At 40.8% G+C, this 72,089-nt stretch overlaps 1 protein-coding gene across 1 annotated transcript; it reads right to left on the bottom strand.

Moving 5' to 3' along the window:
• Positions 1-34,676: 34,676 nt before the first annotated feature.
• Positions 34,677-56,919, bottom strand: TBX1 (T-box transcription factor 1). Its single transcript, XM_088476664.1, has 7 exons — positions 56,409-56,919; positions 52,566-52,667; positions 50,727-50,898; positions 50,047-50,202; positions 46,134-46,201; positions 45,335-45,432; positions 34,677-36,357 (listed from the first exon to the last, which is right to left on the bottom strand). The coding sequence occupies exons 1-7, from the start codon at positions 56,822-56,824 to the stop codon at positions 35,972-35,974; spliced, it is 1,398 nt and encodes a 465-aa protein (XP_088332790.1). The 5' UTR covers positions 56,825-56,919; the 3' UTR covers positions 34,677-35,971.
• Between the last annotated feature and the right edge of the window lie 15,170 nt (positions 56,920-72,089).

The following is a 72,089-nucleotide window of genomic DNA, read 5'->3' as shown; positions in this document are numbered from 1 at the left end:
GGCAGCAAGGCCCAAAACCTGGAGTGGCCGTGGGTGGAGCCCTCCCTCTCCTCTCACCCAGAACCCCCAGGTCCCAAACCGGCTTTTCAAAAAGCCGAGACTCAAGCCTGCTACACTGCAGACTTTCTCCTGGAGGTTTAAAACACATAAGACAGGAATCTGGGACAAATGTACCTGCCACAGACCACTTTACCAGTGACCCTAACACATTTCCCCCCTCTTTATTTCGACTTGTGGGGCAGAACAACTGAAGCCCCCAAACAATGAACGCGTGACAACGCGTCTGCATTAAACAACAGGCCCCCTGGCCTGTGTTCCACTGAAAATTTAAAAGTTTGTAACTCCAAGAACCATCTCATAATTCTCGCATTACTGTCCTTATTTTCGGACATCCACTTCAAAGGGCATGGTCAGTCATCAATTTGAAGTTTCTTCCAACCAAGTAGTACCTGAGAGCCTCTAACGCCCACTTTATGGCCAACGCCTCCTTCTCCACTGTGGCATTGGGTAGGCATCGAATTTTGAAACACTGTTCAACTTTCGGAAGTCATTGCAGAGACGCACACTCCCGTCGGGCTTTGGAATCAACACAATGGGACTTGACCATTCACTATGTGACTCTTCAATAGCCCCTAACTCTAGCATATTTTTAATTTCTTTCGACACCGATTCTCTTTGTGCTACTGGTAACCTATAGGGCTTTAGATTAACTTTAACCCCTGGGTCAGTGATGATGTCATGTTTAACGACCAAGGTTTTCCCAGGTACGTCAGAGAACAGCACCCTATTTCTGATCAGAAACTCCTTGACCTCTTGTTGTTGAATTACCGACAGGGTTTTTGCCACTGTCACTTCGGGAACTAAGGGCCCTGGTTTTACTGGAGGGGCTCGGACGGCCGACAGTATCGTTCTATGGCCCTCATTCAGAGCCGTACGCTCTGAGCAGAGCGCACGCTCTGAATGAGGGCCGGGCTCCATTTTCATGGAGCGTCCTCCTGGACGCTCGTATAGCTGTGGATCACCACCCACAGGCTATACGAGCGTGCATTGTGATGGTCGCGATGGTCGAGACCATCGCGACCATCGAATTTGCGAGCCGGAGCCTGCAGTTGAGGTTTTCAACCGCAAGCTCCGGAGTGATTTTGGCTCTATCAGAGCCAAAATCACTCCCACTGACATCACTAGTGATGTCAGTGGGACGGCTTCTGACGGGAGGCGTTCCCGTGGGAACGCCCCCGTCAGGGAGGCACGCCCACCAAAGGGGGCGTGCTGTCAATCAACATTGACAGCACGCCCCCTTTGATCGGACACAACGAGCGAAGGACTTTCCTTCGCTCGTCGCGTCTGGCGCATGCGCACGACGGAGCTCCCTCCGTCGTGCGCATGCTCAGTCCATAACATCGACCCACTTGCGAGCGGATAGCCGCTCGCGAGTGGGTCTGAATCAGGCCCTATATTTCCATGGCTTTAACAGATTTATATGGTATACCTGTTCCGGCTTTCTTTTCCCCGGCTGGTAAACTTTGTAATTGACCTGTCCCACTCTTTCTAAGATTTCAAAGGGCCCTTGCCATTTAGCCAAAAGTTTATTTTCCACAGTGGGAACCAACACTAACACTCTGTCCCCAGGAGCAAAGCTGCGTAACCGAGCATTGCGGTTGTATACCCTCTGCTGTGCCTGTTGAGCCTGTTTCAGGTGCTCTCTCACTATCGGCACCTCTATAATAGGCAATGGAACTAGTGGACCCTTAAAACGTGGTCTGGGAGCATGATACTGACACACAGGGCAGGATGCGCAAAAGTCAGATACCTCTTTATGAAGCCCGGGCCTGAAAAACCTCTGCATTATTCGCTCAGTGGTTTTCTCTACCCCTAGATGGCCTGCCGTTATATGACCATGGGCCAGATCCAACACTGTTCTTCTGTAGGCTTTGGGAACTATTAGTTGTTCCACAATATCTTCCCCCTTCTTAGTCACCTGATATAACAATTCCTGACACATTACCATGTGGGGATAGGACAAAGGACTATCAGGGTCTACGGGTTTACCATCAACTACTTTTACATTCTCCCTGGCTTTTACCAAAGTAGGGTCATTCAACTGCTCCACGGCAAAGACCTCTCTTCTGACCTCTAAATCAGGCAGACGATCAACTGGCCCAACAACACTTCCCACCTCAATGGGAGACACATCAGTTGGCGGGCCACCGTCACGCTCCGCATTCTCTAGTTCGCCAACCATAGTAGAAAAAGGGAATAACTCTGACTCAGAAGAAACTACCTCCTCCACTACATCGACAACCTTCTCAAATGGACCGGGGTTGTTCACTTTTGAACAAAACGACTTTCCCACAACTTCCAGAAGTGAGCAAAGTCTCTCCCCAATATTGCATCGTACATCAGACCATGCACCAAACCCACAGAAACTATAGCCGAACCACATGGTGTCTCGATGTTCACCTCGGCAGTAACATAATATCGAGTATCCCCATGTATGCAAGTCACACCAACAGTTTTCCCTGTATGCCTCAAGGGGTTCACCAGCTCAGCTTTCACAAGTGTCACCAAGCTACTTGAGTCTAACAGTGCCTCTACTCGGTTGCCATCTACAGTGAGTACACACATGTGCTTATCAGTCTCAGCCTGCCGGTCAGCCGTACAGGCTGTCTGTGCAAAGAAAGACCCCCTGCGGTAGACATGAGCAGTATCACATTGCATAGGTTCAGTTGTAAGTGAACAATTAGCGGAAATATGGCCGAAGTCACCACACCGAAAACACTGAATCATATTAATGTCTAGTCGTTTACGGGGCAAGAACCTTCCTGGCCTGGCAGGCCTGTCTCCAGGTTCTACACCCTCAGTCTTAGGTACATCCCACCGCCCAGCACCCTTCTCCCCTGGAACAGTCTTACCAGTGTCGATGGGAGTTCGCCGGGGCGCCATCGGGGCTCGGTGGGGCATACTCCTCAGCTCCTCAGCCGCCACGTACCTCTCCACTAGCTCGACCAACTGGTCCGTGGACTTAGGGTCTGCATGGCTCACCCACTTGCGCAGAGTCGCGGGTAATGATCGCAGGTACCGGTCCATCACGACCCTTTCCATGATCTGTGGTCCCATCAGCATCTCGGGCTGTAGCCATTTTGAGGACAGATGGACGAGGTCATGCATCTGTGAACGTGGAGGCTTGTCCATATGGAACTCCCAGCGGTGGACCCGTTGGGCACGAACAAAGGTGGTGACTCCCAAGCGAGTTAGGATCTCCTGTTTTAGTTTTTTATAGTCCTTGGCATCAGCCAGGCATAAGTCGAAAAATATGCTTTTTGTGGCTCCCCAGACAAAAAAGGTGCCACCAGACTTGCCCACTGCTGCTTGGGCCAACTCTCCCTTTCGGCCGTTCTTTCAAATGCGGCAGTATTAACATCTCTGGGCCGGGCGACCAGGTGCTGTACCACCTCTCTTATGGCCTGGCTGTTTTCCACTAAGGCCTGGCGGGTTTCCTCAATGGCGACCTGTTGAAGTCTGTTAGTCTCCTGCTGAGCTCTGGTAGATTCCTGCTGAAGTTTGTTTGTCTCCTGCTGAGCTGCTGTAGCTTGGAGCAAGGCCTTAATAATGTCCTCCATTTTGTCCTGGGGTGTAGGTTGGAAGCTGAACCTTGCCTCTCTGAGCATTGGCTGACGCCTCCTCTATGGGACTCCAAGGACACAGTGTTATTTCCACACTCACCAATTGGGTGTCTGTCCCTTTAATTTTTAAACAGAAAGTTTTCCTCTTGCTGCAACTTCAGTGTGTGTGGGTGCCCGCATTCTCAACCATATTGTGACACAGTCAGATTCGAGGTTCCCTCTCCTGGGTAGAAGGACTCCTTTCTTACACACACCCACAGCAGCAGGGAAGCAGCACACCAGTCTGGATGCAAGTACAAGCTGGTCGGCACCAGTCTTTAATGTACAATGTCAGAAATAACATAAAGAAAACATAAACATAAATCCTAGCCCTGTCGGGGCACTAACTTCACAGGTAGTTCCCTCACTACCAGAACCTGGCAGGGCCTAATGCCCTCACCAGCAACAAAGACACAGCACAACACTCACAGTTAGGTTTCCAAGTGTCACTGAGCAAACTCCCTGCCTGCTCTCCCAGGTGAGACACTCAGCCCTAAACACACTAGGCTTATATTGGCCACTCTCAGGTGGAAAACCTAACAAGCCTGTTACCAGGCAGCAAGGCCCAAAACCTGGAGTGGCCGTGGGTGGAGCCCTCCCTCTCCTCTCACCCACAACCCCCAGGTCCCAAACCGGCATTTCAAAAAGCCGAGAGTCAAGCCTGCTACACTGCAGACTTTCTCCTGGAGGTTTAAAACACATAAGACAGGAATCTGGGACAAATGTACCTGCCACAGACCACTTTACCAGTGATCCTATCACAATATATATTATCGATTGGGTGCCTCCACCCAAGAGAGGAGGCGATCGGGCCAAACTCTTGCTCCAGAGAGAAGCGATGTGGATACATAAATTGGATACGGTCCACCCTCGCGGCCTTAATGAAGCTATACACCTTGGGATGTTTTTGGATTAAAGTATTTTTGGATCTCAAGTGGGGGTGCATCATCAGATTTTATAATGATACCATTTTTTTTTATTTTTTATTTTTTGTTTTTTCGAGTGTTGTGGCAATGTGGGTTTCCTATGGAGTTTGTTTATTTGTTATTTATTTTTAATTATTTAATGTGTCTAAATTTGGTTATGTTTATAATTGAATTTTTTTTAAAAATTGTCGACACACATGTTGACAAACCATGTTTTTGTATACATTATAATTTAGGCATATGTAATTCAATCCAGATGGATAGACATTGTCCTATCATTATATTATCTATGAGGAGGTGTTTCTCATTGGTTTGCTTACAGGCTGCGTCTTTTTGATGGACGTGCATGTCGACTGCCCGATTGATATTAGCTTGATGAGTCAATATATGAAAACTCTGTTAGTTACATCTTCATTTAAATTACTGGGTTATATGGTGACGTATACTTGTTTGTCTGTGTCACCGGGTCCCTAGTGTTCTTGTATATTACTTTGTGATTTGATTGCTCCGGGCGCTAGCATCGATGGATGAAGTGCAGGAAGCCTTAACAGCGGTTGTCATGACTACTGTATTAGCTTGCGTGCCACTTGACAGGAAATGGTACCGACTTGCGTTCCACTTGGCAGGAAGTTTGGGGAATTGACACGCACGCTAGCAGGGGATGCAGCTCGATTATACCTGTAAGGTTTGTTTTTATATATGTGTCTGTTAACATGTTTTTTTTCATTACTTTTCATTTTTTAGTTAGTCTTTGATTGGTATTATTGCACAATTACAAATTATGTCTTCATGTCTCTATATGTTTGTATTGTTTGTACTCACATGATTGTGAGGGAGGAGTCTCTTAATTGGACTCAGGTATATATTGATGCAAAGTACTACTTGGAATTGTACCTTGACAAAGGTCCATGGCTAGGACCGAAACGTCGGAGCTTTACTATGATGCTGTAAATTTTTTTTTTAAAAAAGATGAAATAAAAACTCATTTTAGAAGACTGGTGAGTGCACCCCCTTTGTTCACAATACCCAATAATGACAATGTGTAAAAAGTTTTTTTGCGACTTTTGCAAATGTAATTAAAAAAACAACAACTAAGTAATCACATGTACATAAGTATTCACAACCTTTGCTCAGTACTTTGTTGATGCCCCTTTGGCAGCAATTTCAGCCTCAAGTCTTTTTGAATATGATGCCACAAGCTTGGCACACCTATCTTTGGGCAGTTTTGCCCATTACTCTTTGCAGCACCTCTCAAGCTCCATCAGGTTGGATGGGAAGCGTCGATGCACAGCCATTTTCTGATCTCTCCAAAGATGTTCAATTGGATTCAAGTCTGGGCTCTGGCTGGGCCACTCAAGAACATTCACAGAGTTGTCCTGAAGCCACTCCTTTGATATCTTGGCTGTGTGCTTAGGGTCGTTGACCCGCTGAAAGATGAACCGTCGCCCCAGTCTGAAGTCAAGAGCGCTCTGGAGCAGGTTTTTGTCGAGGATGTCTCTGTACATTGCATCATTCTTCTTTCCTCTATCCTGACTAGTCTCCCAGTTCCTGCCTCTGAAAAACATCCCCACAGCATGATGCTGCCACCACCATGCTTCACTGTAGGGATGATATTGGCCTGGTGATGAGCGGTGCCTGGTTTCCTCCAAACATAACGCCTGGCATTCACGCCAAAGAGTTCAATCTTTGTCTCATAATGGTCGGAGAGTCCTTCAGGTGCCTTTTTGGCAAACTCCAGGAGGGCTGCCATGTATTTTTTACTAAGGAGTGGCTTCCGTCTGGCCACTCTACCATACAGGCCTGATTGGTGAATTGCTGCAGAGATGGTTGTCCTTCTGGAAGGTTCTCCTCTCTCCACAGAGGAATGCTGTAGCTCTGACAGAGTGACTATAGGGTTCTTGGTCACTTCCCTGTCTAGGGCCAATCTCCCCCAATCGTTCAGTTTAGACGACCAGCCAACTCTAGGAAGAGTCCTGGTGGTTCTGAACTTCTTCCACTTACAGATGATGGAGGTCACTGTGCTCATTGGGACCTTCAAAGCAACAGATATTTTTCTGTACCCTCCCCAGATTTGTGCCTCGAGACAAGCCTGTCTCGGAGGTCTACAGACAATTCCTTGGACTTCATGCTTTGTTTGTGCTCTGACATGCACTGTCAAGTGTAGGACCTTATATAGACAGGTGTATGCCTTTCAAAATCATGTCCAATCAACTGAATTTACCTCAGGTGGATGCCAATTAAGCTGTAGGAATATCTCAAGGATGATCAGTGGACACAGGAGGCACCTGAGCTCAATTTTGAGCTTCATGGCAAAGGCCGTGAATACTTATGTACATGTGATTTTCAGAAGGTTTTGTAAAATTTCATATCATGTCTAAAAGCCTTAACAGGGGACAAATTACGTAGGAGTCCCATGTACTTAAGTACAACCAGCACCGGGCTAGTCAAAACTAGCCCTGGTTGCCAAAATACGGGGAACAAACGACATAGGGGTCCCTGTACTTTGCACAACCAGCACTGGGCTCTGATCTGGTCCTGGTTCTGGAAATACAGGGGGGAAAAATGAGTAGGGTCCCCCTGTATTCTTCAGAACCAGCACCGGACTTTTACTAGCGGGGGGCTAATGCCACAGCCAGGGGAGCCCTTTCACCGTGCCCCCCAGCCGAAGCATTAACCCTGACTGCTAGTTAGCCCAAGGTGGGGAGCTGGGGATCCCTGGGGAGCTGGGGACCCCCCCAATAAAGGGGTCCCTCTCTCCAGGGCATCCCAGGCCTAAACTGATAGCCTGGGGCTATCCCCAGCACCCCTGGGCTGTGGGTGCTGGGTTGATTGTGTGAAGTGACCCCCTCCCCTTGAAGCACAACTAGCCCCGTGCTTTTAATGGCCAGTCATGGTTGTGCATAAATACAGGGGACAAATGACATAGGGGTCCCCCGTACTTAAGCACAACCAGCACTGGGCTAATGAGAACCAGCCCTGGTTGCCTGAATACGGGGGACAAATGACGTAGGGGTCCCCCGTACTTTGCGAAACCAGCACTGGGATCTGATCCAGTCCTGATTTTGGAAATACATGGGTAAAAAATAATTAAGGTCCACCTGTATATTCCAGAACCATCACCAGTCGTTTTTCTAGCGGGGGGCTAATGCCACAGCCAGGGGAGCCCTTTCACCGAGCCCCCAAGCCACAGCATTAACCCTGACCGCTAGTCAGCCCAGGCTAGGGATCCCTGGGGAGCTGGGGACCCCCCAATAAAGGAGTCCCCCTCTCCAGGGCACCCCAGGCTCAGGCTGATATCCCAGGGCTATCCCCGGCACCCCAGGGCGATGGGTGCCGGGTTGATTGTGTAATGTGCGGTGCATTTTAAACTATTCAAACTATTTTGAACTATAGGTACCAGCAAGCCTCCCCACATGCTGGTACTTGGAAAACCACAAGTACCAGCAAGTGTGGAATTTTGGGCCCACTGGTACCTGTAGTACACCTGTAAAAGAAATATTAAAATGAAAAGACACCTTTTTTTAAATAAAATGTATTTTATCTACACCTTCACCTGGGGGGCGGCGGCCTTTAAGCTCTTTTTCATGGCCGCCGCCACCTTAGGACTTCAGCGTCTTCGCCTGGCGGGCACCAACCTGCCAGGGCTTCGGTATCTTCGCCTGGTGGGTGCCAACCTGCCAGGGCTTTGGCGGGTTTGCCTGGCGGGTGCGAACTTCACCTAGTGGGCAGCAGCCTGTGTCAGCTCTTTTGCATGGCTGCTGTCCACTAGGACTTCTGGCATCTTCACTTGGCGGGCGCCAACCTGCCAGGGCTTCGTCTTCTTTGCCTAGTGGGCGGCAGCCTGTGTCAGCTCTTTTGCATGGCCGCTGCCCACTAGGGCTTCTGACATCTTTGCCTGGCAAGCGCCAACCCGCCAGGGCTTCAACATCTTCGCCTGGCGTCGCCAGCTCGCCTGGGCTTCGATGTCTTCACCTAGTGGGTGGAAGCCTGTGTCAGCTCTTTTTCGTGACTACTGCCCTCTAGGACTTCTGCCATCTTCCCCTAGCGGGCACCAACCCGCCAGAGCTTTGGCGTCTTCGCCTAGTAGGCGGCAGCCTGTCAGCTCTTTTGCATGTCCACCGCCCACTAGGACTTCTGCCGTCTTCGCCTGGCTTGCGCCATCCTGCCAGTGCTTCGGCGTCTTCGCCTAATGGGCGGCAGCTTGTTTCAGTTCTTTTTTTGTGGTTGCCGCCCACTAGGACTTATGACATTTTCACCTAGCGGGCGCCAACCTGCCAGGGCTTCGGCATCCTCACCTGGCAGGCACCAACCCGCCAGGGCATCTGGCGTCTTCTCCTGGGGATGGCAGCCAATTAGCTCTTTTGCACGGCTACCACCTCCCCAGGGCTTCTGTTGTCCTCTTCACCTAGTGTGTGTCAGGACTTCCATGCTGCCTCCTTGCGCTGGCTTGTATAAGCTAGCCGACGGGGTGGGGCGATGACATAGTGAGCCATGATAGGCTCGCGTCGACAATCTTTGAATTTCAAAAATGGTGCTGAGGCGCCGCTGCTGTACTCGGCAGAATGGCTGGCAGGGACTGCATCCTTTCGAATCCAGGCCCGCTGCCGATGCCCCCGCACAGATGCTGGGTCTTGGTGCTGACACTGTCGGGTCCCGATGATGCCGGCAGATAGGCTGGTAGGGACTGGATCCTCTCAGATCCAGGGCCGCTGCCGACACCTGCTGCTGACACTGCCAGGTCCCGCAGCCAGGTCCCGCCATCCTCCGCTGCCAGGTCCCACAGACTGCACCATCACCGCCGCTGCTGTAGCCCGCACAGATGCCGCCACTGCCCGCTCCACCACCGTCTCCTGCTCCACCACCACCGTTGACGCCCCTTTGACCGCGGCCGTGTTCCCGCTTACGACCGATTCCTTTGCCAGGGTGGCTCATTGCTAAAGGCCGCAAAAGGCCTCTGACACTGCCAGGTCCCGCCATCCGCCGCTGCCAGGTCCCACAGACTGCACCATGTCCGTCGCCGCTGTAGCCCGCACAGATGCCGCCACTGCCCGCTCCACCACCGTTGCCTGCTCCACCACCGCCGCTGATGCCCATTTGACCGCGGCCATGTCCCCGCTTATGACCTATTCCATTGCCGGGTTGGTTCATTGCTAAAGGCCGCCAGATGAAGCCACAGTTAGAATACCTGCTGGAGGTTCCTACTGAGGCTGCGCAACAAGTTGAAAAGTCCTATCTCTACAATGGCGCATTATTGAAGTAATAGTTTAAAAACTATAACTTTCTAATTTAACTGAACCCCAAAAGCACGTACCCTGGAACAATAGCTACCTAATAAAACAAACCCCAAGTCTACATTTTTCCCCTACCCTGAGTTATGCCGTTCCAAAAATCCCCCATAGAGAACAGCAGAAAAGTTGTCCTAATTGAGAATGTCAGAAAAAAGTAACAGTTGGAGATTTAGATTACTTTCAAATCCTAATTTTTTTATGTTTATGCCCTGAAATTTGGCATGCAGCATCGAGCGACAGTTCTACCCAGCCATGCCAAATTTCAGCTCGGTACCTCCATCAGCTTTTGAGGTGTAGCCCTTTAAACACCATGCCCTCCCCTCCGGAATTTTCTATTTTTAGATGCAGCCTTAATATAAGGGCATGACTATGCCCTTATAATATGAGTATATACATATATGCTGCTATCAAACTTTTATGTGATTAGATATTATCATGCATATTCTGGTGCCAGACATCACACCCACCTCCTGAGTTTTCTCTCACAGCTAGTGCCCAGCTGCAGTTGATTAGGGAGGGGGTGATGGGTCAATGGGCGGAGCCTCGGAAGACTCGGGAGCAGAGCTTCGGGCAACTTAGAGTATCCACAGCTTCAGGTTCAGAGTTTAGCATGAATCAGAGGTGGAGCTTAGCGCAACTCAGTATGGGCTTGCAGTCACCTGGGGGCGGAGTTGCGTACAGCCCGGGACGAAGCTCACGCAAGCCCGAGAGTAGGTGGGGCTTCAGATGGCTGGGGTGGTATAGGCAAGAATTCTCGCTGCCAGTATAATGGAGAACTTCAGAATGCTATGGTGGTGACAGGAAAATAGTTTTTTTTTTCCCCTGTCTGCACTGCAGTGAGTCTTGTGGGTCTATTTTCATGGGGAGGCCTGGAGCTGTAGCTCCACCCGCCCATTTGTAAATCCGGCCCTGGTTGGGGGTGCAACGTGTGTGTGTCTGTGTCACCACACACCCACGTTGCACCTCCACCCAGGCCAATAGATCCCAGGCACTGAGGGAGAGGTTAGTGTCTAGCAGGCAGAGAGTCAGAATTATATGGGGAGGGAGGACTAGGGGACTCCCATCAGCTCTTTACTGCACCTGCGCTAGACACATGCCTTACAGCATTACACATACCTCCCAACTGTCCCGTATCCAGTGGGACAGTCCCATTTTTCTGGACTGTCCTGCTATCCTACCCGCAGGCCGCAGTGTCCTGCGATGGGGGGGAAGTTTGGGGGAGCACAAACCTGCTATGCAGAGCAGCGGGTGTGCACGGCATCTGTTCATCTGTATACAGAGACCCTGGGGGCTGCCAAGCATCTCGGAGAGTGCTGGGCATGCGCAAAAAGTGACATAAACAGGAAGAAGCTGTGAGGCTCTACCCCACTTATCCGAGGCTACTCCCACTTTTCCCAAAGCCCCACCCCTTTTCGATCGCGTGTGCCTAGGGCTTGCGAACTGTCCTTCTTCTGGGGACCTAAAAGTTGGGAGGTATGCACTATATAATAGACTAGTAAAGGGACCCGGCATATGACATCCGCCACCTCAGTCTGCCCCAGGATCTGCTCCGAACCCCTCCACACCACTCTGTCTGGCCCCGCCCCCTCTATAGGGATGGCCATTGGTGGTAAACCCATTGATGGCCACCGTCGATGGTTCCAAAACTGAGTACCATCAATGCCACAAATCCATCTGGTGAACCATCAATGGTTTGCACCCCTTGATGGCCACCACTGTTTAGAGACCAATCAGATTTCTGGGTGGGACTTAGTGACTCACTGGGGAAGGGTCTAAGCTCCGAGCTGTGGAGGGGATCGCCAGGTCTTAGTCTGTCATCGATGGTAGAGAACCACTGTCATCAATGGCAAAACCATCGGTCATTGGTAGTTAGCCATTGATGATTGTTAACTATCGATGATCAATGGCCATCCCCACCCCTCTCTATCTGACCCCCTTTCTGCTACTTTGGTTTTTTTATTGATCTAGTATAGAGTATCATTCCCTAGTTGAATAAAATATATAGTTGTTGGTGTGTCAATGGGTTATTCTGCATCTACATAACTAGATACCTTGTAATTCTTATTGGAGTGTAGGAAGCACTGGAATGTATCTGCTCCTATATTCCATTGTCAGTTCATAGTTACTGTAGCCTTGAATTGGAATTTGTTAAATGATGCTGCTGTGCAGTCTAGCATCTCACTTTTGTGCTCCATTACATATATTGTATGTATTTGGACTAGTCATCTATGAAATTCACAAAATACTTGTTTCCAACTGGGGTTTCTGTCCTCATTGGCCCACACAAATCACAGTGTATCAACTCCGATGGATTCTTTGCTGTAACTTGCTTTTGGTAGCAGTAGCAGTAACGTTGTTACTTTTGCTGCTATATAGCAGATGCATTTTCTAAGTTTATGTCATAGTGCTATAGTTTCTCTACTTATGAGCTCATACAGATGACTGCTGTTTCCTCAGATAGGATTATCGAATCATGCTCCTTTGTGTATACAGTATTTCTGCCTTAATAAAACAGATTTTATTACTCAATGCACAGATCAAAGATTCCCCTCTAAATCTTAAACATAGTGTCAGACCTAATTGTGGTGTCAGGTCAGTGCACACACATGTGCACAGTGGTACCCGAGATCAACAAGGATGTTTGAACTTCTTCCCACCGAAGTAATGGATTTAAAGCACTCTGTAACATGGCAGTTCCTAGGCCATCTGCTATTATATTAGTAGCATCACAATTTAACCTTGAACTTCAAGTCATTATACATTTAAAGGGTGGTGGTAATAGGGAACAATATCAACACTTTGGGCCTTATTCAGAAATGTACGCAAACCCAATGCTTTACATACATCTCCGATGGTGTGAGTTCTGCGCAAGTGCAGATTCTCAGAGATCATTCGCAGTGCCCCTAAGCCACAGCACGATTGACATCCTGCAGCCCTTTTTATGGCATGCCAAAGCCAGTGTCTGCGTCTTCCAATGCAGCTTCACTGGCCCCATGTACATGAGAACACCGGCCAACCTGAGGGTTACTCAGATGACCGATGTTCACGCAGAGTCTTTGGACGCAGCCCTCGGATCTGCGATGCCAGCTTTTTACATTAGATGCCTCCTGCGTCATTAGCATAACTTTACATCGCTGCATACAAAGGCGCAGTTACTGTTGTAAAAGCTGCATCTTTGAATCAGGCCCATTATTGTCCATTACTACTTAATCTTTCAGTTCACTGATCCTCTTATGGTTGGTACAGTATGCCTTTCACTCTACTAAGGAGATGTGCTTTGGCCTAGACTATAATCTATTTAGAGTCATGCATTCCATTGTTGAACTCTCTACTCTAGTTCTTACAAGCTTTTAAAGTCCCCTATTGGCATTCTGAATCCAAATTACAGATATAGGTAGATGATTGGAAATTGGAATGCTACTGCCAGACATCATCATTGTTAGAGAGGGTTAAACAATAATTTCAAGGATGAACCAATATGGAAGATCTGGGTGAATTTATTTCCAAATAAAGTTGCTATTGCATATAACTGAGCAACAACTTGATTATGTAGGAGACAAACCTTCCACTCCTTCAGTTGAAATTTTCCTCCATTCAACTAGGCATCTTCAATGGGAGAGTTCACCTTTTGAAGACCCAGAACCTAAGCAAAAGGAAGGTAACCATTAACAGATAGAAAATGGAGACACAGGAGGCAGGCTAATTTATGTATGGTCTGTGCTTATACAACCCACTTTAAATAGGATTGCCCAATATGCAAAAAATAAAAAGTCCAGCGGATCAAATTCCACCCATACAGCTTAAAGTGTTAAAAGGAAACAAAAATGTCCTTTTAACACTGCACAATCTGCAAATTTCCAGTCTAATTACCAACTGAAATATATGTTATACTGCACTGCAGATCCTCCTCCCTTTCTGAAATTCTATAACATTTTGCGTATATTAATGCTCTGATTGACTCTGGCTGTATGGGAATCTTCATTGATTCTACTATTGCTTTTCAGCTGTTTACTCTGACGATTGCTAAAAAGTTCCCTATTCCCTTGAGAACTATTGCTTGATCCTATGACTACTGAGAATTGATCTCTGTGGGTCAAGATCCTATCCACCCATCAAGAGACTGTACTTGAAATTGATTTGAACCCATAAATGGATATTTGCCCACCAAGTGCATGCTTTGAAATACTAATGAAAAGTATTAAAAACTATCTGTTGCCCGCAGCTTTGCCCATAATGAAATAGCTTCTGTCAACATTTTCTTCATTTGAGGTGTTCTACTTGTATCGCTTTGCATACAGCCCTGTGGCCCACGTGACAAGGAGCGCTATATAGACTGGTTGCAGCAACTCCTTCACCCACCACTCACACCAATGTCACTGTGCCCCAGTGCACAGACTGCCCTATGTAGTCTATCCTATTCAAGTGAACGTGGGCCCAAAGCTCCTCTCCCCAATCCCCTTACGCATTGTGCCACACCTATCTCTTGCATTGATCAATATATATATATTTTTTTCTTTTGGTATTGCTCAGCTTTCACTTGATGGATCGAGATGAAACAAATTGCAGGGTATTTCTAGGAGTTTCCACTACAAAATGCAGTTTTCATGAAAGTCTGTTCAGTAGTTTTTGCACTAACTTGGTACAAACAGACAGGCACAACATTCTTATTATATTAGTTTAGATGTAGATTTTTCTGCTGTTGACAATAATACATCATATTTCCAAGATCTTATTCCTATTACTGTGTTACTGACTTCAGATCAACTTGATATTGCACTTCAGAATTTCTTCTCATTTCCTGGTTTTCATCTTTTGTTCCATAATACAATTTTTCTGCATATTGTTTGAGAGCCTGTGATGTTAGGGCTTCTAGTCCCTGCAATCAGAGCCGGCCCTAACCAATTCAGTGCCCTAGACAAGATTTTGGTTGGTGCCCCTAGCAGACACCACACTACACGCTACAGACACTCTCCACCACCTCTTCAAACATGATACTCAATTTCACTTACCTTTTACCTTTTCTTTCTTACTCTTATTTCTTCTTCTTCCTTTTAGAGTCTGGTCACAAAAGGAAGAAAGAAGACACAAAATTGTGATTAATTTGCCCCCATTTTGTCATATCTATTGCATCTCCCACTGACCCTCCTCACAGCATCACTGTCACGCTCCGGACCCTAAACACCATCTTCTTACTTCTCTGGTGTCTGTCCAGGCTAGTGCTGAGGTCCACTCATGCTGTGCATCACTCCCAGATAGCACAGAGGTCCGCTCATGCTGCACATCGCTCTCGGCTGGTGCTGAGGTATGTCTGTGCTGCTCCTGCCAGTCTGCTCATTGTCCTGTTAATGAGCCTGAAGATGGATCTCCACAGTGCCTTGCTTCACATCGTGTCTCCACAGCATGATGGCACACAAGCTGCATGCCGAAGTTCCCTCCTAAACCACAGTATGGGCGCAGCCATGTTGGACTCTGTCAACTGTTGCTCTACCTCCTCTCAGAGTGCGGCTTCCAGACCAGCTGACTGCAGCATCCAATTCCTGGGGATCTACCCCTATAAATTCCATTTCCTGACTGGCTCCTGTTGCCAGTACAACTTCGCTTCTGCTGAAGTTACAGCTCTGTGCTGAGCTCCCAAGTACTCTGTATCTGAACGGTTCCAGTCCATTACACTCCCATTCCAAGGGCCTGATTCAGAGTTGGGAATAGAGAGAGAGATAGCACTTAACTGTGTACCTGGACAAACCATGTTGCAATGCGAGGGGTGTAAATACATACATTTTATTTTGCATGTAGGGTAAATACTGGCTGCTTTTACATGTAGCCCACAAATGCTGGACAGCTTTATTATTACTCTACAATTTAGATGTCAGTTTGGATACCTCCCTCCCAAGTCTAAATCTCTGCACATTTTAAACCTGCCCCACCTGCAGTGCAACATGGTTTCACCAAGATGATCAGTTGAGAGAGATATCTCTCTCTCTATTCCCAACTCTGAATCAGGCCCCAAGTCCAGTAATCAAGTTTCCAATTCCATCTAGCACTCCAGTCTGGTTTTACCACAGAGACTTGTTCACATCTGCCTCCATCGGTTCCAGCCGATATCTCCAATCATCGGTCCCATCCGATATCTCCAAAACATCAGTCCCATCCGATACATTCTAACATCGGTCTCAACCAGTACTTCAATTCATCAGTCTCAAACCAATCCAGCTCTTAAGTTCATCAACATCAGGTTCAAACCAATCCAGCAGTTCAGCCACACCGGTCTCATACCGGCTCTACTCGGTAATCCAGCATCATTGGTCCCAATCCGATTCTGCTCATCGTGACAGTATCATCTCCAGTTCTCAGTCCAACTTACTGTTTAATAAAGACATTTACATTATTGTCCTCTCCTTCAGGCCCATCATCCTCTACAGTTTATCTACCTCTTCACAGTAATTCATGAGGAAGTCCTGGTTCAAGCCATCTAGCTTCATCTATGCTTCCCAAGTCTCCTCTTTAGCCTCCCATGCCTGTGCCAACCAATCCCAAACCTCAAACGTGACAATTTTGTACTAGTCCTATGGATCCAGCCGAGAATCTGACACAAGCTGCTGGGTTAACAACTGATCTTGTTGCTCGCTTCAAACACCAAGAGGTGTCACAGGGTCAGGTGGTTACGTTTCTCCAAGAACTGACTAACTGGCTGCATAACATCCAATCCACCATTAGAGGCTCAGGAGCTGCCGCTACATCCATTCCGATTTCTCCAGTTTCAGTTTCCTCAGTGGCACCTCGTCTGCACATTCCTGCTTCTGCAAAATTTGATGTGAATGCCAAAAATTGCAGGGGTTTACTGTATCAATGCAAAATACAGTTTGAGCTCCAACACAGCAATTTCCCTACAGACTGTACCCGTGTGGCATATATTATCTCCCTATTATCCGGATCTGCCTTAGACTGGGCATCACCTTTTTGGGAAAGCTTTGATCCAATCCTGACATCTTACAAAGAATTACTTACAGCATTCTGCCGAATCTTCGATGAACCTGGGAGAGTGTCATCTGCTTCTTCAGACCTTATACGTCTGCGTCAGGGTTCAAAGTCTGTAGGCCAGTATCTAGTGCAGTTTCAAATACTGGCATCAGAGCTCTTTTGGAATGGCTTATCGGATAAAATTAAAGATGTTATTATTACCCATGATCTTCCGGACAGGTTAGAAGACTTGATCTCCCTGTGCACAAAGGTGGACTTAAATTTTCAAGAACGAGCTATTGAGAGAGGGAGATTTGTTTATACTAAGCCTGGAGCGACAGTCTTGCCTCAGTCAGTTTCTCCTCCCAAAGAGAAACCAATGCAAATCAACCATTCTCCCCTATCACAGGAAGAATGCTGAAGGCGACAGTCTAAGAATCTCTGTCTAAACTGTGTTGCTCCTTCTCATCAGCTCAACAATTGTCCCAAGCGTCCAGAAAACTCCCTCTCCTAACTTGACAAGGGGAGGCTAAGTTAGGAGTGGTTCATTCTTCTCCAAGGAAAACCGATTGCATTCTCTCAGTCTCTTTTCAAGTGGCCAAGCGCTTCAACCAAGTCTCTACGCTGTTTATTCAGGCACAGCTGTCAACTTCGGCACATCTGAATTAGTCCGGCGATGTGCTTTACCAACTGAGAGTCTGCTTAATCCTATCTACCTCACAGCGATTAATGGAAGCCGCATCCTCAGACTCGACCTCTGCTAGTCAAGATTGGTGCACTGCGCTCTGAACTTTTACGTTTCCTTGTCATACCGAGGGCCTCGCATTTCATAGTTCTGCGCTTGCCCTGGCTCCATCTGCATAATCCTCAAATCAACTGGAGAACCTCAAATATTACCATCTGGGGATCTTCCTGCTTCCCTTCTTGCCTTCAAAAAGTTCTTTCAGTATGCTCTGCAGTAATGGTCTCATCTGGATACTCCTCTTCCTCCTTATCAAGAATTCACTGATGTCTTCAGTAAAGCTGGTGCTAATGTACTTCCTCCTCACCTAGAATGGGATTGTCCAATTGAATTAATCCCTGGGAAATATCCCAGAGGGCGAATTTATCTGCTATGGCTCCCAGAAACAGAGGCCATGACTGACTATATCCAAGAGAATTTGGAAAAAGGGTTCATCCACCCTTCTACCTCTCCTGCTGGTCAAACTACTATCATAAATTCATAAAGAACTTTTCCACCAGCATTGCACCGATTGCCACTCTCATCCGAAAAGGTGCCAATCTGTCCCAATTGTCAGAGGAAGCAAAGGAAGCCTTCCAAAAAATCAAACAAAAGTCCATTTCAGCTCCTGTTCTTCATCAACCTGACGTCACACAGCCATTTGTCTTGGAAGTTGACGCTTCTTCCGTAGGAGTCAGAGCTGTGCTCTCACAATGCACTCTTGATGGTCTTCTCCACCCCTGTGGATTTTTCTCCAGAAAATTCACTCCGGCTGAGTGCAACTACTCTATTAGGTATCAAGAACTTCTCACTATTAAGTTAGCCTTGGAGGAGTGGTGCTATTTTTCGGAAGGAGCTGTACATCCCATTTCCATTCTCACAGACTGCAATAACCTTTTATACCTGAAGACAGCTCATTGTCTGAATCCAAGGCAAGCCAGATGGGGCTCTCTTCTTTTCACAATTCAACTTCAAGTTGTCTTTTCATCCAGGGGTACAGATTCCGAAAGGCCGATGCCCTCTCTCGCTCCATGGAGCAAGAAAATGAGATTACATCCACTGAGAAGCATCTCATTATCCAGTGGCTTTCTCTGCAGTTGGAGTAGAATCCTGCATTATGCAAGAAACTGCTACATTGGGCTCATGCTTCCCACTTCGCAGTTTATGCAGGCATACAAAAGACCTTTGAGTTTATTTCCAGGTCTTACTGGCGGCCCTCTGTCAGAAAAGTCGTCCAAGACTTCATTGCCTCTTGTAACAAGTGCGCCCAGCATAAAGTGCCGCAACAATCCCCAGCAGTTACTTCCTCACTCTGTTCCACATCAGCCGTTGACACATCTGTCGATGGACTTCATTAGCGATCTTCCAGTTTCAAACAAATTCAACACCATCTGGGTGGTAGTTGACCGGTTCACCAAGATGGCTCACTTCATACCCCCTCACAGTCTTCTGTCAGCTCCCAAGTTAGCTCAATTATTCATACAAGAAATCTTCAGACTACTTCTGGAAATCATCTCTGACCGGGGAGTGCAGTTTGTCGCCACGTTTTGTCGTTCTTTGTTTTCTTCACTACAAGTCAAGCTCAATTTCTCCACTGCCTACCACCCCTAGTCCAATGGCCAGATGGAAAGAGTCAACCAAGATCTAGAGTCATTTCTTCGTCTATACGTATCCTCCTCAACTGGGCTGAACTGCTTCCTTGGGTGGAATTTTGTCACAACAATCAGTACCATTCTTCATCTGGTTCTACACCCTTTTATGCCACTTATGGCCTTCACCCTCGAGTTCCTGAATTCCAGCCTGTTCTTGCCTCACAGGTTCCAGCTGCTGACAGCACCTTGCAGCACTTTTCAAAGATTTGGAAAGAGATCCACTCCTACCTTGTGAGCGGTACAAGAAGTTTGCTGACAGGAAGAGGAGAGCAGTTCCCAGTCTCAAGCAAGGAGACACAGTGTTTGGCTCTCTACACAAAATCTGAGGTTAAGAGTTCCATCCATAAAATTTGTGCCCCACTACATTGGGCCATTTGCCATTGAGCGTATCAACCCGGTTTCATTCATTTCATGCGCTGTGCATCACTCCTGGGTAGCACAGAGGTCCGCTCATGCTGCACATCACTTCCCTGCTGGTACTGAGGTCTGTCTGTGCTGCTCCTGCCGAGTCCACTCAGTTTCTTGTCACTGAACCTGAAGATGGCTCTCCACAGTCCCTTGCTCATAGCGTGTCTCCCCAGCATGATGGCACACTAGCTGCATGCAGTGGCGTAACTAGAGAGGGTGCAGTTGCTATGGGGCCCGCCACTTGGGGGGGCCCGCGATCCAGCATCTGCCTTTTTTTTAATCAGGTTTATTTAATCTGGGCCGACTGTACCCTCTGTAGTTACGCCGGCTGGGCCCTCTGGCACTGCTTTTGGGTCCATCTCACTCTCACTGTGAGACGGACCCGTTACCACACTAAGGAGAGCCGCCCGCAGCAAGACTCGTGAGAGTCATGTGAGTGACAGTCAGTGTACAGGAAGGAAGGAGAAGCACAGTGCCTGCCGCCCAGCATTCAGGTAACACGTGGCGACGGCGGCTGCTGCGTCCTCCTCATTCTCTTACATCGGCAGGCTGAAATTACCCGGCGGGAGGGGAGGTTGGGGAGCCGTTCAGTACTACCGGTAGGCAGCAGCGGGGCAGGCTGTGGCGGGGTAGCCAGGTTAGAGCACTGTGATGTGGGGAGTGGTTCTGGTAGACAGCACCCGGGCGGATGAGATACAGTGCTGGTATAGAGTGTATAGGAAACTGCCTGTGGCTGTGCTATTAGTGAGTAGTGTAGGGGATGCTATCCTGCTGGTATAGAGTCACTCCTCTCTATACCAGTAGTATTCCATCTCCTACACTACTCACTAATAGCACAGCCACAGGCAGTCTCCTATACACTCTATACCAGCACTAGGCATTACCACTGTGGTGGAAACCTGACTTGGGGGGCTCCTTAGAAATTTTGCTATGGGGCCCTCAAAGTTCTAGTTACGCCCCTGGCTGCATGCCAGAGTTCCGGGCGCAGCCTTGTGGGACTCTGTCACCTGATGCTCTTCCTACCCTCAGAGCGCTGCATACAATTCCTTGGTATCCACCTCTATAAATTCCACTTCCTGACTGGCTCCTGTTGCCAGTACAAGGTCACTTCTGCTGAAGTTACAGCTCTGTGCTAAGCTCCCAGGTACTCTATATTTGAATGGTTCTAGTCTGTTACACTCCAGTTCCAAGTCTGGTAATCAAGTATCCAAATCCATCTTGCACTCCAGTCTGGTTTTACCACAGAGACTTGTTCATATCTGCCTTCATCGGTGTCAACCAATACCACCAATCATCAGTCCCATCCGATATCTCCAAAACATCGGTCTCAAACTGATTAAGTTCTTCAATTCACCAACATCGGTCTCAACTGATCCTTTTCCTCAATTCATCAACATTAGTCTCAAACCGTTCTAGGTCTTCAATTCATCAACATCGGTCTCACAACCGATCCAGTTCATCAATTCATCATCATCGGTCTCAAATTGATCTAGTACTTAAATTCATCATCATCAGTCTCAAACTGATCCAGTACTTCAATTAATCAACATCGGTCTCAAACCGATACAGCTCTTCAGTTCAACCACACCGGTCTCATACTGGCTCTACTCAGTAATCCAGCATCATCGGTCCCAATCCCATTCTGCTCATCTTTCCAGTATCATAATCTCTAGTTCTCATTCCAACTTGCTATTTAATAAAGACATTTACATTACTGTCCTCACCTTTAGGCCCATCATCCGCTACAGTTCCACTACATCCTCACAGTAATTCATCAAGAAGTCCTGGCTCAAGCCACCTGGCTTCATCTCCTCTTCAGCCTCCCATGCCTGTTTCGACCAATCCTAAATCTCAGGCGTGACAATCACATACTGCCCGCCTCACAGCACAGCACCTCTCTCAGCAAAGCACCCCTGGCCTCATCCAAGACTCCTTTTGCAGCACAGCACCCCTGTCCCAACACAGCAGCCTCATCCACGACCCCTTTTCAAGCACAGCACTCCTCATCCAGCATAGCACCCTTGGCCTCATCCAGCACCCCTTTCCCAGCTGATTTAAGACTCTTAAGTGTCAGGTCCAGGCAGCTGCTGCCGCTCCTGCTTGTTTTTCCAGCTCCTTGCTTGACTTGGTGGGCACCTGCTGGAGGCTGAGCCATGATGTGTGACTCACTAAGCTTCACAAGGCCCATGGGAGGAGCGGCTGCTGCTGGGCATGCACAGTAGCCCTTCTGCTGCCATTTTACTTGTAGACACAATGAACTTCTGACCACTGCCCGATCAGAGCGGTGCTCCGATCGTGGTAGCCAATTGCCGCCATCTCCCCACTCCGCCGCTGGCTCTAGGCTTGGGAATCGAAATGCCCCTAGGCATTCCAGATACCCCAAGCATTTGTCTATAATGCCTATACCTAAGGCCAGCTCTGCCTGCAATCCACTCCTGTACATACATTTACTGTTAACTTTTAACAAAACCATGACACATGTAGGATATCTTTATCATGAATTCTTTGCTTTAATTTATTTATTTTTGTCCAGAACTTGTTACACAGTTCAGATAGCCCTATTTAGCGACTTTCCCTCCGGATTCGTAAATCCAGCTTCCCGGATTCGGCTGCAAAGAAATAATCTTCCGATTTATGATCTTTAATTTATTTCAACCAGACCTTTCCTTATGTATGTTCCAAATGTAAATCTTGTTAGTGCCCCTGGAAGGCCCACAAGGTCTATCTTGATTTTGGTTCTTTCCATGTGATGTGCCTGCCACATTTTGAGGTCATGTGTTTGTAGGAGGTGGAGGAGGCACATCTGGTGGCGGCACAGGCCCACTTTCCTCAACAACATCTGCAAGTGTGTCCACATCTTCATTGTATGATGGTAATCCTAAACCAAATTTGTCCAGAAAATCATGTATTTTTAAGTATTTAAATTGGTTCATTTGGATTTTTCCGAAATTATGGAAATATGTAATGCTGGTTTTTGGCAAAATGTTAATTTTGAATATGGATTTAGAATGTGATTAAATCCCCCCCAAAAATAAAAACATTTACAAAAAAAAATGTGTTTTGATTCTTCTTCCAACATGATTTTACAAATAAATAATATGGTAAAACAAATCACGACCTGCCTTGCAACAGTATTGGTAAAAAAGCCAAGTATTTTTCTGGTAAGCAATGCTGGGATGTGCAGTTCCACAACCCAAAAGCACTATCACTTTAAAATCCACCAGAAAAAAAAAAAAATGTTTTCATGAACTTTACAAATATATGGTCTATTGTTTGGTAATTCCAAGTTGTTTGTTGATGTTTGTTGTAATACAAATTAAAATAAAATGAAAAAAATAAAAAAGCTAATTTACTCATCCACTTTGCTATTACACAATACAATGAGTGCCACCTGCTGCTCTGTTAATTGACTGTATACATCGGCACAGACAGAAACCATCGGCTGCATACGCAGTGCTTGTGGTAGCCCTGCTAAACTCTCACATTTTCTAAACCCTCACCCTATTACATTTGGTTTTGCAAAATTGTAGCAAATGAAGGGAGTACTGGGGATTTCCAGTCTGCCACAAGCTGGTAGGGGGGAACAGAAAAATGATGAATAGGTGATTGGCTTGTAGATTGAAAGGGTTCACTAGGGGAAATAAATAGAACTTTGTAAGTAGTGGCAGGCTGAGATACAAGAAAGTATATTATATCACTCAAGGCATTAAGTATAAAAAATGGGCGAAGACCACCCCTATTTGTAAAAATGTACTGGGGGTTGGGCACCCCCTATAACATGCATCTGAAGCACCAAAGAGAATCTTGCTCAGTCTAGTTGGTACATAGCTTTTATACATTTTCCTATATATTTTACACAGATGGATCTGGATGACGACTACTCACAGATTTCTCTCTATCCAAGAATATAGTACTCCCAAGTACATTCGTGTGAGTCATTGGATATAGAGAACCAGGAATAAAGAGCTTAGCATATTGGACCTCATTCAGAGGCGCTCGCAAAAAGCGAGCACTCGCTCTGAATCAGGGCAGCCGCTTTTTTTTTTTTAACCCGGCCTCCTGGCCGCTCACTAAGCTGTCGGTGACCACCCACAGCTTTTGCGAGCGGCCAGGTGATGGTCGCGATTATCGCAACCATCAGGCTTGCGACGAGACCCTTGTGGTAGGGTCTCGTCTGCCGCAAGCCCCAGTGAGCTTCCTGCTCAAATAGAACAGGAAGCTCACTACTGACATCACGAGTGATGTTAGTTGGGCCGCCCACAAATGGCAGGCGTTCATTCCCCTCCCCGCCTACAAAACGGGGCGAGCTGTCGATCAACATTGGCAGCCGCTCCGTTTGTAGCGAGCCCCGGAGCGAGTGAATTTCTCACTCGCTATGGGGCTTGCACTCGCACGGCGCGTGCGCAGTGCCCAACAATCGACCCGCTTGCGAGCGCATGGCGCTTGCGAGTGGGTCTGAATGAGGGGCCATAGTGTATTGTGGAGGTTTGTTGTAAACAAGAGTAATATCCTCCAAATCAATTTTCCTCGCATCCCCTCAGTGGCATCACAAGGGGGGTGCGGGTCGCACCCAAGTGTCACCCGCCACACTGACAACAACCCACCCCACATCGGGTGTCACCGCGGGTAGGGACACCACTGCATCCCCTACTGATATCGTGGCTGAGCATGATCATTCAAAATGTCTGTTTTCTCTGATATCCGGGGTTGCCTAGGGCAAAAAGGCTTGCCTTGCTTAAGTCCTAAACCTGCGTGGTTTAGCCTTTGAAATGATTGTCACTTCTCTCCCCTTTCCTTAAAAATAGAAATTTCATATTTATTATTCCTATCTGTATTTCTTTGCGTCCCTTTTGGATTTACATACTGTACTCAACACTTGAATGTTTATAAACCATGTTTTATAAATACAATCTTAAGTATAAAAATAACATTTATATCAAGTATACAATGATAAACATTCAGTTTGTGTGCATTTATTGAATTCTGCATTTTATATGTGTGGCCTTCATGTTTACATTTATGTTCCTAACTGCAATGCTCCATGAGCATGTTGTTAATTTGGTCCAATTTTCAGTAAACATCCACTGAAATGTATGGACTAGTTATCTTATAACAACTAGAGTAACATGCAAATGGTTTCCTCATTGATCTTTAAGTGAATAGCATAGGTGATCGTCTACTGCAGGCCTGGCCAACCGGTTGCTCCCCAGCTGTTGTGAAACTACAAGTGTCAGTATGATTTACCAGCTGACCAGTGGGACTGTGTGCTGGGACTTGTAGTTACACAACAGCTGGAGAGACACAGCTTGGCCAGGCCTGTTCTACTGGGTATTTTTGGATATTGGCCTTGTTTATTTTTAAATGTACTACTTACCATGATCAACTGAAATGCTGTGAAAAAAATATTTAAAATTATGTGAGAGTGAATGACCAGCTTTATTAGTATTGCAGACTGAGGAAAGTATTCTTCATGAGATTATGTTGGGTGCATTGTAAATCCTCTGTATAAATAATTATCTCCATCACATTTGATGTTTAAACAATTTCAATTATGTGGTTGCAGAATATAAAATAAACGCTTGACGATATACTAAAGAATTAATCCGAATATTTTTGGAAAGGTCTGACAAGTTGACTCTGTAAAATAGACAAGGAGTGGATCAATGCTGACAATATGCAACAGTATACTCACATTTAAGTGTATTTCAGTACCTAGAGATCTTTGATAAGGTAAGACCTGACCATGCATGGGCTGGTGTTTTCCCCCTTGAGAAAATGCTACTCTGGTAATCATGGGACTTTTTATAATGGCCCCAGCCAGCAATCAGGAGGACAGTATAGGTTTGAATTGTACCTCATTGTTGCATCTAAGGAGATTTATTACAAGGACAAATTATAGGGCAATATTGACTGGTACTATTTCATATTGAAATAATTTAAGAACATTTTAATATAATCATTGTAGACTAACAACTATAATATATTGTACACATATGTTAGGAAATCCAGCAGTTTGGTAGATATTCACCTTATACAGGACTATAATAAGCTGTTCTCCTAAACTGACCAAAGTTTGAAGGTAAGCTCTACACACTGAGATCTTCTTCCAGTATAATAATGCTGCTGGCCCTGCTGTGGGAGCAGGATCATTTTTATTCTACCAAAACATGATCAAGATAGCGAGCATGGCGGGGTCCTTGAATGTATTGTAACAAGGATGGTTGGGAAGTGTGTGTACTTTCTGTAAATGCTTACATTAAAAAACTGTGTTTTACCTTTACTTTTGAATCATGGGCAATGCACCCCATGTCCATTATGTTTAGCTACTTTTAAGAACTGCAGATTAGACCCACAAACTTTTTACCTATCTGACTTCTAGCTAGGTAGGTAGTATGCACGGGGTAGAAGGAAAGTGGATTTGTGTTTTTATAGATGCAACAAAATAACAAAAGTTTTGTACTAATAAAAATAATCTGGGATTGATTACTTTTAATTTCAAAGTTATATGTACGAATGGTAATACAGGTAAACAGACTGCCTGAAAGACAGCAATGGTGACTACTGGTATAACAATTCAGATTTTATATATATATCAGTATAATAATTCTGCTGTTTTTATAATATTTAAACACTTAACATCAAGTAGGGGTTCTCATATTTTAGGAAACCAGGCCCTAATGGTCCATAGCCCTTGTCCCAAAACAACTTTCATATCAATCAATATATATGTACTATATATAGATAATAATTCACGCACTCTCAGATCACCTATAAGCTGTCTAATATATAAGGAACTGTTGCGCTTATGAAGCAATGGTAAACACATGTTGGGCTATATTGATCAGTAGTACAGATAGTGCTAGTAGCTATTTGTTGCACACTCTTCAATTAACTAAAAAGGAGCAGAAGGTGATAGACTGTATAATAGTAAATTATACTGCTGGTGCACTGAGTGCCTCTACAACTGTTGGATATTTGGCTGTATATGTTTCTATTTTGATGTTAACTTTTTACTCTAAAACTGTTCTCTAGCCATTGGAAAAATTTATTTCTTATTGGATGATTTGCTATTTAGAATAATTACACTTCAATACAGGTGCGATTGCTTAACAAACATTTATTAATACAGCATATTATAAAGCATGCAAAACCCACTTTGTAAAAAGAAGAGATTCAAAAAACTAGTTGCATAGTTACAAATACTAGTTACAGCAAACAAAAAAAACAGAACTTTTCCACTTTAAACTGAAAACAGATCTAAAGCTACAGAGTATCATGGAACGGCCAAGACAAAATGCATGCATGTAAGTAATAAATCTCATTTCTGGCTTGAGCCTCTGTTAGAGAAATATTATACCCGACTTAACAAGGGAAAAAATTCTAAGTATTGTATTCTTAGATTTTGTGGAAGTTTTTTTTTTCAGTTTCTTACTTGAAATTTGATTCATTACTCCCTATATGGTCCGATGATATTGTTTTTATAATTGCTTGCGTGTTTCCACTGTGTATGTTTTTTAGACATTCCATAGGAAACAGCAACTTTAAAATATTGCCACATTCTTTATATGTTTATAGTCTATGTTAATGCAACGAGACACTTCTATGTGTTTCTTCTTAGTAAAAGCTTGTATATAGGAAATTGTGTTGGCTCATTAAAGCCACACAAAAAAAATCTCACAAAAACAGTAATAATAAGTGTCACCATGTTTACAAAAACTGCTTAAAATACAATACAGTTTATTTTTCCTATTTTGTAATGTAATGACTGCTCTGTCATATACGGGGAAATTCAATCGCCGCACATCGCCAATACTTATGGTTGATCAACATAGCTCATTTTACTGTGCACTTCTACGGTGGTACGAAGTGCCACAGTTATAAGTGTTCCCATTTTGTTTCGGCAGCACATAACCAGCATCACTTTGAATGGGCTAGCCCCCTTACAACCATGCTACTCATGACCCTCTTCATCTATTAGTTATATTTGGACCTCAAGGAAAACACAAGTAACTGAGAACACAAGCGCACATTTGATTCTATAAAAAAAAAAAATCAGTACACAGTAAAAATTATAGAAATGTTATCTCATGTCTTTATTGTAACACTGGAAGTTTAGCTATTTGTAGATTTCTTATGGGGCCTGTACATCTACGATGGATTGCTCCAATTCCCCATTCTGCTGATAGCGGACATTGGGGAATCGGTGAAATCTAACATGTTGGACAATCTCGATTCCCTGATGCCAACATAAAAATGTCGGAATGGGCGAGTTGGTGATTTTTAAAATAGTTGTTTCCTTGATCCGCCAGAGGATTGCCGAGCATCGATGTCCGTGGTTCGCATATTTGATTGGTGTCGGCAGAACTGGGAATCTGGCCGTAGATGTTCTTTTCTATTATTATTATTATAAGCATCCATGTCCAAGGCAATAATACCACAAAATAAATGAGAGGTTGCAGTAGTCTTGAAGTATATTCATCCACTGCTAAATCAAAACAAAAATAAATTAAAATATGTGCGCAGTTGGAGGAAAACAAATTATCACTTTTTAACACACTTGATAAAATTCAAGTGATAACATTTATATATATATATATATATATATATATATATATATATATATATATATATATTAGGGATGTGCAGGCTCGGATAGGTTTGAGTTTGCACGTTGAGTTCGGATTTTTCCCTCCAAAAAAACGGAACTCAGAAAGAAGCAAAACGTCATCTTGCATGGACGAACATCATCAGGAATGATGAAATTTAGGCTCTTTCTTTTGAAAGCTAGTAATAAGATGATGTCATTGAATATTTCTTAGGAGAACAGTGAGCATAATCCTGCCAACTCATGGGATGATGACACTCTCATTAATACTAATGAATATTTATACTTCTATACTCTCAGTGCATTATCTTGCTGAGATCTATCTCTGCTTTGTGTCTCAGATTTTTTATTGGATGCAAATAATGAGCTTCTTGGATCAGATGTAGTTACCCATGTACTGCCCATGTACAATGTGGGACTTAAAGGTGGCAATAGGCCATCAATCAACTGGTCCTTTGTCCAATATATCAGTTGCCTGAAGCCCAAGGTGCTATGTCACCCCATTGTTGTCTGAACTGAAGAACCAGTTCACCATAAAACTATGGTCAATCTTGGGAAGTAAGGTGTTCACCCGAGCCATGTGGGAGAGGACCGCCTAAAGACTTGTCCTTTAAGTTGCCTTATGGCTTTGATGGTTATATATGTCAAGACCTGAAGCCTAAAGAGTTATATCCTCTTAAAAGGCCAGGTCTAGCTGAGTGGCCACATTTTAGAAGAGCTCCTCTGGTTCCAGCTTGGTTTTAAAATCCTTGGGCTGTTTCCACCTATCAACCCAAACTGATAGAACCTCACTTTATGGAGGATAGCTGCAGGAAAAAGGCATTACACCATCGCTGGCTCTCTGCTCCTTCCATAACCATCGGAGTCCAGACTATCTGTTACGATACCACATGTGACCGCCATCTTGCATGCACCTTCCCAGCAGCTCTCTGACAGTGGCCCATGAGGCAGGACATGTGGTCGCAGGTGACATTCTGGACCTACTAATGTGTGCTCGATGAGCTGAGGGGACACACAGGCTGAGTGCCCTGGTTGAGCGGCACTGCCTGTGAAGCTCAGAGTAACTATCCTCCTATCTGGACAGCATGAACTCTTCTACTCAGGCAGGTCATTGTGTCTTAACAAATGTCTATTGAACTATTGGTGCATACTATATAATTTATCCACAGCTGCATTGTGCTCTCCATGAATCAAGACCTAGCTGGCTTTGTGCTTCCCAGTTAGTCTGGAACTGTTTACTGTGATGGAAAAAAATGTGGCAAAGCAACAGAGAAGTGCCAGAGGCGGCCAGTCGTCCAAGACTAAAGATAATCCTGCCTGTATTACTGTGCCTCCCAAGTCCCCATCATCTCCAGTTAATTAAAATCTTTTGGATGTGCTTACTGATCCTTCTAATTATATATCTCTCTCTTGCTACAGAGAGCTCAGGAAATCCCAGATATCATCTCTGCCCTCCTGGACCAAAAGCTGTTGAATCTCACAGAAGCAATATATTCTGCAGAAGCCCAGCTTTCTCAGCACTCTCAGAGGCTCACTAAGGTAGAAGATGATTACATGTGGCCCAAACCTTTATCCACTCCATTAATCTACCATTGTTTCACTTCTTGATATTTTGGAGGGTTTACAAAATGAAAAGGCGCAACAACTTGCGAATTTTAGGATTGTCTGAATTGATGAAACCCTAAAATCTTATGCATCTTGTGTCCTCTTCTGCTCTCAGCATCAAATTATCTACTGACCCATCTTCATGGAGAGGGTACACAAGGTGGTTTCTGAGAGAAGAGGATCACAGCAACAACCCTGTGCAGTCATTTTACACATACTGTCAAAATCTTGGATGTCTATTACAGAGTTACCTTAAAGAGAAGAGAATTTTCCCGTATCTGCAAGGAACTTTTTACCAAAGGAATCTATTTCTCTATTATATATCCTAATAAATTGTGCATCATCTGTAATGGCAAAACCTATAATTTTGATTCCCCCTCTCCAGCAGCCACCTTTCTCAAGTCTCATCAACACTCTCCCATGCAAACACAAGTCAATAAGAATGGATGATGTTCTTGACCTCTGGTTGATAAATATCAACCAGTTGCCTTGAGATCTTGAGTGTAGAAACATGTCGGAAGAGTGACTAGTGCGTCGTTTACCATCCATTACCAGTGGGTCCAGAACATTCCCAGCTTTTATAAATACCGGGCTCCATCTTTGTGCTGGCTATTGTTATGTCGATCCCATACAACATTTTATTTTTATCCATGTCAAATTCCTGTGAAGCTGCTCATTTGTATGGATTAAAAAAACTATATGCTTTTACCTGCTGGCTTCATGTAAACTGTAGTGTGAGGAGCATCACTTATCATCTGATATATGTATGGTGTGATTACACCACTCTGTGGGGGAGTACCTGTATGGACATACGTTTAAAGAAATCTTTATACGAATATCATGTAAGAATTAATGTGAGCATTTTCATTTATTTCATGTTAATCTCACTGTGGTGATCATCCATAATGAAGTGTGACTTTCCAATACTTGCGGGTGATGAACTTTTGTGAAGTGTGCTCTTCCTACTTTTGTGGGGCTTTCACCTATACTTCTTTGATATTCCCCACAAGGTGTTTTTAAAGACACAATAATGTTTTTAATATATTTTTATTTATTTCATTTGATCCATATTGAGGACTGCTGACCTACTCGGTGGTGATATTTTGTGCAATTGATGCCAAATAGGACTCATAGATGTGGATCCATTTTGCTGGAACAGGATTGGCACAAGATCATATTACCCATTTCTTATTCTTCTAGCTTATGTGCAAGATTTGGTAACTTATATTTTCATGCTGCCTTTCTGGCAGTGCCCATGTTTGGTTTCATTCAATCTATTTATTGTCAGATAACTATATTAGTCATATTTTACCATATTTATTTTCTATATTTTTTTCTTCCTTTTCATTTTAATTTTTTTCTGTTCATCAAGGGGATCAATCATTGTCAGATCTGTTAAATAACTTGACAGACTATACTAGTGCTGAACAAGACATTATCACTTGGTTAAGATATTTACCTATAGGCCACAGAGCTCTTGATCATGCTATGGTCATTCTCTGGCAAATTACTTGCTAACTTCATTAGGTCTAGGATCACATCCCAAAATATAACTGCCACAGCCCACAATAACACCATATTAGACTGCAAGCCATAGTGGAAGCCTTTGTTTCTTATTGCTTGACACTATACTCTGACCCTGCAGATGATCCTGAGCAAGGCATGGAGTTCTTACACCAAGCTTAACTTCCTAAACTTACTGTTTCAGACAATGAGTTTTTAATGTCTCCCACGATGGATTTAGAAGTTCATTGTATAAGGAAAACCTTGCCTAATGGCAAAACTCCAGGTTCTGATGGATTGGGTGTTGAGTATTATAAGATCATGGCTCCCCATGTCTCCACACATCTCTTAATGATTGTTCTCCCCAAGCCAGACAGAGACCCTACATTAGTTTCTTCTTACCAGCCTATTTACCTGCTGAACCAGGACCTGAAAATTTTCTCTAAACTTATAACCCTTTGCCTTCGATCACTACACCCCATATTGTTACAACCTGTTCAGACTGGATTTGTTGAAGGTGTACATCATCACACTGCATATTAAAACATTTCATTTAAGGAAATTGGTTAATTGTTATGCAGATAATGTGTTTTATAGAGTGCTCTGCCCCCATTTGTTGCAAATATTTCTTCATCAGAGATTTGTCCATAATTTTATTCATGTATTTCAGGTGCTGTATCTTAGACCCTCTGCTATTTTAACTATTAATTCATTAAATAATTATTATTTTACACTTTACAGAGAGTGAGACAGATATGCCCATGGTCTCCCCTTCTTTTTAATTTGCGTTAGACGGTAGACCCACTCCTGCATCATTTTTAGAAAATAGAGGACTGGCAGTGTATCTTAGTATTAATTAAGTTCTCAGCATTTGCTGATGATTCCCCTCTGTATCAACAAGCTTATGGTTTTTGAGTTTTTGACAGGATTTAATATAAATGTATCTAAGACAGAAGCTTTTGCATTTTATGAAGTGGAACGCCATGGATGGGAAAATACCTTCCCATTTTGTTGGTCAAAACTCATCATTGAAATACCTGGGAATTGTGATCCTTCCCTGGCCCTCCCAACTTAGGTTTTTTTGGAATGTCTATCATGCTTCTTCCTTTCCAAGGCTGCCATTGGGTACTATATTGTTACTTTTGAAGATTGCGGGAGCAAGAAAACAAAATTGTCCCAATGGATAGCTGAATAGATCTCAAGTGTTTCCCTATTATTTCCACGAATCTCAATAAAGTTGGTCTAATCCAGAGTTTTTTGTTCCACCTGGTTACCTTATATCCACAATTTATACCCCCAGTTTGAAGATGTATTACAGCAATATTTCTATCTTACCTCTTGGTATTACCTGGAGATTGTTGCCTATGGTGTCCCATTTTAGAAGCTTCCCCCCCCCTCCATGTTTTCCTATTTAGTTTTTCATATAGAGCTGTAGCTTTATGGGTGGTGACTTGACTCAGTGGATGTAGATGATGTGCTCATTTTTTGTATTCTATATATTTTCCAAGACTTTTTCTTGTCTTTATGGTTATGACATTTGTTTTTATTATTTTTCTCATCTGGATTCCTTGTTGGAAATCTATTTTATAAATAGTGTTATGTATCCGATTCCATCTTTACTCAGATTTGTTCCAGACACCTTCATCTTTTTTTTTTTCACATATGGACTTTTGTGATGTATTATGTAAAGTACATATGTTCATTTAGACTTTTTCATGCATGTGTAATTTCACAGTGCACAGTTAAAGATTTGTAAATAAATATAAATTTATAATAAAATAATACATTAAATTAGTTTTTTTCATTAACCGTGTTGATTAAACTGTATATATTTAAATTAACTATGCTTAGCTTATTATTTCTAATAACAGTTGCAAGTAATGTCTAGATGTAATAGGGATGCTTTAAATCTTAGCTACATTTGAAAATTGCACACAGACATGCTTTGTAGCACTGTCACCTTCAAGATGATGGTCACAGCACAACTTGACATACTTGCTTAGTAGAATTGCTCTGTGTGAATTGATTGGTTGTTGTCTATACACAGTTGCTAAAATTGTAATTTACTCCCCCCCCCCTGTATCAGCTCTAAACATGTGGGAGCAATGCCACCTGTCTCCAGTGGAGTAGGGCAGTAATATTTTACTTCTTAGCATAGCTGCCATAACTACTAAATTGAAAAACCAGTGGATACAATTATAATTTGTCTTTGAATCAGAAATACCATTCAAATTGGACCCAACATCTGCACACTTTCAGATACTGTATATAACATGGTTAAAATATAGAAAGCAGGATCTTGGGTATAACGTATTCATAAGAGGTAGTCTTAAAGCTTGCACAGACATTGCCAAGTTCCCTAAGTGCCCATACCGCATACCTGCCAACATGACCAGTTTCACCCTGGACACCTTGGTCTATTCCCCTCTTTCACCAACCACAATTTTCTGAATTAAATTAACTTAAAATGAAATAATTGCTGTTTGTGTAGGGTTATTTGTACCATTAATTGCTTGAAGTTTCATTCATTGGAGAAATTAATCTGAAAAGCAGGAGCCGAGCAATAAATCCTATGAGAAGACAAGTATGCAGTCCCCAATGTTCATGCTTAAAAAAAAAAACTACCCTTTTTATGGTAGCAAAGAGACTTTGTGAACATTCGATTACAAAGGAGTGCCACCTAAATGGGCTTTCACTGCCACTGGAATCTGATTATCATCTCTCTATTTATGAGATTAGTGTGTAATACAAGGCACATGAGCGCGCCAGACCTGCATTTAGCTAAAGCCTACCCAGCTCCTCCCATAATATTATTAAAATTTTTACACCCCATAGACCCTTTCATCTTGATGCACAAATCCAAGTGTTGCCTTAAAAATAAGAGTATGCGCACAGATGTGATTTAGTGCACATTTCTGTATTTTAGGAAATTGCAATTATTTCATGATACAACTAGATCTGCTTTTGTTTTTTGTTTTATTAACCTGCTAGTGCCTTTTCTGGAGTTAATAAATACTGGTGATGACACGCTCACCTCCCTAATCCTTGAGTGCTGTGAAAAGAGCAGAGCAATGGCTTCTTTTGAGAATAGGCACTGTTCAGAAACGGCCTCTGCTTTGCTGTTGTATAGAGAGTGAGGGTCTCAGGGAGGGAGATGCTGTGTCCTAGTGAGACGGGGTGACCTTGTGGGCCCATTCACTTTCAGTCCCTGGCACCCACTACAGTTCTGCCACTGACTGGTAACATTGATCTCCTCCTATTACACAAAAGTAAAAGAACACAAGGGTACATTCCAAAAGAAGAAGGAAACGTTTATAGAAGAATCCATTCTCTTTTTTTTTTTTTTCAGTTGAACAGTTATAGCTTATCTACATACATATCTACAAAGGTATCTACACTTGTGACTACAGTGCTTGCAGAGGTGAATAGTTAGTTGCAAAAGAGCATCTCGTCATTAAACATTTAGGCTTGTTATTAGGGGATATCTGCTGGGAAATAAATAGAAGAGCTGCTTATTCTATTTAGGGAAATAAATAGAACTACATGGGCACATCCAGGCTGGTAGGTGCAGTAGAACGATGCTGTGTTGGCTCCACTGGGTTGTTCAAACTTTTTGGCACAATCCTACTAGCAGAACTAATGGATACAGAGACAACAGTCACTACCTGATAAATAAGTATTTAAGGCACCATAAAAATAACATTACTACTTGCACTGCAAATACAAAGCATTTTGATTTACACAGCACACATTTGCTATTGACATTACATTACAATTCTGCTGGTGATTGTTTTTAAATAGTTTTTTTTAGAACAATACATTGTGGAAATGGTAACACATACATTCCATTGATTGTCTGAGGCAGAACTGCTCAATTATGCTACTACCTTTAAAGCAGTTTTATTAAAGCTGTTGGTACTTTTTTAAAGGAACGTAGGCTACACGGAATCCATTTGCATTATTACAGTTTAATAGCACAGAATGTGCAGTTCATTTCACAAATAGTGCAGCCAAACTTCACTCTCCAAAAATAGAAAATGCTTCTTACATTAATACCTCAGAGCTCTTTTGCCACCGAGCCCCCTTTTCTGTACATTTATTTTCAAAAAGTACAAGAAAACAACACAACAAAAGCATATGGCTTCCTTTATGCAACAATAATGCACCTGACCCTGCAGAAGTCAATGCCCTTTATGAATATGTCTGAATCACTGGTGTAGTTATGATGGCTGATACAGACTTTCCTCCTCTAACAACTTCAGTAAAATTGAACTTGTACAGAATTCCTTTTATTATGTTCCTCCTAAGTCTCTGGGCTCATCACCCTCCCCCCAGAACAGCATCACAGCAAGCTAATGACACACGTCAAGTGCCCTTGTTGGCAGTGCCTGTCCTTTCTGCTGACAAGTGTCATAGCCCCAGCAGGATTAGGGAGAAGATCCGACTTGCTTGTTGGTTGCTGTCACAATCACAATAGAAACTGAAGATCTGCCCTAATGAGTTTAGGGACAGGGCAACTTTAATTTCAGCAGTAATGTAATATCCAAAGCATACACTACTGAATAATTAAAATCATGCATAAAACATCCATTGTCTAATAACTTTAAATAGTTGTCCAATAAGATCTTTCTCTTCCATTAGATGTTATCTTGGACCATATTCATAACTGCTAGGTGCACCGGCTGTTGAGTACATGTTAGCTGCTGCTGGGTTCATATGGTGATGGTGGTAGCCATGTCCTCTGATGCTCGGCAAAGGGTAGGGGGTCGGCCTTGTTTTTGCTCCTAGATAGTGATCGTAGCTTGTTGGGTACTTGTATGGGTGGTGATGAAGAGGTTCTGAACCCTGGGAATGAGGGTCCAAGCGCAGTTCATGAGGAGGACTGGGTCTACCAGTACTAAGGGGAACGAGTCCACCCGGCACAGGAAGTGAAGGGCTGAGAACTCTGGACATGAGCTGTTGGTGAGCAGCATCCCCGTGTAATGGAGTGCCGCTGGTATCCCTCTCATAATCTCTCCTGCTGTCACCATCTACAAAAAAGCACACATCATAATTAATATTAAAGTATGTAATCAAGTTCGGGTATAAATCTCTTTTCCATTCTCTAGTTGCTCAAAACAGTAGTTATCTAATAATGTGCTTCCTGAAATAATCTGAAATGTGTCCATAACCTGCATAAGCAAGCATTAATAGTTCATTTCTTTATATACATAGAAAAACATTATGTGCATAGCCATAGATATATACAGTAGTAAATTAGTGATCGGTATTTACATACATCTATTTTAAAATTTAAATGGACTTGTATGCTAGCATTCTTTTAATGATATTGATCTCACAAACATGACCCAAAACTGGAATTAACTTGGGAACAGATATTGCAGAGCTAAAAATTAAGCCAAAATGTGGTTTATTAAGTGCTTATTCAATATTTATTATTGTTGTTTCAGAGATATAGTGTATGAAAGTAGGTAATACTATAGAATTGTTAAGTACTCATTCTGGTGTTTGCTTTAGTAATATCTTGTTTGTATGTAAAATCAAATCATATTTTCTACTAGGATAGTTTCTGGCAAAGCCACTTTCCTGGCAAGCCTCATAATCTATAAAATGGGAACAAAAACACTGCTGTTTGTAAAGTAAATTAAATATATGTAACAACTTCATATATTTTCTCTGCATCTTAATGTTACAGTATATTTGATTGAACCAGGAATACACTGGCTGAGAAATTACTATACTAAGGAGGGAAAAAAATCCACCTCTGATTTGACAAGCTGCAGTTATTATTATCCTTTATTATTATGGCACCACAAAAGTTCCGCAGCGCCTTACAAAGTACCTAAACAAATGAGCTCACAAGAAAACCAGTTATTTGCTGTGCAAAACAATCCAGGACAAGGACATGGTTTATAAACATTGCTGCATGACACTAAAATAAGCAGCAGGGTGTCAGCAAGTAAGTGTTAGGTGCCGTTTGGGGAGTTAAATGATAGTATAAGTAGGGGAAGGAGAAGCACGTGAGGGAAGAGGGCCCTGCTCGTGAGAGCTTCCACTCTAAAGGGGAGGGGCAGACAGACAGGGGCGACACAGATAGGGTAGATAGTGAGGAAGGAGCATGGAGCAGTGGGTTAGGATGAGAGCTATATATATATATATATATATATATAATTTTTATATATATATATATATATATTTATTATGTTGCAGAATGTGTGTTTTAAAATTACATTGGGCCAAATGTAATAGGGTGAGAGATTAGAAAATGTGAGAGTTTAGCAGTAACCGCACATTGGTCAAGTTGTATTTTCAAAATGGGAAAACATCTGGATGAGAGTTTAAATCGTGAGAGTTTTTTGAGCCTGTAAAATATGCGAGTTTGCCTGTTCTCAGACTCTATTACATTGGCCCAGTTTAATAAGTGTAAGAGTTTATTCTCACATTTTCTAACTTACATTTGGCCCCTGATGTTATGTCAAAATTAAGTTCTTCGTTCATCTACCTCTATAACAAAAATTGCATTTTACTTATGTGTTATTAACATGAGAAATGTATAAAATAAAGTTGTTGCACATTCATTGTTGCAGTTGAACCAAAATCCTGCAACCTGATGGAAAATTACATCATAGTGAACTGCCCACGTTACTGTAAGTGCATGCAATAAACGGCCTATTTATTATTTATTGGGTGTTTTCTACATGATAAATAACGATTGAACTTATAGCTCCGAGTTTTCTGACTTTTTTTTATCACACTTTGCTTTCTGAGACACTGCTTCGGAAAGAGCCTGTCCCGACCAAGCAGTTTCACCATTGGAAAATGTTTTTACAAAAGATTTAATTCCCTAGATGGCCTAGGAAGGTACTGCGCACATGTGCACAGTCCAACTACTGGAGTGGTATTCAAAGCACCCTCTACTATGGCTATACTGTAGCCTACAGGCTACAGCAGCTAGTGCCATCTGAAGATGGATTAGCTACTAGTGCCAAGAACCAAATATCTAAGCTTTTTTGGAGCTTAATAGGGCCAACATCCAAATATCTAAGCTTTTTTGGAGCTTAATAAACTCAGCCAGAACTGAAAATGGGAACTGCAGTCTGCAGCAATAGTTTGCATGACGTTGGAAATATCTCCTACATTCAGGCTTTGTTAAATAAGCAAGTTAATTTGACACTGTGAGTGAAAACTTTAGGTTAGTACTTTTGCCCCTAAGTGTATTTTAATTAGTTAACTGGATGCTCATATGCACCATTCATTTGGTCCACTCAAAGTTATCATTACTTACAAACAACTTTCCCTCAAAGTTAGTAGTACAGTTTATATTAAACCTGAAAAACTGGTATGGGGCACAGAACAGGAAAAAAAAAAAAAAAAAACAGCTCATAGTGGAGGAATTGAGGAGGAAGAAAATAGAGATCTATATTTGTTATTATTGCTATTTTTTATTCAATGGGTCAGATGTTCTTTCACCCTGTTAGTAAAATAAACAGGGGGCTTTGCAGTTGTTCTAAGCAGAAGCTGCCAACAATGCAAGAAAATCTATCTGAAAAGTAAACTGTGTATTTTCCAGCAGTCCATAGTCTGAATGCAGGGAGGAGAAAAGCAACCAAACCGTTCGTTGTGTGTAAAAACTATCCAATCCATATCATTGTGCTCAATTGAAACCTGTGCCCTCCTGACAAGACATTCCTATAGGGATGAAATCTGAAAGAAATGACTGACAAGTATGTGCACGCATGAAATTTCTTAAAGTTGTGTAACCCTAAACAAATACAGACTGCATTTATTTGACCAGACCCAAAGTGTGCTGTAGAGGATGGGCCCCTTGGTGTCTCTGCAACTATTTGCTCTGCATAATGGAAAATAAATACATGCAAAATGTACCAGTGTGTGACACTTTTGAAACGTAAAGTGTAAATAGGAAGGAAAGTTCTCACAGTGTGTGCAGCAACACTCCCCAAATCTGCAGTATACCCAGAGTTTAATGAGCAGCAACCTGATGTCTGTACGCTTCTGTGGTAAATGTAATGTAGGCCACTAGTAAAGAGAGAGGAAATGGGGTTAGCCACAACAGTAGTTTGTTTTTGCGACCTGAAGCTGAGAGCCTGGAACCCAGACGCCAAATCCACTGCCAGAGGACTTCAGTAATCAGATGCCTTCTGAGGAACACTTTAGTAGGTTTCATTTCTTGTCAATAACCAAAATGGCAATGTTAATGCTATGAGCGCATTGAGGTTCTACAGAGTGCTGGCAGTATATGATTGATACAAAAAAAAAAAACTATAATAAATAAACCCTAGAGATTATAGATTTACTAAATATGAAATAGATTCCTCTGTGTAATTATAATTTCCTCCCATAGGTGGTGCTCCCTCTAACACATTCATATTGGCAAAGAAAACAGAAAAGGAGTTCTAAATAGGGCACTCGACGGTCTATGACACATTAACATTTGAATCTTTTTTGTATTGTAATTATAACAAAATATTATGCCTAAATGTCCTTGCAGCAAAACATAAAGTAAAACAAGTGATTGTGATAAAAAATTTAAATAAGAAAATGGCAAAAGTGTTGTTAATCGTTGTACGAAGGTGAATCTGCAACATTCTTTTAGGTAAAAAATATAGGTATTCTTGAGAAGATTATTATGGGACTAATTCTGAAACTAATGCCATTTTATTCAATATTGAATTGTCATGTCCTTAGTTTGATGGTTCTATTATGCTAAATAATGCTTGCTCACACTCTTGCACTATTATTATGCCAAGGGTGTATTAAGCTTCTAGCGAGTGTTTCTGTGATAATTCAGTGAGAATGTAATTCTCTGCCCGGAATATGCTGCCTGCTTTTGTATGTAGCACACAAATACTGGTGTGCTTTATTTTTTACACTGCAATTTAATATTGGAATAAGACACAAAATTCTAAATATATCTCTGCATTTTATATTTGCACCATCCCCCACACCCACCCCAGTGCAACATGCCTTTGCCGACATGCAAAATTGCTCCTTCTTGTTGGATTTACTCCTATCGTTAAATGAGGCCTGTGTCACTGTGTCAGAGAATTAGTATACTGTGTATAACACTATCAGAGCATTAGCATACCGTGTGTGACACTGTCAGAGAATTAGTATACCGTGTGTGACACTGTCAGAGCATTAGCATACCGTGTGTGACACTGTCAGAGCATTAGCATACCGTGTGTGACACTGTCAGAGAATTAGCATACCGTGTGTGACACTGTCAGAGCATTAGCATACCGTGTGTGACACTGTCAGAGCATTAGCATACCGTGTGTGACACTGTCAGAGCATTAGCATACCGTGTGTGACACGGTCAGAGAATTAGCATACCGTGTGTGACACGGTCAGAGAATTAGCATACCGTGTGTGACACGGTCAGAGAATTAGCATACCGTGTGTGACACGGTCAGAGAATTAGCATACCGTGTGTGACACGGTCAGAGAATTAGCATACCGTGTGTGACACGGTCAGAGAATTAGCATACAGTGTGTGAGACTGTCAGAGCATTAGTATACCGTGTGTCACACTGTCAGAGAATTAGTATACTGTGTATGACATGGTGTCAGGATGCCTCCAAGCAACACGCACCTTTCAATGACACATTAGAAGTTATATGTAGAATATCATATATGAGTTTTATGTTTTCTTGTGTATAATATTATCCAACTTTAATATATTTTGTGTCACTTTGGTTTTGCAGTTCACATCTCTCACAGCACTGAGACCAGTAGGCACACTAAGGGGTGGCATGTAGACCAGTGATGTAAAGGTAAATTCTGTGTTATGATATTGATTTGTTTTGTAGTAATGAATATTATCGTGTGTGATGTAACTAGGTCAATTTGAATAAAACATGCAACATCACAATATAAACTTACCTTGGAGGAGATGTATCAAGCTGTGGAGAAGTTCTGCGAAGCAACCAATCAGCTTCTGTCATTTATCTAGCACAGTCTGTGAAATGACAGTTATGGGGCCCATTCATCTGAGATGGATTGCCCCATGTACACATTCTGCCGACACCAGGGTCAGGGAATTGGGGAATTTCAATATATTGAACAATCTTAATTCCCCAATCCCACAAAAATGGTCTGAATCAGCAATTTGGGGAGTTTTGTTGAATTTCCCGATCTACCGATGGATCGCTCGTTATCAATGGCCGCAAATTGGATTTGCAGAGTGAACGGCAGAACAGGGAATCGGGCCGTAGATGTATGGCCCGCATTAGATTCTGATTGCCTCTCCACTTTATCTCTCTCCGTGGCTTGATACATCTCCCCTTATAACTGAAATGGAAAGTGATCCTTGTGTCTAGTGCACTTACTGATACACACATCTTATTAAATCTTACAAATTGTATTTATTTATATCCATTAAAACATTCCTGCAACTTTAAACCCAGTGAAATACATTGTATGTGCTATGAAATGTCAATAAACTGTATCATAAATAGAATATGGCGGATATACCACATGGAATATATTTCTAGTATTCTTCATAATACTCCCACCAAGTTCTGAATTACCTGGGCTCTTTGAACCGTTCACTATGAGACCCCCTCCTCCTCTTCAATATTGTCTTTGCTTCACCCACCTCCTGACCTCTCTCTCTGAGTGACCCCCCTCTTTTCCCTCACCTTCCTTCGCTATTCCCACTCTCTCTATCTATCTTGACCCCGTTCGTCCCCCTTGCCGCTTTATTGAAGTGGTTTTGCTGTGGCCCTTTCCACCATAGCTCCTGACTTCTTACTCTATTAGGGCCCTTTTGTACTTGTTTTTCTGTGATACTGCATTACTGTGCAGAAGTACTTCTCTATAATTGTTTTTCTGTGATACTGCATTACTGTGCAGAAGTACTTCTCTATAATTGTTTTTCTGTGATACTGCATTACTGTGCAGAAGTACTTCTCTATAATTGTTTTTCTGTGATACTGCATTACTGTGCAGAAGTACTTCTCGAATTGTTTTTCTGTGATACTGCATTACTGTGCAGAAGTACTTCTCTAATTGTTTTTCTGTGATACTGCATTACTGTGCAGAAGTACTTCTCTAATTGTTTTTCTGTGATACTGCATTACTGTGCAGAAGTACTTCTCTAATTGTTTTTCTGTGATACTGCATTACTGTGCAGAAGTACTTCTCTATAATTGTTTTTTTGTGATACTGCATTACTGTGCAGAAGTACTTCTCTATAATTGTTTTTCTGTGATACTGCATTACTGTGCAGAAGTACTTCTCTAATTGTTTTTCTGTGATACTGCATTACTGTGCAGAAGTACTTCTCTATAATTGTTTTTCTGTGATACTGCATTACTGTGCAGAAGTACTTCTCTATAATTGTTTTTCTGTGATACTGCATTACTGTGCAGAAGTACTTCTCTATAATTGTTTTTCTGTGATACTGCATTACTTCGCAGAAGTACTTCTCTAATTGTTTTTCTGTGATACTGCATTACTGTGCAGAAGTACTTCTCTAATTGTTTTTCTGTGATACTGCATTACTGTGCAGAAGTACTTCTCTAATTGTTTTTCTGTGATTCTGCATTACTGTGCAGAAGTACTTCTCTAATTGTTTTTCTGTGATACTGCATTACTGTGCAGAAGTACTTCTCTAATTGTTTTTCTGTGATACTGCATTACTGTGCAGAAGTACTTCTCTATAATTGTTTTTCTGTGATACTGCATTACTGTGCAGAAGTACTTCTCTAATTGTTTTTCTGTGATACTGCATTACTTTGCAGAAGTACTTCTCTAATTGTTTTTCTGTGATACTGCATTACTGTGCAGAAGTACTTCTCTATAATTGTTTTTCTGTGATACTGCATTACTGTGCAGAAGTACTTCTCTATAAATTGTTTTTCTGTGATACTGCATTACTGTGCAGAAGTACTTCTCTATAATTGTTTTTCATGGAAAGTGTGTACAATAGTATTTATGTCCCCTTATCTTCTTTCTATATCCCCTGTATAACTTTTAACTGTATATTCTTATAAAAATATTTTTTAAAAGTGAAAATGTAAAATTACAGGTATATAACTAAAATGTTTTTTTTCTCCCAAGACCAGATATCCTCTGTCATAATTTGTATTTATTTGGGGGGTTAAGATAATATGCTCTTTGTCCTTGTCAAGGTAATAGCAATATTATTTGGTATTTTTTCTATTATATTTTTACTAGAGCTACATAGTTGCAGGTCACCCAACTGTGATTCCTATCCCAGTATTAAATTATCAAACCAAAATATGAGATTAACCTCTACATGTTTTTCTAGGGACTCTTATTAATCCGCATAGGATTACAACATGTCACGCATTTGGTCTGATATACAGTAGGAAGACTGTCATTCACCATTACTTGTTTTTATTATAATATTGCACTGCCCGGAATTATCATTGTATTGTTACCTATCCCTACTGCTGAAAACAAATATATTACTAATGTATCTTTGTGTAGCTTCTTATTTAATTCCTACTGTATGTCATCCATATTTGAAACATCATATTCCAGTACCTTACACCTTTCAATCATCAGCGAGATAATATACACATTCCCATGAGCTATAATAAAAATTAATCCCTGTTGTCTGTTTCATCTACTCCTGTGTAACTTCTTATTATCCCTGATCACCTCTGTCGTTACCTCCTAGCCTTATGCATTTTTATTGCTAGAGTATCTGCTAATGATTTCCTAAAAAGATTCCACTTCTGTTCTTTCCTGTACTGTACAGCAATGACTGATTGCTATTAATATTAATCTCTGAATTATGTGCTGCCTCTTACAGCCTTCCTTTTTGCCCCTCACTGCAATATTGCACTCTAGCATGAATATGTACAGTAATAAATGCTTTGCCTTACAGGAACACATAGAGCATGTGGTTTTATTTTGCAACTAACATGTTGTCTACATGAATTGGTTGCATGTGTGCCGGTTTGTATCTGACTAATATAGGCACAGAGCTGACTTATCAGTGTCAAGCATACAATCTATGCAGAGAAAGTGATTGCAACAATACCACATGGCCATAAACCCTGCACTTCCACCCACTCCAAAACAGGACGTTACCTTGTTAGAACCTCTAAGGAGAATATAAATAATAGTGGAGTCCTGCTTTATAGATCAGAAGCCCACTTAGGGGTAAATTCACTAAAGTGAGTTTGTAGAAGTGAGTTTTAAAAGTGATGTTGCCCATAGCAACCAATCAGATTCTAGCTATTATCTTCTAGAAGGTGCTAGTTAAATGTTAAGTAGATTCTAATTGGCTGCTATGAGCAATATCCCTTCTAAAACTCACTTCTGAAAACTCTCACTTTAGTAAATGTACCCCATACTCTCCCAGCTCTGTGCAGTGTGCTTCCCTACAGACCAGTGGGAAAATGCTGCTAACCATTCTAAATAAATGTGCATAATGTTGATTATTGTATTCATCAGATTAAAATTTTAATTTACCCATATTCCAGTGTTTGACATTTACATTTTTGGACTACACTAATTACCAATAGAATTCCACTGTAAATGTACACTTAAATATGCAAATAAGTTGGACCAGAATATATATATATATATATATATATATATATATATGATATACTACAAGCGCTATCAGCGTACTACTAAAACATCATGAAATAAAAATTGCTTTTATATTATATTGTAAGTCGTATCTAGTTGGCAGCAGGGGGGTGTGCCTATCATTCTGTGACATGGTGCTTCCTCTCCATTACACGAAGTACTGGAAACATTTTATGCGACTATTGTAATCTATCAAATATTAATATTATCACGTCATTATTACCCCAATTAGCAATATATACTATCCAACAAGACAGTAAATATGTTTTTACCTGATTCCATGCATTAAGCTGTCTCAGAATACCTGTTACTGGAGCCAGCTGCCCGCTGACCTCATTACAGGCACCCCCTGAATAGCAGAAGCAAATAGCCAGCATATTGATAACGCATAGGGACTGTGAGTATTACACTGACCTTTTTCACTTCCATTCTGTGGAGGGGATGAAACTGGATTCCTGGACCTTGCAAATGCACTCATGAGTGGGAGGGATCCGGGTCTGTGATTCCTGGGCCTGCAAGGTCACACAAATATAACTCATTTCTGAGCTGTTCCCTGTAAGCCTAACCATTGCCAATATGTCTACGGTGAGCTGTCATATCCTTGGTATTTACAGCATTGACAAGCAAACTAGCTCATTGTATTCCAACATGAAACTCCATTATAGGTTATTCTGAAATATCGAAGGGGAAAAAATGGATTTTCAATAAGGGGGACTGAAAAGACCTCATAGTTAAAAAACAAACAAAAAAAAAACACTTTATTTCCTCTACCGTATCAGGGCCAATGAAACTTTTATTGCTCTTATACCGATTAGTGACCTGCAGGTAGTAAATATAGCCATAACCACAGCACTTGTTAAAAGCAATATTTTGCTATGTTAGCCCTTTACCCTCAGTTCACTCTGCTATGAATCTTCTGTGTTGGTGAATTCCGAATATCCTTGTGCAAACACATTGCATTGAGGCATGCAGGTACTTGCGCTAAACTGGCTGTCCTGTAAAGATTTGTTGTTGCAGCTAATAAAATTGCACGTGTAATGTTATTTAACTGACTAGTAGTTGCTCTGAATTAAGTGGTGAATAAGTTATATACAAAAGGACAACTCTATTGAAATGAGAGATGAGCATTGAACAAAAGAGTAGAATTCAGTCTATTAAAACGTATTTTTTTTCATCACAATTCTTTCTTTTAGGCCTACGATCTTATACTTACCAGTCTTCTGGGTCACAGTCCCGAAAGCCCTTCGCAAACGGGTTGCTAGCGATTTTCAGCTGTGTAATCTAGGACAAGCAAAAAGCATGTTACTAAAATGTTTATTGTTCACAATCCCACATATGGTGCTCAAGTCAGATTGTTTAAATCAGATCCACGAGCAATGTGGATGCTATGCTGTCTGTAATAATAGTGCTTTAGAAATTGGCTTTCACTGCAGTAAAGTCTACTGAAGTACAATGAATCTCTCATCTTATAATAAAATGTGAAGGGATTTTGCTCTGTATGTGGGATTGGTTCATCAATCAGGGAACATACACATCTTATGACCCTTCTCTGTGAGATCTTTGGTGTAATATCTCTAGGACTATAAGCCCTGCTCGTAGCATCGGTTTTCTGTTGCACCCCCATTCATATTAGGTGTAGGGGCGGCTGCTCAGGTATGTACAGCGGGAAGAGCTAGGACACCATACTGTATGTATTAACAATTTACATTTATACCCTATGTAATAGTTGTGCTTGGGTAACTTTTGCCCGCTTGACAGATAGGGGTTTGCCTTTATCCCATTCTCTCAGGTATGGAAACATGGGCACAATACTAGCACACTCAAATAAGCTACAAAAATGGAAAGACCAAGTTCATGTGGCTTTTTAGTTTATTTAGTATCTATTGGCAATTTATAAATCGATCACTATCGATCATTATACAAAATACTGTCCACCTGGTTCAGATCATCTATTAAACAGATGCAATCCCTAATGTTATGAGTTATGACTGACGCCTGGGGACAGACACAAACCACCGGTAGTGATTCCGCAGCTCTCTGCAGTGCTGTACTTTGCCCATTCATTAAGGGCACAGCAAGGGGAGGGAGAGATGCCCTGTAACGGGGAGTGATGGATGCCCTGTAACGGGGAGGGAGGGATGCCCTGTAACGGGAGGGATGGATGCCCTGTAACGGGGAGGGATGGATGCCCTGTAACGGGGAGGGATGGATGCCCTGTAAACCGTTGGCAAGCTGTCATTAAACCTGCAGAAATTAAAATACCAGTGAAACAAAAAGGTGGAAACAATAGACATATTTTCAATAGCAGACGACAACTTCTTTCTCTCTGGCCAGACAAAAAAGTTATTACAATGTAGTTTTTTTTTTTTTTTTTTACATATTTATGTATATTTTTTACAAATATTAATACTCTACATGAATTAAAGTATGTATATATGTAATAATAATATATTTTTTGCTAATAGATTTTTGTTTTTGGAATTGAATGCATAATTTAGGATACCCACTACTACCATAAGGTGCATTTGGGAACAGTCCCCACTGTTCTCATCTACTTTGTATTGACAAGTATGCAAAACTCTGTGTTGATTACATGCACTGATAGGTATACTTCTAAATCATTGAAAAATATACTTGTGTGTATAGACATGCATACACGTAGAATGCCTAGGGAGAATAAATACAGAATGAATCAATATGAGAAGAATGAGATGGATTTATTTATTTAGCGTTACAAGTTTGATAAGGACATGTATAAAGTGGAATGCCAATAAACGTTTTAATGTTAATGTTAGTTTAAGCAATGTACACATAAAGGGAATGATGGAACGTCATGAAACAATGTAATCATACATAGCATGGCCTATGCAGGCTTTGATGTTAGAAACCAGTGTCCCGGTTTCATGTATAGGAGCTACAATATATTCTCTATGCTTAGCTTGACCCGAGGAGACAATGTACAGAACTTAAAACACGATGAACACAATAGGTTAAAAGCTATAGCAACAATAAGAACAACTATGGTGATCTGCGGGCAACATATGGTTCTTCTCTATACGGCTACAGAAATCGTGAGATATCAAACACCGGTTCCAGTTTATTGGAGAGAATAGGAGGGTGGGCAGCATGCACTTGTAGGGAAATGCCACATTACATAGATGGGTCACCAGCAGAACAGCTAAGACTAATCGCTGGATAAATCATACGTGTGTATTTATTTAATTCATCTGGGACAAGGCAGGGCATTTTCTATATTTAAGTAAATCCGTGGATAAAGTATGTGATTGTGAGTTTCCGGAATGGGTTGAAAAACAATCTTTAAGCCCTTTCAGTGACAGTTTCAGACTTAGAGGTCAAATTGATAGAAACCAGGAGAGGGGCAGCGAGAGGGGGAGAGAGAGAGGGAGCAGCTGTCCCGGGTCATCAGGAAAATGCCAGGCTCGCAAGAGCTCCTAAATCTAAGCCTTTCTGTTAGAGGCATAATAATGTCCGTACAGTGTATGAGCTGTGTTTAATGTCCGTACAGTGTATGAGCTGCTAACACACACACACACACACACACACACACACACACACACACACACACACACACACACACACACACACACACACACACACACACACACACACACACACACACACACACACACACACACCTCTGAGTCAGTTCTTTACCACAGTATAAGATTTTGCACTATGTATTTTATTTTTTTTATATATTATTTTTTTTAATCTCTTAATCTTTTTATCTTATATTTATAGCCAACATGTTTATACCACTTATCACCTGTAGTTGACTTGTGTAACTATACGAGTCTCAGCATGCCCTAAAAACGACCCCTCATTAATTTAAATGCGACCAAATATTTAAATATACTCATGTTATAGATCTTTTTTTTTTTTTTTTTAGAACTGATACTAGATTATAGGCTGCAACAAAAAGATACACTTCTTTTCCTGTATGTATCCATCGTTTACATGAGTATATTGTTTGAAATTGACCACTAATGGCTACTTCCTTTGTAATTGGTTTGTGCATCAGGATTGGCACATCTAGGTAAATAGAAAAGCAGATTTGTCCAAACACAATTTGATTGACATTTCACAGTGGGGAAGCATTATATAGTCAGAGTAGAGTGGGTCTAGCGTTTACATAGGTAATGATATCCCTCTGGGTTTCAGGGCTGTTTTTTTCCTAGTTACTCAAATTTGCAAATGTTTAGCTCCCGATGTCCATCACTCGCATAGCTGGGCTGAGCCGCCCTCTGCTCCCTGCTTCCTGGCTGGCTGGGCAATTCGTTTAACAGATGGACAGAAGTCAACAATTTTAGGCCTGCTATATCCAAGCCATCACACACATATGTATAGGACTATGGCTGCATACATAATACAGCTGATTAGGGCGAATGTTGATTGCTCAGTTTTTGTCCTGGTAATTACTAACACCATATAGTCGCCGTGCAATTCATTCCGTTATACCAAAGAGAAATGCAGATCTCCTCTACAATATTAATATAACATCGTATGGCCTTTATAGTGCATTTCCACTTAAAAAAAACAACAAAATAATATAGATGCCAGTAAAGTAATAGACTATTAATAAAACATTAAATCAGAATTATAGGCATAACTCTTAAAACGTAGTTATTAAATACATTCCTTATTACAATAATGTATCAAAGTAACGACTTCTCTCTTGTAATATTCTAGTTTAATGTTTATTCTCACTTCTTAAATGGTTGTACAAACATCATTACAAAACGTACACATTTCTGTTTTCTATGAAAGGAAAATTATTTTCTAATGAGTATTTATTTTGTAACTATAAACCGTGACCTGCTAGACAAGAATTCAGATTGGTCTCTGCCTTCAGCAAATCGCACTTAATGTTACAATATTAAATATACTTACTAACTCCTTGAAAATGAAAAGCAGTAAAAGGAAATGTATATTTATTTCTTAACCGACCAACGTTCCTTTCTTCTTGCTTCAGAGCTGTGTTTTCCTAGCACTGACTGCTCTGCATTATGTTTTTTCTTTCTTACTTTTCCGGTCTATCATCCATCATTGGGAAAGGTCTGATATATGATGCATTGGAAGAGGTAATAAACTCCAGAAATACTCACTCTGTGGTTCTGATAGGCAGTCACTGCGGTGAAGCGGGTTTCCTCAAACACAAACGTTTTAAAGTTTTCCTCTGCATATTTCTCGCTGTCCTTCCTAGGATCCACATACACCACATGGAAACGGGGCTGGTATCTGTGCATGGAGTTCAGGATGATCTGAAGACAGAATATGCCCACACTCATTTTATTACATATATATATATATATAGATATATATATATATATATATATATATTTTATACATACATACACACACACACACACACACACACACATGTAGACAGGTCATGCATATTTTTTCTGACATTTAAATATCTGACTTCTGCAATATATCTCCATAATAATAAAAACAATAGTACGGTAATGTGAAATGTTCCTATAACGTTATAATATACAAATAATTATTTTTTTTGTGAAGTAATTAGATTGCTGATTGAAATCCGATTGTCATAATCATTGATAACATGCTGCAATTTGTGTCTAGTTGTGTAACAATCATAATTTGGTTTCATATGTATTAACCTTGCAGCAGTTGTCTCGGATTAAACGGCTAAACTACACACATATGGTTCAGTTTATAAATTCCCCAACTCCATTTGTGATGGATGTGCAGATTAATATAGATATGAATGGATGGCTCCTGCCCGTCTCAGCCCTGTCTGTTGCCATCACACACTCACATGACCATTGTCGTCCAGTAAATTATTTGTCAATTTCAATTTGTCAAAGGAGACGATTTGTTTCATCCATTGGGCGCCTTTGGCCGGTGAGTCCGGGTGATAATGTACTCTCCCGGGGGTGGCCGGGTCAGCCTTCCCTGCCACTAGCCAGGAGGAGCTGTGAAAAGCATACCTACAATGCAGAGAGAAAAGGCTTATTATTACTCTCTATCTGTCACCACGGAGAAAAGTGTGTGGCTTCACACATCTGTACTAAATATTATTCTGCAATGTTCTAAAAGTTTTATTTTTGTTTATCTGACAAAAAGTTTCTTATAAAGCCCTGAAAGCAATTCAGCTGTATGTATAGAATGTATGTACACCGAAATAACCTGTTACACAGACGGAAATCAAACTATCTGCTCTGCTCTATGTTATATGTATCTTAAATGAGAGCCAATAATGTGAACTTGTCTCTCAGCCAGCATAATAAAAGGTTTATAGAGACGCGTTAGCCTGTAATAGAATCATTATACATTATGGATTGTTTTGCATAGTAATACCTTCCAATAATGATGTCTTACTCGGAAGAATGAGAGAGCTATCTGGTGTAGTCAACATGTTTGTTTCATTATACGATCAGAGATTAATGTGACATCACCCTTGTCTTATCTGTAATTACATCATCAGCATCCTCTACACAGCAAAACTCTTTCCTCCATCTATTATACACTTTATGTATGTATGTATGTATGTATGTATGTATGTATGTATGTATGTAGGAATGTATCTATGTCTGTCTATGTGTTATATGAACACACACAGTCGCATATTGTATACATACACACATAAACTGGTCGCATATTGGCAAGACGTGCTGTTTGTGTATATATATATATATATATATATATATATATATATATATACATACATACATACATACATACATACATACATACACACACATATACATATACACACACAAATAATATGACCCCTTATTTTATTGTATATTTATTTCTACCACATTGCAATCCTTTTAGAATCGGCCATACGTCTGAAACTTTAGTATATTTTTTAAGACACCATCTTGACAACTTTTCAGCAACAACCGTATTCTTATATCCAAACTTAACCTTATCATTTTAGTAGATATCTATTAGATATTGCCTCGAGCGCCCCCAACAACACAGTACTTTTTTCTCCCAAACTTAAGCCATACAGCAATAAACACATTTTGCCGGTAATATCAATTATAAGCTTGTTTCTAAGGATAATTGTAGGATGTGTAGCACTGTGGTATGTGATATATCAAGTCAAATAACGATATACGTGTAATTCAGCAAATGATAACCAGACATTTGATTAAGTTATTTGTACAATTTAGATAGTCACATTGATTAAATATATGATTGTCAGGTACTACCAAGTAAATGTGAACGTATATATGAGGAATACATAACATCAGATGATATATATTGAATAAGAATACATTCCTTGCACGTATTTTTATTGTACCAGGACAAAAGGACTGTCGGATGTGATTTCTACACCTACCAGCACAAATACCATACATATTTACACACACATATATTATATATATATATATATATATATATATATGTTGCCATTATAATGGTATATTGCATATACAGTATGTGTATCTTTGAAACTACAGTATATTACTACATTATAAATGGACATTCTGCAACTTTATTTTGTCAGGTATGGAGATAATATCAGAAATACATCGAATATAAATATTTGTATTTAGACATCAGCTATATGGATAACAGCAATGATTAGCTATGTGTAAGAGAATTATTAGCTCCCCCTTCACAAAGCGTTTATCTTACTTACCGATAGCGTTTATCGTCCACCGGTACAAAATCCATTAACAACATATAATCCGCCATGGGATCCATCCCAAATATCTTCACCTGGAAGGTGGGGAACATGCGCCTGGCAATAAGGGAGGAAGCAGCGCCGGTAAGTACACGGGATAGGTACTGGGAACAGGGGTGTCATGACTCAGTTGATCATGATAACAGTTTAGGATAATTTAAAACAAGCCACCATGTTTTATCGTACATCTCCGTTCCTGACATCACTTAGATTGATGACCCTTAATAAAAGGTTTAATTGTAACTTGCACGAGTATTTGGTGTCTATTTCAAAGTCCCTGAAAAGTCACTAACTCCAGGCTACATTGTATGCATAGACCCGATAGTAGCAATCTTCCTTATCTCTGGCGCACGGTTTGTATTGTGTATGCCCCAGCAGGTGCCCTGGTTGCATGTAACCATATTCTATTTAGTTGTAATGACATAGCTATATATAATACAATATTTAAATGCGCCCAGTGCTGCCAATGATGCGGTACTCCTATGTGCCGAGAGAGATCTGCTAGGCAGCACAGGGTTATAAAACAATCTATTGCTGCCTTATTTTATCTGATCGTGTTAGCTCAGGTTTTAGTGCATTATTTCTGACCACATCTAGTTTATTGCCATATAATATAGAGAAACTCAGCAGGTCTTGAAATGTTGACTTGATCATGAACGAAGTGAAAACACATCAGGAATGTGGCAATAGTTTTCCAGTCACTTTAATTTGCCAATCCCTCATTCTGTGGAGTGATCTATAGGAGTGAGACTGCTGTTATTGATGGCTGAAGTGTCAGGACAACAATACCCAGAGAGACAGGTAGAGCACACAGACCTGCCGCACTGAGCACATATTTTCTGCTCTCTTCCACCTCTGAAAAGTGGCTTTAACTAATTTAGCCCTTAAACAGGTTTCAGTGGTCTTTGAGTGTAGCTAGATGTCATCTCTTACATTCCTTTCACACCATCCTCAGACAAAGGCACTGAGCCCTCGCCCAGATCTCCCCCTGGTCTCCCCGGGTTTGCTACATGGTAACTGGAGATGGCCACGTCCATGACCCAGTCCTCGCTTTAATTATTAAATGACTTTCTCAAATTGTATTTCGTTTTATTTCCCCACAATGGAAAAGTATTTGTTTGTAAATAATCCGTCTGCCTGCTATGTATACCCAGTAACAACAAGGAACTAATGTTCTGCATAAGAAATTAGTTCTGATATAAGGGTTCAGTATAAAATATATTATTGTTAAAACATGCTATGCCATGCAAATTAATTACCCTTTTCCTTGAGATCGGTGAAAGCTAATATGATGCATGTGTGCACTAAGCTTTAGGGATAGAACTGTTATATATATATATATTTAGTAAAATAACAAATGTCTTCTTTTAATAACCACCCACCCACATAAATTATGAGTTATTGTAAAGCACTATTTGGTATGTAATAAACATAAGTATCCGTGAATATTTTATAGGGGTGTTGTCATAATTTAGTTTGCGTCTAAACTGATAGAGATTTGTACATATGGATTGTTTATCGTTTTTCTTTTCTTCTGAAGGAAACATGAAGTGTGTGCTAGAGTGTTTTTGTAGCTGAAAGTACATTAAATGTGACTTATTCCTATGACGATCTACTAACAACATGAGCTTTCTTTGGGCTCGCTGTTCCTACAAGCTGTTGTATAGCAAAACCGAAACAATTCGGATAAGGTGCTGAGTTATAGTATTTGTTTCTCAAATTGTAAATGCAGAAATTTATATATGGATGGTGACCATAGACAGCTATAAACACATCGGACTCATTAAAGTACTATAAATGTGCAAAGCCCTTATGGATTTAAAGAGAAACCGCCCCTTCCGTGTGACAATAATTATATTTATTTGTTCTTTAGATTTATTTAAGTCGATTTACACACAGCATTGACACTCACCAACGGTGTGAGGGCCCTAACACTTGCACTTAATGGTGTGGAACTGAGTGTATTACATTTTATGTGCAGATGGATGTGTGAATTTGGGGTATCCTGCTGTGCAGTCACTTAGATGCAATAAGAAGCTTTGGAGGAAGAGGAAACGTATAGCGCTGTAGGGGTTAATCGGCCGTGCTATGAAATCCAAGCTTCTTGTGTGAAATTAAAAGAACATTTTTTCACCCCCCCCATGTCATGAGTTTTTTTTTTGCTACATTCACTAAAAGCTCTCTTTATCTCCCTTGCCTAAAATGACCCATTCTGCCCAATCACCTGTTGTGAACTAATTGGATTCAGTAACTTGGAATAATATTTACTCTGAGCTTTAAGGGAGAATGGAGCAAACAGTGCAGCTACATAGCCCGCAGCTCACACGCAGAGCAAGTCTTGTGCGTGGAGGCAATGACTTGACCTGGTAACCACTCTATTGGGCCAGGTGTTGAGAATCCATATTGCTATCCCTATAAACAACATGCTAAACTATGCCTAGAGACTGGACACAATCATATGGTTTTAAGGCTCTACGTCTTCTATGCTGTGACTCCATTACCTGAATAATGCTGGGTTTAATACCTACAACAGAAGCGTGACCAATGTAAATATATGAGTCTATCAAGTATTAGATACATTCCAAATAGTTTATACCTAATAGTTTCTCAAAATTATGCATTTTAAATAATATCTGTTATCTGTAAATAATATTAGCTTTATCAGTGTGTAAGTTGTAAGACAATAGACTTACTGTTCTGGACTGATAACATTATCTATTCATAAAAAAAAACATTTGTTAAGGCGCAAATGTGGACGCAATAATATATTCCAAGTACAAAATAATTGCAAAAATATAAATTAACTATGATATGTACCTATGAAATATATATATATATATATATATATATATATATATATATATATATATATATATGACCATAGTATTATTTTGTTAATTATTTCGATGTGCGGTTAATGCAAGCAGTGGTTCCTTCATTTATAATAACTGGATAAGTATTATTTTCATAATTGCTATATAATCCAATAAAATTAGTGGCACTGTGTAATGCAGTACATATAATAGACACCCAGCAGGAATTTAGACGTTACAAAAGCAGGAATAAATCATTTAGGGAAGAAATCCACAACATGTCTTGTGCTGAAAGCTTTCCTGACGTGGGAATTCTTATAATGTTTTACTCCAGATTACCATGTCCTCTCTCACTTGTGCAGTCAGCACCCTCCAGCCTAGGCTTCCTCTGTGCAGAAATCTCCTCATTTTTAAAATAATCCTAGCGTCTTTATGCTGGTGGGGTGGGCGGTGACAGAGTTAGCAATTAATTAATACATGTAACGCATAGGTGTAAGTAAATACACGTTGCGGATCAGGTTTCCATTGTTTAAATCCTCTTCCAAAAAGCAATAATGCCATAACATACCTCTAGTGTCTCTTTCTCTGGTGCTCTTATGAAATGTAATAAAGCTATTTTAGCAGGTGGTCAATGTGATGTTAGAAAATATTTTGAAAGCAGCTTGCTGTATATTATTCAATTTTCCCTTCCCTGCTCGTGTGCGAATTATTGTAATTACAGCCCCAAATATTCCCACTATGAAATCATCTTTCTATAACAGTCACATTTTCCAGTGCTAGCTCCCAGGCTTCTCCCCCAGCTTGTCTCAGGCCTGGAGACTGGTGCTGCGCCCTGGTCACTGCACCACTGGGCTGAATCACGTTGTCACCAGACACAACAGGTTGCAGGGAGAGATCTGGAACAGGGACTGGACCAGTAACATAAGGTAAAGAAAGACGGCGCTTTGTTACCATGCACACTGAAAGCACCGAGGACTCCTCTTACCTTCCAGCCTTGGTAACAATCATCTCCGTGCCCAGTTGGTTGAACTCATCCCATAGCGCCTTCATCTCCAGCTGCACGGTGATGTTGGCCACCTTTGGGTTTTTCTTCACCGGAGCTTTGTTGCTGTTGCTGCTGCTGCTCCCTGGAGTGGAAGAAGAGGAGCAACTAGAAGACGAGGCTCCGCTCTCAGGCTCCGGGCAGACATGGCTGGAGCCAGGGCCGAAGCTGTACGTGTGCGGTGCAGCAGAGCAGGGCTCATAGTGGGCTTCGTGCTGGCTGTAGGGGTCGCCCGGTGAAGGAGAGAGGTGGTAGCCCCCCGATGCATTTAGGCTGCTTAAACTGTTGGCTGTGAAAGCTGCAACATCGCAAAAATGGGATAGCTGGGTGAGCCAAGGGCTGGAAATTGCTGAAATCATTCCAAAGAAATAAAGAGAACAAATAGAGTAAAACTAGTGAGAACGCAGATCTGGGCTCTCTTCTGGGGGATCCAGCAGTGCTGCAGCTACCTGAGTCCAGGACCTGAGTCCAGGCTAACACCTCTGGGTGCAGGGATTTGGGAGAGTAATATAGCTGCTGACGGCTGCTTCCTGGTGTCTGCTCAGTAACTTACACAGAGACAGAGGATCTCGCCTGGTCTGCGAGCAGCTACAGTCTTGGAGCTCTTTGCAATAGAAAATATGTGGGCAGCATTCCTAGATAGGGCTGGCTTGTACGCCAGGAAATATCCTTTCTGTCCCTCTTACATGCCTCTGGGCTTAGGGTTCTGTGGCCCAAGGTACAGCAGCTCCCTCCTGTGCGCTGTGCTGCAGCCCAAAGCCAGAGCCGTGCGTCCTATCTCCTGGCTGGCTCAGGAAGGCAGGGCCTCCCCTCCTGCTAGAAAACCGGTTCCTATTTCTATTTAGATAAGCAGACGGTGAGACCTGCAGGTAATGCGCCTTTTCCTCGCCTGTGGGACCCTGATGGGATGATTGACACAGAAGTGCCTCTTCTTAACAGAGCTTCCTCTTCATGACACCCACTTTTCACTGCAGTTATATAAGGCGTTACCCTCGTACACCCCCTCCTCTCTTACATCAGCCCTCCCCTTCCTATTGTTTAAACAATAGACATACACACTTGTGTAGACCTCCATCCACAACAAAACAAACAGGGCATTTTTCTTTAGCTAAAAGCAAACAACTAGCACCAATGAGGTGCCCTGTCCCTGGCTGTACGCCTTCCCTTTATCTAGCTTGTGGGACAGAGATCGCATTATGGACATGTCACTGAGCTCACAATTAATGGAGCCTGTTCCTTCCTGGGTATGCTAAACTCATAGGTGGCACGTAGCTGGTAATGACTATGGTAAGCAGCTTGGGGGAAAGAGGCAACTGGATTGGTATCGTTTATCCTCAAATATTCCTCCAGTCTATAAATCTAATACAGAGGTTATACATAATATAATGACTGCACACTGTGTTTTTTGTATGGCTTCTCATGGTAACTGGAAGGCTTTGGTAAAGAACAATAATAACAACGATGATAATAGTAGTAGTAGTAATAATAATAATAATAATAATAATAATAATAATAATAATAATAATAATAATAATAATAATAATAATAAATAATGCATTTGTCCCTGCAATGGGGCATGATATTTACAAGTAATGTACTTATTGAACAAATTAAAGACAAAAGAACCAATCAGTTCTTTTGCACAATGGATTATTCTCTTTATTGTGTGGATTCCTCTGTGTAACATGTATCTTTCATCGTAAACAAGGCTAGTTCCAAAATGATGTGTATTCTGTGAGGGAGCTCACCAGTGGCTTCATTTCATTGGGATGGTTACAATTGTTATTTTTTTCCATTTAGGAAGGAAGGGACACTTATACTCGTGTATGTGCGTGAGCATGTATATATATATATATATATATATACGTGTATGTATATATATATATATATATATATATATACACGCACATCATTTTGAGTGCTAATATATTATAACGGGGTATAAATAGTCACGGTGCATTTTATATAGACGTGTAAATTTAGAATGTGAAATAAAAATATGTGTAAACTTGTCTAATTATATTTCACATGCATGCCGGTGTACATCCGTGTACAGTGTTCCAGCACATGCTTTGCTAATTGTATTCTGTGCTTATAGTTATGTATAGTTGTTGTGTACATTTTTTACTCGTTATTTATTTATTTTTATCTGTTTTGGTGGCGAATTATTAGCTTTCTTCTAAAATGTACAACCAATATATGTATCAGTATTATTTTATACACAGTTGCTCAGTTTTATGGTCATGTTTATATTCAGCATATAGCGGTATCTCCTGGCGCAAAGGTGAAATCGCATAATGTAAGTAGTCTAATACCCAGATGCAATACACTGGATTCCAAAGTACCCATATGCAATATACTGGACTTTATAATACCCAGATGCAATACACTGGACTTTATAATACTCAGATGCAATACACTGGACTTTATAATACCCAGATGCAATACACTGGACTCCATAATACCCAGATACAATACACTGGACTGCATATGCTAAAGGTGTAACGAATCACCACCGCCATGTGATGTATGTGTGTCTGTAGTGTGGTCTGCTCTCCGTAACTGTCACAGCCTTGGCATGGTCAAGCAAAGGGTAAAATAAGGACATGAGTGATTTCAGGCATTTATAATGAGTTTATTATCAGTTACACGTTGCTCCAGGACTGTGAGGGGACTGCTGCTGCCTCTTTGTGCTGCTGGCAGAGACGCTGAGACACTGGCAAGTGACTAAAGATACTTTATGAGCGATGCCAAGGATATTGTGATGATGAAAGATACATGTTGGTTTGATTAGTGACAGGGACACTGTAGGTGTTGATGAGGACACTTACCCTCCATATCCCTGGTAACAGCACTGAAGTGCATTCTCATGGGGTGGGACTGGAACCTGCACAGCTTCTCCAGGGCAGCGGTTTGCTCCTCTATGTCCACTTGTTCTGAGGCTGAAATCAGAGAGGCAATACTGAAAGCACTTGCTTTTGGGGAAAGAGGGCTGCTCTCTTCCATAAGGGACAAAAAAATAGCAGCACCCCTAACAGATTATCTCTCTATACCATTCATGGGAAAGATCGGCCAACGACAAAGAAATTCCCTCTGCACAAACTAAAGCAAGCTTGCACACTCAGCTGCCCTGTATCAGAGTGTTTGTCCTGAAGATCAGATACTCCATGGTCTGGCTTTGAACGCTAAATGGAAAGAGCACAGCCCTATGGATTCTATGGAGCCCCCTCTTTTACTGGGGTATAATTGTGATTTGTTTGTGCCTCACCAGCAGCCCTTATCTGTCCACAGTCTCTCTCCTAAGTCAGTAGCTGGGTGATGTCACGGTCTATCTGCCGCACAGTCTGAGTGCAGGGAGCTCCCCGCCTCCTCCAGCAACCTGAGGTGGCTACAAGTTCTGATGGATGATTTAAATAGAGTCCCGTCACTCACATGCCCAAAGTGCGAACTGGAAAATACACTGAACGTCACACCGGGGCTGCTGTATGAACTACACATCACCACCTTAATTATCTATCTATCTATCTATCTATCTATCTATCTATCTATCTATCTATCTATCTATCTATCTATCTATCTATCTATCTATCTATCCAATATATATATATATATATATATATATATATATGTATATATATATATATATATATATAAATATATATATGTGTGTATATATATATATATACATATATATATATATATATATATATACACACACACACACACACACACACACACACACACACACACACACACACACACATTGTCTGTGACTATTACTGTACTAAATAAAATATCTGTTAGCTGCTAGGAATGTCGGCCTGTTAGACGCTGTAATATATGTAAATTGCGTTCATCCATTTACCCTCTGCGCTATATGCGCTGCAGTGACTGATATATAGTTTTGGCTCTGTGCAGTCTCCTCAGTCAGAGCAGGATGCTTTGCAGATAGATTTGATGGGAATATACAATAGGCTGTGGCTGAAATATCCAGATATTACTGTAAGAAAAGGGGCCTTTGTGCAGAATCCGCTCTGAAATAGCTGCGGATCTTATTAACAGGGGATTAGTGGCTGATGTGTACTCCTCACATTACCTGCTGAAATGGTCCCTCTCACGGGCACTCTCACACAAATCATGCCCTCCATAGCAAACTTTCTTCTGTTACAGGTAAAATAAGATACTACACCAGGAACGCTGAGACGCAGCTACATTGTAGTGAGCGTTTTCCCCGCTGTCTGTGTGGTGGCCAATAATAGGCCAATATATGTCATCCAGCAATATATTCAATTCCGGAAGAAAAAAAAAATCAGTTTAGCCAATCTGCTAATTATTGTTACGTATGCAGTGTTTCTTTCTTGTAGCCCTTAATATCAAGCATATTAATATATATATATATATATATATATATATATATATATATATAGTATATATATAGTATATATATATACCTTCCAGCGTTATAGATGTGCTCGGGGCATCGAGCTAGTGAGGCAGATTTTGGACCGAGTACATCACTGAGTAGAATATATATATATATATATATATATATATATATGTTTATGTTGTGTGTTATATAGATTAGTAAATATATATATAGTGGGGATGTTCTCACACCATGATAATGTTCGGAATTAATACTCAGGAATTTGTCATGCAGTCAGCTGAGGAAATGAAGAACATAAAGTACATTGAACTCTGCAATTAAGTTGTGAATTCTTCTAATAATTTGTTGTGTACTGTGAAAAGAAAAGACTCTGAAACTGTAATTATCTAACTGTGAGTGGTGGAATAGAGCGAGTAAGAACAATTTTTATTGGAATAAAGTAATAAATTAATGTAAGTATAATATCATACATGGCATGGTGTGGAACTGGTTTTCTTACAATAACTTACATAGACCATATTTTAGGCACGTCAAATTAAGCAAGGTATAATTTGTATGTGTAGTCTAACCCCTCTGGGCATTTACTTGGTGGCTAGGTAGGAATCAGAGGGTTATATTCCAGCTCGTGCTTGCATCCCCCACCAGGAATGCACAGGAGAGTCACGTTGCTGTGTGCAGTAATACACTGGAGATACACCTCTTACCCGTGGACCACTTTCCTCACTGATTTACAGTTACTGCTGGAACCAATAAATCACTTGATCAGATTTGGGCCACCAGCCACAGATTTCTCCCATTTATTACTTGCATCTAGTTTCAGATTTTTTTTTTAAATCACTTAACATAGTATTGATGTAAACAAATAGTTATGTATACAGTGTGTTGTAATACAGGTATCTTAGGTATAACATGTGCATAATTATTATATATTTTACGATATGTATGATGTTCATATTACTAGGTGTTTATAAGTGCATGTGATTCTGTATATGTTCTATATGTTCTGCAGTACGTATAATATCACAAGCACTATTTGTCCTGCAGTGTATATCATAGTCAAGAGAAATATATATTCTGAAGTATATTTAGTATTCATAAGTATTATTTATTCTGTGCTTGAATATTATGCATAGTCTGTATACACCTAATATCCGGGAGTATTAGATATTCTTCTGTGCATAAGTATTCCAGGAGTAATTCTGTTCTGTACAACATAGGAGTGCTATCATTTTCTCCATCATATAGATATTTTGGAATACCATAGTGTACTGAATTAGGTATCATATTTAGGACTATGTGTAATATTCATGTGCTGTAGTTTTCTGCATATAGTTCATCAGTATGTAATATAATCAGCAGTAATACTGCCGTTCCTGTGGTATCTGTAATAAGTGCTCCTCAGGAGAAATAAAATGTAATATATTTTCTGCTCTGTGCATAATATTCAGAAATACTATATATGTTATACAGTGTGTGATCTGATTATTATACTGGATATTCATCTCCTCCAAGCACAGAGACGGTCTTGGAACTCCAGAGCCCGCACCGTGGGATGCAGAAAAGTTGTCATGTCTGGACTGTGTCTGGAGAAAGTGTGCGCTTATACACTTATAGCTTATTAGCTGGCAAACTGGTATTGTGAGTCGGTTTGCTCTGTGTTGTGACAAGCGGAGGTAAGTCTGTATTGTCTGACTTTCTGCTGACTCCAATAATAGCCCTTTAGCGCAGCTCAATTCTGTGCTCATAATCAGGCCTGTGATCCAGTATGAGACCATCACCCTATCTATACCGGCAGCGCTGACTCACTACAGCAAGTGGTGAGTACACCAATCAGGTATATGAGAAAACTACACACAGTAGTATTGGCCAGGAAACCATTGCAGTACAAAATGGATTTGCTTCCACACCGTATTAGTATTTTGTGGTATTTTGTATATTATTATTATTATTATTATTATTATTATTACAGACCTCCCCTCACACTGCTAAGGAAGTGATATAAGTATTATATGCGCCATGCCTGTTCCCCACACTCTCTAACACTTTCTGCCTGTCGCTTAATAGATGGAGAAGCTGAACCCCAAAGCATTATCCAGTCGCAGTCATGGCACCTCCCTGGCTGAGGGCATGTAGAAGGGATGCTTTCATTGTGATGTCAGGAAAAGATCTCAGTTCCTCCTATCCTATGTTATCATGTACAAACATTTTCAGGACAGAGGCCTATCCCCGTGGCTTTAAAGGGGTTAAAGGGCACTTAATTTATCTCTCAGAAACGTCAACACCCACCTTTGTGCTTTTTGTTATTTTTTCCTGTTGCTTTTCTCTGAAATGAGCAACTATGTCAGGAAATCGAAGTCAGATGGAATGATACAGTTCTACCAAAGCCCTGCTAAGGCTACACTGATCTTTGTTGTTGTTACTACTTTCATTGGACGGTGCATAGTGGCACAGGGTGATAATAACTGTAGTGGCACAGAGAGATAATGTTTGTAGTGGCACAGAGAGATAATGTTTGTAGTGGCACAGAGAGATAATGTTTGTAGTGGCACAGGGTGATAATGTTTGTAGTGGCACAGGGAGATAATAACTGTAGTGGCACAGGGAGATAATTGTAGTGGCACAGGGAGATAATAACTGTAGTGGCACAGAGAGATAATGTTTGTAGTGGCACAGAGAGATAAATGTTTGCATAAAAATGTGTAGGTGTATTATATATAGAAAATGGATACTATGCACTAAGCAAGGGGACTTGACAGTGTACAGTGCACGGCCTGTGCCTTATAATGAACATAAACAACTGCATCCAGCCCTGTACATAGTCAGCCTCGCAGCACCCTGCACACAATACTCTGCAGGAGACATCCATAAGTTTGTTTATTATTCTGCAGTAATGGGATCCTGAGCACTAAGCAAATTTCCTGTACAGTCCCAGTTAAGATATGTTTAACCATCACTTAATCCTCATATCAACATATCAAATGACTTATTTGCTACAACCTTCCACTTTCCCCAATGTATTCCTTATTTTATTCCGTAGATGGAAAGCAGACATATTAACATATTTGCTGACACTTATTACATTGCATGAAACAAGAGATCATGATGGCGTAGCTGGAAAATACCTGAAAATATTATGATTACATCGTCTCTGCAAACATGACTCCTCTGAAACAATGGTGATTAAACGTCTAATGTTGGAGGCACATCTCCCAAAAACTTACAGGGCAAATGGCAAGGTCACGGAGCCGGGAGAGGCTGCTTTACCTCAGATAGCTCTATAGGAATGTGCCCACTGACTGCATTGCTTCCTCCCTCTCCGGCCCTCCACTGCCACTTGCGCCTCAATGGGGGGAAACCCCACATCAAGTTAACCCATGAACACTCGGACTACAGGCTGAATGTCATCTGCATCACTTATCTCAAAAGGGATTCAATATTCTTTCTATTATAACGTTATTATAATTTTATATATCTTATTCCAGCAATTAATAATAAAAAAATATTTATTCTATGTTCTGACATTTGTTGTGCAATATGTGTTTTAAAATACAAGATGATTTATTATTATTATTATTATTATTATTATTATTATTATTATTGTTAGATTCCTTTGAGTACACCTCACAAAAAAAGACACAACATGATTGCGATTAGGATGATCACATCAAAATATTTACATTAATCTGTATATTGGCTGTATCATATCTGAGCAGACGATAATAATTTGTTTATGTTTATGTCTGTGCGTTTTTCCATAAACTACAGATACATACAGGATTTTTTTGTGAATGGGGCTGATGACAACTATAGTAGAACATATGTATTTATCAAACTAATCATATTAGAGCTGTGAAAATGTAGAAATAAATGATAATATTGGTTGAATTGTAGTGGAAGTAACAGGGAGGATGCTGACGATTACGCAGTTGCAATGTGATGTTTCTGTGGTATCGTTCTTGCAAGGTCATTATGATATGTGGTTTATATATATACTTGTTGGGTTGTGGTTATTGTGGCAGCCCTACCCTTAGGAATGATACCGTTTTGGAATAAAAAAAATGGGTTGCTGTCTAACACCTTTGGGGCTGAAACAGATCCATATCAAATAATACCAGTACAATGTCAATGATCTTACGTAATGCTGTATTGATTAATTCCTCATAAAAATGTTCCCCCCATGCTCCAGTCTGCACCACATTCATACCAGCCCTTGTCCTGGAAGGAGACATCTACTTACATGTTAAGTCCCAGGGTGCAAACATTCACTTGTCCTCACAGCAGACCTTGGATCAGACACCAGTAGCCCCGGATTTATTTATACTGCTCCCATCACAGCATGCAGTCCTGGCTCCTTTTTCTCTTGCCCTATAAATCCAACGCAGGATTTCTTAAGGCAGCTTCACTGACCAACCACCAATGCTGGAATTTAAGTTCTTTTTTTTTCCTGTTTGAATTGATTAAACATTAGAGCAGAACAAGTGCATCCAGAACATTCCCTGTCTGCTGGCAAGCTCTGCCTCTGATCTGTATGTAATAAAACATATTTTCTGATACATCTAGTGTCCTGGAAAGTGCCCGGGACAGCAGTTTAGGTAATATAGGTTTATATGGGGAAATATAGGAACATCGCCTCCAGGGATGAAAACAGCAGTTAGCAATAACCCTGAGGAGTGAATTGTAAGCTCAGGTGCTGGATTGTGATCCTGTTTATCGCTGCTCTAGCGCCTCTTCTGTCTGCATACAGGTGAGGGCCATGAGCTCTTCCCCCCTGGTGTGCCACTGTACTTCTACTAGCGGGGATCAGAAGACTGGGGCCAAGATCATGAAGACACCTAAAAACGTAAATTCCATCACTAGTAAAAATCAGTAATACAATCATACACATTGCCTCCATTTATACGTCGTGTTTGGCCACACAGAGGGTGTATAACACGTGTCAGCAACATGACGTGTCCTGAAAGCAATATTAATCTTTTTACCGAAATAATGTTATCAGTTACTACGTAGACAATGACAATTATGTACTCTTTTTTTCTAGTGTGTTTTATTAGTTTTTTATGTTTCCGCATTGAAATAGTTAACAACCCTGCATCACTATGTGTTACCGCTTCCTTACCTTCCCTACTCCTTATGCACCACAGGGGATAGATATGTTTCAATAGCCTGTTATTCCCCTTCCCTCTGTATCACACTACATACGATAAATCTGTCACTGGACAGACACACTTGGTGGGAAGTCTGCAATGACCCATAATAGTAAAACCTCACGCACATAAAGTTATATATATATATATATATATATATATATATATATATATATATATATATAAATATATACATACATATATTTATTACACATGCATCCAGTTAAATAGTATTGGATCCGTCCCGTAGTATCTATCTATCTATCTATCTATCTATCTATCTATCTATCTATCTATCTATCTATCTATCTATCTATCTATCTATCTATCTACAAGATGCCATGCGGAGACATAGATGCTGAACGCACATATGATGTTGTACACCCCTATCGGTGTATATGTCGTTTGTGAGTATATTTTACACCCATGTAACTCTATCAATCTATTTATTCTCTGCAATAATTTGCAGTAACACAGCGGTTATTAATGTATTATCATTTATTAGCGCCAACATCTTCCGTACTGCATCTAGCACATAAAACAGTGGCATGGGGCCAAAAGAACTTGCAATTCAAGCCAATGCTAGGGAGAATGTGGTAGAGTAAGTGGCATCCCTCCCCTAACGTTAACCTATCTATCTATCTATCTATCTATCTATCTATCTATCTATCTATCTATCTATCTATCTATCTATCTATCTATCCTTCGCTTCTTATATATACCTCCTGGAGCTCGCAGAGGTCGCTGTATTGCGCCTTTTACATATAGTTTAGTGACCAGATTCAGGGTTTTTCAAGTATATGTTGTACATGTGTTGTAGAGCCAATTAGACAGCACTAAAAGCCATATCTTTATAGTGTGCGTACTGACACATTTATTTGCCTGCATAAACCTCACTTGAATGGATGCGTTATCTTTAGGGTGTCAGACGGATAATTTGAGCAGTGCATATAGATCTTTATCAGAGCCATGAATAGCAAAAGCCATGTACAAGTATTTACAGCATTTTCCGGGGAGAACTCTGGACCATTTCTATAAAATACTACAGCTTCAACAATTAATGTGTGTTTAGTTTCCTCCAGGTACGCAATAGACTCGTAGGTATTTAACTATACATAAGCATATGCGTATCTAATCCTTCCATCGATCGATCTATCTATCTATCTATCTATCTATCTATCTATCTTTTTATCTATCGAGTAGTGTAGATGCTTTAGCGACAACTATGAACCATTTTGTTAAAGTTGTTGTTTTATGTAAAGTATATTTGTATATATATATATATATATATATATACATATACACACATATATATATATATATATATATATATATATATATTGATTAAATATAATTAAGAATTGTTCTATATTTGCTTAACGTCATAAGGTAATATTGATATTTTGACCTTGTCTGTCTGAAAACTATTCTGTGTTTGATTGATGTATACACACAAAATAGACACTAGTATCGTTTGGTACTTTCAAGAAGTCGACATTATACTCTGTAAAAAATCTCTATTCTGGCCTGTATTTTACATCTGTTATCTATTTAGAACGAATACTTAAAAATATATCTAAATCCTAGTCAGTCTCAAAAAAAAGTAAGTTATAACAGGATTAATATGATTAATGCCTAATTTGCTAACTCTTTGTGGTCTTATTAGTAGTAAATAATCATTACTAAGCATGTTATGTGTTTACTATGGTTTACTAACTTTATTTCGATACATTTATTTTATAACTGGGATTATGTTTAAAAATAATCTAGCATGTTTCAATAGTAATTAATAGTTTAGTATTTGTAAAAATAACTGAATTCATTAATTCATATTTTTCCAATAAATATTTGACAATAGAGATGATAAGCTTGTAAAAAAAACCCCTGAAAATATAAACATGTCCTGCTAAAAATGTGAGTGACATGTTTGTTATAACGATAAAGCAGGAGTATGATGATATAGGTATGAAAAAGTACAAAAACAAATACAATAAATTAATTTCTAAATAAAATAAAAAACACAGTTAAGACGCCTTTTATGTTGCTAGATGAAGTATGTATAACATTCTAATTGTTCATAACGAAAAGTGTCGTGTATATTATAAAGCGGATACGGACACTTTGCAATGTTGCGGTAAATGAAGGTGTCACTACATAGCAGGTGGCTCACTGTTCAATGAAGAATTTGTATTTATCATGGATGTGTCTGTTTAAAGTGATCACAAGTATCCATTGTACGGCTGTGCTGCAGAGTGATCAATGGAGGATTTCCCGGGAGATCTCCGATTATTCTGTCCAGATAACAGGTTCCTGGCAGATAATAGAGTCACTGAAAGTTACGTTTCGCATGAACAAGACAAACACCTTCTGGATTATTTCAATGATTATGCAGTGATCCTTAATAGTAAGATCTCTGGCACATAAATTTATATATATATATATATATATATATATATATATATATGTAGCACACATGCATCCGGTTAAACAGTACTGGACCCGTCCTGTAGTATGTATCTATCTATCTATCTATCTATCTATCTATCTATCTATCTATCTATCTATCTATTTACATAATTCAGACCTGTAGGAGATTTGTTATATATATATGTATATATAGTGAACAAGAAATGGTCCGGCACTCAAATAACCCAAGTAAATTGGTCCGGTGCCCCCACAAAATAAGCAAATAGAAATACAGAAGGTGCGGCACTCAGGACTCGATCATACAAATGAATCAGACACGAAGTAGTAAATCAACGTTTCAATCCATGTTAGATTGTCATCAGGATTGACTACTTCGTGTCTGATTCATTTGTATGATCGAGTCCTGAGTGCCGCACCTTCTGTATATATATATATATATATATATATATATATATATATACCCCTTCTTTCCACCTTTCCAGAAGTTTAATTAATGTATGCCTTTGACCTGCTGTGTCGTGAGTCTTTCTTATCAAAGTCCTGTGAGTGCCGCTGTTATTTTTATACATGTTCGGTATCTTTTCCATTGGACGGAACCCGGGCAATTATTTAAGTTTTTGTGGAGTGCCGGCCAGTTTTGTACTATATATATATATATATATCTTCTTTCCACCTTTCCAGAAGTTTAATTAATGTATGCCTTAATAAACCAATTTTTCTCTCATTGTAGCAAATTGTGTCCCCCTCATACAGACATATGTAGTATACACACCGATCGAAATACTACACCCCTTGTGCTATTTTAATAGTAAAACAAAAGCCTGCAATGTATATGTTTGGTCCGTGCTGGCGCTGCTTCCAGGAGGCACAACAATAAATATTGCACATAGCTCCCAGCTTGCTGGGGAAGGCAGCGGCCATATACCCTTGTTATCTAGATTGTGTTGACAACACAGCTCACACCTGGTTCTTGGTGGGGAGAGAATGCTAACTATGCCACTTGTGTGGCATTTAGTGGCATGTGCGTATACATGAGCACAGAGGGTCACAAGTAGCTGACTAATTCATGGAACATTCTAATCATTTATAACATTGGCATAATAAATAAATTGATCAATATAGTCGATGACTGTACCGTTATAATCCTGCCTGTATTTGGTGTGTATAGAGGTAGGTAGGTCACTGTCAGACTGAGCGACTACGTAAAGATAACTACCACTTGGGAAATAGAGTGGTAGTAGCATGATAGCAATAATAAAATAATGGGGTATGCATTTAGTGTCCTATGTGACTTCTCCTGGGGGACCGTGTGAACAGTGGGGTTTGTGCTGTACAAAGGTGTTTAGATGACACATTAAAGCCGGGTGTCACTCATCAGGTGCCCCGTAACATTGTATATTTTCGGAACTCCTCTCATCAGACCACTATTTGCATATTTCTGAAAGCAGGGAAAAGGCCTCCCTTTCCAGCTAATGCTCTCTCCATCAATAACTCATTAATTGGAGGAGCCAGCACAATACACAGGGCTGAATTCCTGCAGCTAATGAAAGGAACATGAAAGCCTGAGTTCTGCTTGTTTGTATATTTCTCAGCTTTCAGGAGGAAAACTTTCATGTGCTCTAAGGAACCTTTATTAACTATCAGGGCAGAAATTAGCGTTTTCCTCACAGAAGAAAGAAAAAGGAAAAACAAAAATATGACTTAGAAAAGGAAACCCCATAGGGAGAGGGGAGGGCATTCCTTACTGCAACACGGGCAAATATTGACATATGATAATAATAGCAGCAGCAATAACACTAGAGAGGGCGGTATGGCCCTGGGAGCTGGCAGTTTGCTGACCATAGATCAGTTCTGTATAATAATATGTAAGCTAAATGGAAGGAATATTTGCCATAGGCAACATGTGGGTCTCCAGTTATTGTGGAACCACAAATATCAGCTTCCCTACCTCTATATTTATAAAGCATATGGGATATATGACCAGAATATTGGTGCATTGTCTGCTGGGCTATTGGCCTTGACCTTGACCTGTCCGCACAAATTTACTATATTGCAGCTGTTACATTTTATACATATATATTGTGAGGATCCATCATTCTTTTCTTCATCCCAGGAGTTGAAGTTTTTTTCTTGGAAATATTTAGAAAATATTTGTTAGCGTCATATAAAACTGACATCAGTATGAAAAGAAAAAGAGATATTGTTGTTTTATTTTTATCAGGTATAATGACTTACACACACACACACACACACACACACACACACACACACACACACACACACACACACACACACACACACACACACACACACACACACTCTCTCTCTCTCTCTCTCTCTCTCTCTCTCTCTCTCTCTCTCTCTCTCTCTCTCTCTCTCACTTACTTTGTTTACTTGTGTGATGTTTTTTTAGTTCTAGTCAATATGGGTTTGTGGATGTGCTTCTAATTCGAATCCTGTTGCCTTACAATTCTGTATTAGTTACATGAGCTACTAAACTACAATACAATGAGATGGGGGTGATGAAGTTACATAGGGATTTACATGTATGCAGAGTACACAGCACCAAATACAGCCAAGTTAACATAACAAAGTGCCGACGTAACAGGTCGATTTTAATATATATATACGTGTATATGCGTATATATATGTGTGGATTTGTGTATATATATATATATATATATATATATACATAAATAAAAACGAGTCGCATAGTGGGTAAAGAGAAAGTCAGCATATTATCGCATGAATGTGACACAGATTATATAAATAGAACTGGTGAATCTATGGTGATTCTGTTTATAACCAATATAATTATATTTGTTATTTATTTTTTAAGAACAGAATTTACACTAATCAATATAGTGCTGTAATCATTACTAACATAAAATGGAAATGTTTACTGCCATTTTGTGTCTTTGCAATTAAATTATTAATGGCAAATTATGAGATTGTTTAAGTACTAAATGTAGCAGAATATGATTGGCCTTTCCAAAGGCAAAGTAACAAGTGGAAATGTGCTGGACTAATGGAAAGCTGCATCGTGCCTGTTCTGCCAGACACTACCCTACGTGTTTATGTACTAAGCAGCAGAATTGTGACATATATACTGTAATAGTGTATGGTGAGTATAAGCGCAGTATGGATGTCAGTGCTGAATTATACATGTGACATCTTACAGGAGGCAGAGCTATCATACATCTACTTTTGTGTTTCCATGTTTCTCTACAGTTATTCTGCATGACCTATATAGCAGTGAGCAGTCTGTTAGCATGATGCAGTGGAATAAAGTTGTAACCCTCTCCAGCCATTTTCCTGCACGTAAACAATACGTACATGTCAGTAAAAATCCGGTGTACTGGGGCCAATACGTCAACTAAGTAGTCTATTGCAGAGTCAGCAGCTCAGTATGTCAGGCTATAGGTGTCAGGGGAAAATGAATACAAAGGTGAATATCAAATGGTTATTGTGTAATTGTAACGATTTGCCTAATAAAATGTTACCTACTGTATTTTAGATCGTGTTTACCCTGCAGTAAATATATGAACTGTATTTATTATGGGTAAACCTAATTGCACAGGGCCAAATGTGCCCAAGTACATCTCTCTCGCATGCACCGGTGTCTGAGGGTCTCATTCAGACCCGCTCGCAAGCGCCTGAGCGCTC

The sequence above is a fragment of the Taudactylus pleione genome, unplaced genomic scaffold (genome assembly GCF_031769625.1).
Source record: "Taudactylus pleione unplaced genomic scaffold, aTauple2 ptg000191l, whole genome shotgun sequence".
Taxonomy (NCBI): domain Eukaryota; kingdom Metazoa; phylum Chordata; class Amphibia; order Anura; family Myobatrachidae; genus Taudactylus; species Taudactylus pleione.
Note: the sequence above shows the minus strand (reverse complement) of the source record. Positions and strands in the feature narration are given on the sequence as shown.

Excerpts from the sequence above, each read along its gene's own strand:
- TBX1 (XM_088476664.1), bottom strand. The coding sequence starts at position 56,824 with ATGATTTCAGCAATTTCCAGCCCTTGGCTCACCCAGCTATCCCATTTT. Across the intron at positions 50,899-52,565 it reads GTGGACGATAAACGCTATCG|GTATGCTTTTCACAGCTCCT; the intron begins GTAAGTAAGATA and ends TCTGCATTGTAG. Across the intron at positions 46,202-50,046 it reads CTGCCTATCAGAACCACAGA|ATTACACAGCTGAAAATCGC; the intron begins GTGAGTATTTCT and ends TGCTTGTCCTAG.